General features: G+C 40.8%; 2 protein-coding genes and 2 long non-coding RNA genes across 4 annotated transcripts in view; 1 reads left to right on the forward strand and 3 right to left on the reverse strand.

Moving 5' to 3' along the window:
* nlgn1 (neuroligin 1) overlaps positions 1-843 on the reverse strand; it is a 412,586-nt gene extending 411,743 nt beyond the window's left edge. The window contains exon 1 of the mRNA XM_036007130.1: positions 346-843. The gene's annotated coding sequence lies outside the window, so the exon portion shown is untranslated. The remainder of the gene's footprint in view (positions 1-345) is intronic.
* Positions 844-12,027: 11,184 nt separating this feature from the next.
* Positions 12,028-13,750, reverse strand: LOC116058714 (coiled-coil domain-containing protein 106-like). Its single transcript, XM_031311557.2, has 4 exons — positions 13,612-13,750; positions 13,212-13,322; positions 12,646-12,798; positions 12,028-12,347 (listed from the first exon to the last, which is right to left on the reverse strand). Exons 1-4 carry the CDS (start codon positions 13,748-13,750, stop codon positions 12,082-12,084), a joined length of 669 nt encoding a protein of 222 aa, XP_031167417.1. The 3' UTR covers positions 12,028-12,081.
* Positions 13,751-35,935: 22,185 nt separating this feature from the next.
* LOC116058990 lies at positions 35,936-46,181 on the reverse strand. Its single transcript, XR_004107173.2, has 3 exons — positions 46,169-46,181; positions 40,695-40,827; positions 35,936-36,111 (listed from the first exon to the last, which is right to left on the reverse strand). It is a non-coding gene; the product is annotated as an uncharacterized LOC116058990 (long non-coding RNA).
* On the forward strand, positions 40,690-58,978 carry LOC116058991. Its single transcript, XR_004107174.1, has 3 exons — positions 40,690-40,769; positions 57,549-57,554; positions 58,968-58,978. It is a non-coding gene; the product is annotated as an uncharacterized LOC116058991 (long non-coding RNA).
* Positions 58,979-72,089: the final 13,111 nt, after the last annotated feature.

Below are 72,089 nucleotides of genomic sequence, written 5' to 3' on the forward strand. Positions count from 1 at the left end.
GAGAGCCCAAAGTGGCAGACATAAGCAGAGGAGCTGCTGCTTTCTGCTGTGCACGGGGATGTTTTCAACAACCTGTCCAATGCACAGTTGCTCTCATCACTGACCCATTTCACTAAGCAGAATAACGTCATATGGAGAAAAAGGCAATGATTATCTCAACATCCACTTCAACTTGTCCTCCACCACCACCTCCTCTGACAAATTCTGCCGAGTAAATCATGAACTAAGAAAATGAACCCATTGCATCGCAGTTGCTTAAATTTACCGGTAAAGTCTCAAAGCCCACAGCATAATGTATTATTGCATGATGCAGCTTCCAGAATGAAAGTCTGAATGTGTATTTACCGGTAAGGCAGGATCCCGTCCGCTGCTTTTTCCACCTCAGACAATATTCCTCTGTGCGTTACGTCCCGTTAGGATAAGGTGCATTCCTTCCAAAAGCCACATAGCCCCCCCAAAAAATACCGACGCTCAAGCGTTGGAAAGAAGCCTGGGAAATAAGGCTGGCGCACTTTTCACTCCAGAGGGTAGAAACTCAGGTTAAATGCGGTCCAACATTTACACACGCGCGTCAACAAATTAAGGAAACCCCTATAGTCCAAAAACAAGTCCGCTGTTAATCCCAAATGATTTTTATTCACAACTATAATTACAATTGTATTCTCCTAGACAGCAAATACCATAGCGCTCCGGGTCTTTTGACACGCACCGGTCTAGATGTTAATGACGGTGATGTTGGAGAAAAAGAAACAATAGTGGTATTTTTCCCCCCATCGTCCGCTCCTCACGATTCAGGCTGCACTTGGCTGATAAAACACCGTCCTCTCTCTCTGCTCTCTCCTCCTCCTCTCCTCCTCCTCCTCTCCTCCTCCTCCTCTCCTCCAGCCCTCAGTCTCTCTCAGCAGCTTTCATGGAGCAGAGACGCGCCTAGCGGCCTTGAAGGGAACTCCACAGCTACATGAGTTCATCCCCACCCCGCCCCCACCGCCCCCACCGCAGTCTGCTCTTAAAGATACATGGGAAAGTGTGACTTTGTATCCATGTGTGCCTTCCAGGAGAGAAATGATTGACTATGTATGACAAATGCATTGGTCATGTTAAAAATAAATACTATAGGGATACAGATCTAAGTACGGTGTTACAATTGGTGCAATAAAACCATAACAGTTGTCAAAGAATTAATTATACGAGTATGAAATACATAAAAGTAAAATATTACGGATAGTAATGATTTGTTGGGTGATTACTCCAAATCTAACTCAAAGGGCTTAACAATCTGTACAGAATGACACCCTATGTGCTTCGACCCCTGAAAAGGATAAGAAAAAAATCCCACAAAAACCCTACCAGGAAAAAAGGAGAAAGCAACATGAGGAGCAGAGGATTCCCTCTTCTAGAAGACGGTAGAATAAATTGAATAGCATGTCGTACAGTAGACAGAAATAACAATAGAATTGCTAATATGGAGAACAGAATAGCATAGAAAAACTTAATAAACTTAATAGAACCATAATAGAATATTTAGGGCTGCAATATTAATTAATCAGACCTTTTTTTCCAATTAATCAATTAATGTTTTGGTCTATAAAGTTAGAGAAAATAGTGAACAAAATCCTAAAGTCTAAGGTGTCTTAATATTGCTTGTTTTGTCCAAACAACAGTCCCAAACACAAAAAGATTCACTTTATTGTCACATAAAGCAGAAAAAAGCAGCATTCAGAAAGAAAGAAAACACAAAAGTACAGTAAGGCAGTTCTTCCCAACCTATTTTACTTAAGAAATGTTTACTTGCAACTAAGCCCTTGTAACAGTGTTGGGGATTGGGGGGGTACAGATGAAATTATTGGCAAATTATCAAATGTTTTATCAATATTAATAAAGTTATGAATATGTGTATTCATAACTTTACCAAATTGACAAACAATCAAAATGGGGCACCACCCTGGAATCAGAGACTTTTAGGCCTGCTGCTCCTAGGTAGCTTCTCTGTCTCTCCTCTCCCCCTCCCCTCTGTCTGTCCTAATTACAGGAGTGGAGTCTGGTGTGCGGGAGTCTGGGTTCCAGCTGCATCTCATTTACCTCAATCAACCTCTGCTTCATATACCCGGTCAACCCTCCACACTGCGTCAGATTGTAGTCAGGGTGACCACAGTTAGTCTCGTTCACGACCAAACTTGCTACCTGATCCATTCTCTTGTGCATCAGATACTATTGGAACCTGACTCCTGCCACTGCTCCACTCCTGCCATCCACCGGACCAGACAACCACCACTGGACCTCACCACTAGCCGACCACTGGATAACTCTGACGGAACCACTCCTGCTCAGAACCCCCCCTTCCCCCCGGACCTGTTTGCCTCTCTGGAAACCTGGACTTGCTTTCCCCTTTCTGGAAACCTGGACTTTGACTTAAGTACTTTGAATAAACCTGTTAACTCTCACTCTGGCTCTGCGTTTATATCTGCATTTGGGTTCTGCTCAGGGTTCCAAATTAGCACCATTTACCAGCCAAATGCTGGTAAAATATGAAATTGGCTGGTAAATTTGCTTCACTCACCAGCCAAAAAAACAATGGTAATACTTTGAGTGGCTGGTAAATTTTGAACGTTCACTAGCCATTTGGCTGGTGGACGAAAAAGTTAATTTTGAACCCTGGTTCTGCTCTTGTTTCAAATGTAACCGGGACCAATAACTGAACTGTGAAACAGTCTCATAGGTGGTGTTCCTTCTAAGATACAGATCTTAATTAATTTGATTGATTTATCTGGTATCTTTGAAAGGAACAGAAGGGTGAAATTTGAGCACAGACATGTTTAACCCAGCTGTTATTACAACAAATACACAAAAAATCACAAACTGCTCTTTAAAGTATAGTATTTATTTATGTCAGACCTGCCAACCTTGAAGAAATGTTATGAGTACAACCCCCGCGCGCGTGCGCACCCGACAGCCCACCGCCAATGTACGCTCCACCGTTGCCCACCCACCAGTGAGAAACCTATGAGATACCTAACACCATAAAACATAATATACACATGGCGTGTGCAATCTGAAAATGTAGGTGGAGAGGGGGGAGATTATGATAGGCTAGTTCATATTCCTGCATATTGTTACAAATATTAAGAATTACATCACACACACTTCATTCAAAGGAAATCTAGATACATGTAATTTATATTCAAATACATTGTTTGGCTCATCACTACCTCCTAGATTACAATAAATTATTACTGTGTAGAGGAATGGAGTGGATGAATGGCTGTAGGTGTAGTGAAACGACACAAATGTTTTCTTATATTCTGTCCAATATTTTGTGCCCATATATTTTTGTTAATCTAGCCAATAGGAGGTGGAGTGAGCTAATAAATAGGCCTAAGTACTTCTGTGTTAAAGATGAGAGTCAGACCAGGTTAACACATAGCCTTCTTCATTTTGATTACTGAAGGGAAATGAAGTAGTCTAAGTAATGATTTACTCATAAAGCAACTTTAAATAGGCCTAAAGCAACTACTAAAAAAGCACAAGATAGAAGCCTGGCAGAGACATGATTATAGGCTAATAAATAACATGGGTCAGATATTTTCAGATAGGCTTTTAAAAGGTTGACATGGGTGACAATTGCTTTATGTCAGTTGCCATAATGCAATGCCTTAGTTAGGCTAAAAAATAGCCTAACTGTTACCTTTATCTTACGTTAATCAGCACCTGGCCTGTGTAAAACCTTCTAGGTTTCTAGCCATTCCACCACTTTTCTAACTTCCCTGGGCATGTCCAACGGTAAATTCAGATGTTCAGAATACAACGGTAAATTCAGATGTTCAGAATACAACGGTAAATTCAGATGTTCAGAATAGCATACGAAATCGTGAATTATTTTCTAAATTAAGTCACAGATAAGTTAGTGAGCATGGGAGGCATGAGACAGGAGGTCTGCAGGCTGCAGCCATACCCAACTCAGTATTTGAGTGTGGGACTGTGTTCGTTACCTGTTGCCCCTTCGTGAATGATATCGATGTCTGTCTTGCACACGGTGCAGAACGCGTGATGAGGTAGCCTGGACATGTGGAGGCAAGGCCATCTCTCCCGATAGCTGTGGTTTCCGAGCTTTTTTTTGAGGCGGTTCAGCCATGGCATGCAAGCCTACAGTTATCCGGACAGCCTTGCTTGCTTGAGGCACTGAATTGAATTAAACGCGCGAAGCATTTGGCTAGGAGGGGCAGGTGGGCAGAGGGTTAAAATACAGCGCTCCGATTGGCCGAAAGCTTTTCACTCCACTTACACGCTGTGGCTCAGCGGCAGAATCAACGTCATAAATGTAGATTGCATAGAAACTGAAACCGGCGAAATGAAAGATGCAACAAAATGCGTACCTAGAGAGCAGCGAATCGTACAAGCGTAGTTAAGGGTCAAAATGCGTGCCGAGTACAAAAAAGGCGTACATGTTGGCAGGTCTGGTGTGTGTGTGTGTGTGTGTGTGTGTGTGTGTGTGTGTGTGTGTGTGTTTGAAGAAGAGAGGGAGGTGACGAGATCACGGGGGTAGTTAAACCCTGCGATATCAAGAGGCGGATCGAGACGCAAGAGTTGAGCTCTTTGTAATGTTGTAGCATTACCACTCTCGATGGGTTGGAACTAGAAAATGTGGCGGTGTACAAATATTTAGGTGTCTGGTTAGACAGTTCCCTCTCCTTCCAGCAACACATAAACCACCTTCAATCTAAAGTTAAGTCTAGGATCGGTTTCCTATTCCGCAATAGGGCCTCCTTCACTCACGCTGCCAAACTCACTTTGGGGAAAATGACAATTTTACCAATTCTAGATTTCAGTGATGTCATATACAGAACTGCCTCAAACTCTCTCCTGAAAAAACTGGATGTTGTCTACCACAATGCCATACGTTTTGTGACCAGAGCCCCCAGTGGCGGTTTTTGGCACGGGCAAACCGGGCAGCCGCCCGGGGTGGCATTTTTTCATATTACATGGAGGGCGGCACGAGAACTTACACAAAAAAAAAAAAAAAAAGTCCTCTGCGCCGCAAAGCGGTTTCCGTTATCTACTATTTCACTGTGTGGGGAATTGGTAAATCAGCGCCCCCCTGCAGCTGCAGGCGCCCTGCTGGCACCCCCTACTTTCACAATGAAATGGACTAGTCCATAGCGGTGTGGGGCGGGCGCAAAAGATAAACACACGGTGACAGGAGAACTGTGAGTACACAGAGACGGAGCAAGACGAGTCTAAACCTTTCTTTTATGGCAATGGTCTAAACGCGAAAATGAAACAAAGTTACCCAAGCGGCTCAAATAAAAGAAAAAAGCGAAAATACATGTTTTCTCAGCTCCCGTGGCTGATGATAGTGGTAGTGTTGTCGGTGTCGGCGGCAGTGTCATGCAGAGTGAGGAGGAGAATCAGGAGGAGAGAGACAGAGATGAGGGAGTGGTAAGCACAACTCCCCTTAAAACACAGCCAAAAACTGAGTGGTGGACAAACTGTTGATAACACTACAACAATAAAAGACGTAGGCATGCTTTACTGTATGATTACATTAGTAGCCTATATGAACGTTGCACATCATGCAAACGTTCTTAACGAGAATTATAGCTTTTCTATCTGCTTAGGCAGACAAAAACTCATGATAGACCTCTTCAAATTAAAGCACAGGGCATCTTGAAATGATTATATATATATATATATATATATATATATATATATATATATATATATATATATATATATATATATATACATACATACAATCATTTGAAGTATTTAATGTGTCAACTCTCACTGATTCTTGCTTACTCATTACATGGCGGTAGTAGTTTTAAGGAGTAGGAGTTGCTATACATATTCAGGGGAGCGCAAGGACGGGTGGTATTTGTGATCTTATGTGGTGGGCCGGTCTGGGCCAAAATGCCAGGTCTGATTTTTGGTCTCAGACAGTCCGTCCCTGTCGATGACATCATTGATGATTTTGCGTCAAGGAAGGCCAGAGAGGTCAGGTTTTAGTTTTAGTTTGTGTTTTCTGTTCTTAGTGCTATAGTGTAATAATTAGATTTTCTTTAGTGTGTCTTCACATTTGTGTGATGAAGGATTTGTGCTATTTAGAATATTTCTATATTTTATTTGTATATTATTCCTAATATTTTATATTATTGTTGTTGTCTGCTCTTGTTTAATTTTTTATGATTGTATATATTTTTGGCACATTTATGTATATACTGTATATTTATTTTAAGTTCTCATAACCTATACTGTCATATTTTGTGCAGAATTGTGTTCATTGTCTTTTGGCAATGTCGAAGGTGGAGATTGTGCACCTTAAAAAGTGTGTTTCCTGTTGTAATTGCAATAGTTAATTTTTTTTTGGAGGGGGGGGCGCTCGAAGGGGGTCTCGCCCAGGGCGCCATTCAATGTAGAACCGCCACTGAGAGCCCCTTATAACACCCACCATTGCAACCTCTACGCATTAGTTGGCTGGCCCTCGTTTATGAAGGTAAATATGGTGCAAAAAGGGAGAGCTTGTAGAATACAATGTGAGAACTTGCAGAGCAAAAAATCTGAACTTGTATGTTAAAATTTGCACTTGTAAAAATTTTATTTGCACTTGTAAAAATAAAATTTGCACTTGTAAAAAATATTCACACACATGTGATCTGAATTTGAAGTCATACAAAGAAAAAAAAACATGAGAGCTTGTAAAAAAAATCTGAACTTGTAAGTTGAAATTTGCACTTGTAGAAAATGTTCACACACCTGTATTCTGAATGTGAAGTTACAGAAAAAATATTCACAAATGTGTAGATTGATATTTACATGAACACAATGACAGCTGCAAACTTATAATGCAACATTTACTCGTATACTTTTTTTTTAATTCTGGTTCATTTTCCATCACAACCACAACTCAGTGATTACAACCTCTCGAATCTGTCACTGCAACTTCACATATGTGCTCTCTCGCATCACAAAGTGGCGAATCTGCGCACCTCGACTTTCACAACACTCTTGACGATACATTTGGTGCAAAACTAATTTGTACCTGTGGACTTAGGCTGTGGAGCTCTGAGCTAACAGAACGGGAAAAGCCTTCTTATATACAGTCTATGGGAAAATCAGGGTTTCTATCGCCAGATGAGGGACAACTCTGTCCGGCTTATTTATGTAGCATGGAAACTTGGTGGAATAGCATGCTAGCGTTAGCTAACTAGCAGCCAGCCCGCTTCTAAATAAATACCTTTTAATTGTCTAAACATTTTTAACAGTCAAACTAAAACACTGGCGGTGAGCTCCACGGCCTGCAGCCGCAGACGGACCGTCATCAGTGGGTAACAGGTGCCAAGTTTCGCATCCCTGCCGAGAATTGCATCCACTAGGGAAAATAATGATTTTATAAGGCAAAGTACTGTTTAAAAACTAGGCAATAGTAAATCTCTTTGTCATGTTCATCAATAATGATTAGGATTTTAGAAGGTTTAGAGACATCAATGTTTTATCAGACTCTGTAGTAGCATTTCCTTCCTAGATGCAATTTTCGGCAGCAATGAATTCTGCAGAAATTATTGTTTCTGCCCAAGCGGGTGCAATTCTTAGCATGGTTGCACAACATCAGCAAAGCAAGCTCTGGTCATGGCCGGGGGATGGGCCGCTGCTACCGGATGTGGGGCTCTCCGTGTCCCGCTGGAGCTCCGACTGCAGGTCGAGGTCGGCAGCGAAGCTTTCTGGCAAAAGCAGTGTTACTACGCTGGTCGATCCCCACTGATGACGGTCCGTCTGCGGCTGCAGGCCGTGGAGCTCACCGCCAGTGTTTTAGTTTGACTGTTAAAAAGTGTTTAGATAATTAAACGGTATTTATTTAGAAGCGGGCTGGCTGTTAGTTAGCTAGCTAACGCTAGCATGCTATTCCACCAAGTTTCCATGCTACATAAATAAGCCAGACAGAGTTGTCCCTCATCTGGCGATAGAAACCCTGATTTCCACCCTGAGCTCCACAGCCTAAGTCCACAGGTACAAATTAGTTTTGCACCAAATGTATCGTCAAGAGTGTTGTGAAAGTCGAGGTGCGCAGATTCGCCACTTTGTGATGCGAGAGAGTACATATGTGAAGTTGCAGTGACAGATTCGAGAGGTTGTAATCACTGAGTTGTGGTTGTGATGGAAACTGAACCAGAGTAAAAAAAAAAAGTATACGAGTAAATGTTGCATTACAAGTTTGCAGCTGTCATTGTGTTCATGTAAATATCAATCTACACATTTGTGAATATTTTTTCTGTAACTTCACATTCAGAATACAGGTGTGTGAACATTTTCTACAAGTGCAAATTTCAACTTACAAGTTCAGATTTTTTTTACAAGCTCTCATGTTTTTTTTCTTTGTATGACTTCAAATTCAGATCACGTGTGTGAATATTTTTTTCAAGTGCAAATTTTATTTTTACAAGTGCAAATAAAATTTTTACAAGTGCAAATTTTAACATACAAGTTCAGATTTTTGTTCTGCAAGTTCTCACATTGTATTCTACAAGCTCTCCCTTTTTGCACCATATTTACCTTCATACTCGTTACACACCCAACGCCTAACTCACTGGTATCAACTCATTTACAAATCCTTGCTAGGCAAAGCTCCGCTGTACCTCCGCTCACTGGTCACTATAGCTTTACCCACCCGCAGCCTTCACTCAAGCAGTTACTTGGTCACTCCAAAAGCCCACACCTCCTTTGGCTGCCACTCCTTCCAGTTCTCAGCTGCAAATTTTTGGAATGAATTACAAAAAACCCTGAAACTCAAAACCCTTACCCACTAACTGCCTTCAAAGCACGTCTGTGCTCCTTTCCGATCACTGTACGTGCTAACTGCTCCCTGTCTTTCATCCGCTGTTTTTGCACACCCTTACTCCATTATCTTTGTCGTGCCCCATTGCATAGTTGCACAGATTCACATCTTCACCTGCATTGCACATCTGTTTACGCTAGTTTGCACTATTCACCTGCCCTTATATGCTCAACCGTTATTTCTTCCCACCTTTGTTGTCACACAATTTTTTAACATCTATTGACCTACTTCTAGACCGCAATCTGCACTAACTGTATATTGATTATATTGACTCTTTACTACATCTCAGCATTCACATAATCTGTCTATTCTTGTATACTGTGTTATCACAGATCTTCATCACCACCTAGACCACACTTGGCACTAATTGTACATTGACTCTTTACTACATCTCAGCATTCATACAGACTGTCTATTCTTGCATATTGTATTATTACTGATATACATCACTACCTAGACCACCATTTGCACTAATTGTATATTGTCTCTTCTCTACATTCAGCATTTATATAGATTGATTACTGCTTACTGTGTTATTACTGATCTACATCACTTAATAGACTGCAACTTGCACTAACTGTAGATTGACTCTTCACTACACCTCAGCATTTATCTAGACTGTCTATTCATATACATTGTGTTATAACTGATCTATCTCACTAACTAGACCAATAGACTAACTGTTTACTGACTCTTTACACCATCAACTCTTTACACCATCTCAGCAGTGATATTCATGTATATTGCATATCCATCGACTTACTTGCACCTCACTACGTGCCAGCATTTGTAATTGCCCACTTATTTTGCACTTTATGTAGCATATTGTATTCTGTGTTCTTGTATTGTATTGAATGTGAAACTATTTGTTGTCTTGCACGCCTACGCTTGTCTTGGCCAGGTCACCGTTGCAAATGAGAACCTGTTCTCAACAGCCTACCTGGTTAAATAAAAGTTAAATAAATAAACTTTTAAAAGTTAAATAAATAAATAAATAAAAGTAATTCAGTACAAAGACTCCAAAGATGGCGGCAGTTCCGCTTAGCCAATCGGAATTCACAGTTTTAGAAGGTGTGAACTACGTCTGTAGTCTTTAGACCTCGCCAGTTTGAAACCCCCTCCCTTTGTGGAGTTCTCATAGACATGTGAAATGTCAGGCTGCTACAGCTACATGCAGACCTTTCTTTGTTTAAGAAAGCCACATGTTTCTTTGTCTGAGAAAGCAGTCATGCTGTGGAGTTGCGATGTAGGCCGCAGTTGGACATGTGTCTCCTTTATTTCAGAGATAGTTTAATTCCCCTTTCTGTGGTCCCAACAACAGGATGTATTTAACGAGTGAAAATCACTGTTTTAATTGCCTTCAGCTCAAAGTTTCCTTTGAATAATTTTTGGAGTGAAAGGTAAAATTAAAGGGTAGAGAAGTTACTGGTTCCATTTGATGCCCTTGCTGCCACTGAAAAGCTTTACACCGTGACGGTAGACGGGTGATTAAGTGTGGGCTGCGCTTTCTGTAGACGGTAGGTGGGAGCATAATGCTTGAGATTTAAGGATTTTAAGATTTAAGAAAAATACACCCTCTGACCACAAAGTTGGCAGAGTGGCACTGTGAGTATTTTCACTCGTTGACTCCACAGGAAGTGAATCAACTGCAGAAGCAAATAACTTTGTTGAAAACTTTAACCAAAATATGAGATATTCGTGTCTTGGTATGTTTGTACATTTTAGAAAACAAAACATTTCACAAAACACTTCAGCATTTCAGAAAACAAAACAACATTTCACAAAACATAACAGCAAAAGCAAAAACCAAATCAACATTTGGTGAGACCCAAACTGAAAAAGGTAGGTACGTAGTGGACAATGTTTCCTCATAGCTGATTGGATGCACTGGCTGTCAGTCTGTGACAAACGTAAGTTCTTCTGGTAGCACTGCATATTACGGTACGGTAATAAGATGGTAATAGTGGGGTAACAGTGAGATAATAAAGAGGTAATATATAGGTAATAACATGTAATTACCAAAGTAATAACGTAGTAATAATCACAGTAATAAGACGTAATACTGGGGTAATAAGGTGATAAGGTAACAGATGTAATAACATGCAATTACCAATGTAATAAGTAAGAAAGGGTTCGACAATAACCATATGTATATCTAGGTAATGGTAATATAGTTATATTTATATTGTAATAACATGGTAATAATGGGGTAATATATGTTGATGTTTTCACTGTATTGTATTGTAATTACCATATTATAATGCTGAAATTCATCCACCCTTTGTTTCAAACATTTCCCTTTTGTTTCAAGGTAATACTTTATGTTAATTTATGTTAATGATGTTTAATCTTGTGACTTCTTACCTGGAAATGCTTCTGGTAGTTTCTGTGTAACAACCATGAATCAGGGCCGCAAAATGTAAAACTGCCTGTTTCTATTGTATTACATGGTAATATTAGAATAACAGATGTGTAGATATTACCTGGAAACGCTTCTGGTAGTTTCTGTGTAACAACCATGAATCAGGGCCGCAAAATGCAAAACTGCCTGTTTCTATTGTATTACATGGTAATATTAGAATAACAGAGGTATAGATATTACCTGGAAACGCTTCTGGTAGTTTCTGTGTAACAACCATGAATCAGGGCCGCAAAATGCAAAACTGCCTGTTTCTATCGTTTTACATGGTAATATTAGAATAACAGAGGTGTAGATATTACCTGGAAACACTTCTGGTAGTTTCTGTGTAACAACCATGAATCAGGGCCGCAAAATGCAAAACTGCCTGTTTCTATCGTATTACATGGTAATATTAGAATAAAAGAGGTAACAACCATGAATCAGTGCCGCAAAATGCAAAACTGCCTGTTTCTATTTTATTTCAAGGTAATACAATATAAAAAACATTTTATAGTATTGATGCCTCGTATGTAAAACTCCAAAGGAATGCCATGTATGAACAAAGGAATGCAATGTATGAACATGTTTATACTGATATCCATCAATTAATTATTTACTGAACAAAACACAAATGGCTGATTTTGATACAAACAGGGAAAAAGAAATCACTGTAACCTCAGCCACACCTTATAAATAAAATTATTTCCCCTAAAACTAAAATCTTCAGCATTCAACTCAAAATTTAAAAAATGTTCTCAAATATTAAACAAAAACAATAATGTAATACCATCACCACCTAATTCCCTTTTACTTTATATTTGACCGGCAGGAACTCTCTCTCCTTTTTCTTTTTTTAAATTTTTGCTTTCAATGCTGGCTCCCTGTCAAGGAAAAGCTTAAGTTCTTTCCCATATTTTAAGAGAGAGCCACCTGGAAAGGGTGGTACCCTAGCTTTCTCCTTACTGTCAGCTGCCAAACAGACTTCTGCAATCACAGCAGTATAGGCGATGGTGTTTCGATCCACGTTGTGTTTTTCACAATTTCTGTTGACACTTCGGGTCTTCTGGAAGGTTTTAAGGACCGCCATGTACCTGTGTTGGACATCTTCTGGGGTTGTCACTATAAAGGCAAAGAAAAAGTTACAATATATAGGGTCTTGAGTGGCTCCCAATCTGTTTTATAATGGACAAAAATGATCACACATTGGCTTGTTTACCAAGCCATAGTCCTGTCACCCTGAACATCCTGCAGTTCAATAAAGCATTGCTTCTTGCCACACATATAATGTACTATAGGAAAGGACTCTCAAATATTGGGCAGGTGGGCTTGTCACAGTAACTTTGATAATGAAATCCTGCACTGTGCAACAAATTTTACTATTTGTCAATTAAAAGTTCGAACAAAACATTTAGCTTACTTCTTTTGCCAAACTGTGCCCCTTTATCCTTTTTTATGCTCTTCCTCTTGGTCTTCTTCTTCCTCTTCCTCCTGTCACTGGATGAAGAGGAAGATTCAGAGTCTGAAGAATATGAATCAGATGAATCTGAGCCTGAAGGTGATTGATGTTTTCCTGGAAAAGTAAAAGAAGAAAAAGAAGTTAAAGAAGAATAATATTGTACTATCCAACGTTGAAAAATAAATTGATTTGTTAGGTAGGAGGAGCTATTTTTTATGTTTTTGTTTCTGGAAGTACTGCACTGTATTAATATAAATAATTTCTCTGTAGAAAATGTTATGTGGACACGGTTGGAGCTTAGATCATAAACACTGAAAACTAAGTGCTGTGTTTAAGTCAGTTACATTTAGTACATACACAACAAGATCTCATTGCACAACAATTGTAGCATATGAGAACATACTGTATATACAGTATATTATGTTGAAAAAAACCTGAAAACCCCACAAATACAATTGATGTTATTAAGGCTTTGCAATCTGTCTACAAGCTTATCAAGCTTCTTCAGCGAACTTGCGATATATCACCTGCAGCAGTGGGAGCTTTGTCCAGTGCTTTTTTCAGCTGTTCTCTTAGGAAGTTTCTTTCATCCTCAAGGGCTGTTATTTTCTGTCTTGATGAGGATGAGGTTCTTGGTGCTTTAATTAAGAAAAAAGAAAAAATACATGTCTACATGTGATTTAAAAAAAAGCATTAAAAGAAATCACAAGGAAATAGATTATGACAGTTCAGTACAGTATAACATTTTATCTTCGTTTTTCTCTGTTTTGTGCTTTACAATCACAAAAGGGAAAATACTACAGCAATGCATATAATGCTTATTGATTAATTATCTACATTCATCTAATAGTTGATTTTTTTTTTTTACTATCTGCACCCATTGCACTTTGTTTTACAAAGGATCAGTGTGATAAATAACATACTTACTTTCCACTCCAGCTTCCTGTAACATTTCAGTTTTCTCTACATTGTGAAGTTCCTCAACTTCTGCAGATCCACCAATGCTATCTGCGTCGATGGACGAAGGAAACCGCTTGGCTCTTTTGCCTCTTCTTGTAGAAGGCATTGTTCTGAAAAGTTTTAATATCATTATGAAAATATTTAGTCGTGTAATGGTGACTTGAGAACAGTAACTACAGCAGTAGTATGCTGCCTTCACATTAATTCATTAGTAGAAATACAGTAACCTAGTAATATAGTTCAGCACTCACATGGGACATGTTCTGAATAAAGACATATCTAAAATACATTTTGCCCAACTTTTATTTGTAATGTAGTATTTTTATGTTTCATCACAAGGGACTGGCTTAAAGGCTTTTCTTGAACAGTAAACACTACAGATTACATTAAAGACTCTAGCATGATTGACTGCAGCCTTACTCGGCAAGATGTGCACTTCCACTATATCTGTAATGTTAGCCGTTTTAAGAAAGTCTACAGTAAATCACCCTGCATATAGGGGCTTTATAACATAGTGTACCTCACAATACACACCATCACACCACAGGTGTGTATCCACAGGTAGGCCTATACAAGTTAGTAGTGCAATATCTTGTGCTGTAATTGACATCCTGTCCACACAAGTCTGTATGTTGAGCCTATTGCACACTAGAGCAAGAGCAGCAAGAGACTAATACAAACTTAAACTTAAACAGTTTATTTATTTTACCCATTTTTTCAAAAAACAATGTGTCTTTTAAAAGCAAAAATGGATGTGTGCAGTAAACAGGCCATGTGTTATAAAAACGTCTCACACAGTAAAAATACATACATGTGCTTGGAATTCTAAAATATGAAAATGAATTGAAAAACTACATAATCCCCACATTTTATGTATAAGGAATAGTCACAGCCCAAATAAATACATCTCACAAATACTAAAATGTATATTAACAGAATGAGGGTTAACCGGGGTAAAGCTTGTATACAGTAAGGGACCATTAACATTACCTAGCTGCGATCAGTGTCCTCAACAACGATGATGGCGTTGGCGCCTGAAGTCTCGTTCGTGTGCTGTCTTTCTTCATGAATCGCAAATCAGCGTTTAAGTCCCGCTTCCGCCGCCTCGTGGTAGCAAACTCCTGTCAGCTGTGTGCCTTACAGTCTATGTAGACAGGGTCAATTTTCACAAAATCAGAAGAACCCCGAAAGCATTTTGTGATTATTTATATTGTACAACATTTCTAGGGGTATTAAGGGGTGCTGAATCCAAATCTGCTGTATATGAAGCTCAAAAATGTCCCAAAATGCCTCAAAATTGAGAAATTCAAAATGGCCGCCACCGCCAGGCTGAAATCTGTTTTTCAGTATATCTTTTTGACTAAACAAGGTACAAACATGAAATAAATGTGCTTTTGTAAGTTTTCCTACATGGGCAATTCAATGCCATATTCAGATTTGAGATCTAATGTGAAGAAACTGCTTAGATATTGGAAAAATAGTTGTTTTTACTATGAATAATTACTCAGTTATTATTATTATTATAATTATTATTATTATTATTATTATTATTATTATTGTTGATATTATCAGGCTACATTTACTTACTTTGTATTTTGTTTTGAGTTCAAATGTACAAACAAATACTAAAAGTTACAAACTTTAATTAAACGTTCACAGGTTTTCACACATGGGGAATTTAACATCCTGTCCTGATTTAGATCAAGTGTCAATAATAAGCTTGAAAATCACACAAGTATAGAGAAAAAGGTGGTCATTAGTGATAAAGAAGTTGTCAATCAAATAAGATCCAAAAGCAGGAAGATACATGGGTCATGGTGATATTCATTGAACTATATCCCAGTAGAAGTTACAGTGACAGCTTATTCGCAGTCCTCTTCAATGTTTCATTGCAGTTGCATGCGTCTAAACATTCCATGCGACTCTTTCTGAATAGAATAGATTAAATAGAATAGAATAGAAAGATTACAACTAGTACAAGTACAGGTACATTGGAATACTCTACCAGTCTATATAGTATATAGTCATATTTGTACATTCTTATACACAATGATCAACATCAGCTAATTCCCTATACACATACCTGCAGCTGCAGCGTTGGCTGAGGCATCCCTTGGTACACCCACATGAAGTGAACTCCATGCAGGCTTTAGGCATAGGTGGCAAAGAAATTAGCCGTGGCACTAATTGACCTTCATTGTGCATCCATCCCATTTCATCCACTGGAGGAAGATCAGGATGTGGCAGGTGAGCTTGGTTCCAGATTGTCGCTTGATAGTGTGAACGCATGATATGAATCTTCACTGCATCTGAGGTTGGAGGCAGAGTCTCTTGTGGACGACCTTTGCAAAACAACTTCACTCTTGCTTTGTTGCATGTATTAACCTCGGGCACACCATACATCTTACAGATGAATTTCTCTGTTGAATTCACAATATCTTCTGTGAGAGGACACTTCCCAAGGCCAGTAAGATCGGTGTGATGTTGCTCGTGCTTACATGGGTCATGGTGATATTAGTTCAATGAATATCACCATGACCCATGTATCGTCCTGCTTTTGGATCTTATTTGATTGACAACTTCTTTATCACTAATGACCACCTTTTTCTCTATACTTGTGTGATTTTCAAGCTGATTATTGACACTTGATCTAAATCAGGACAGGATGTTAAATTCCCCATGTGTGAAAACCTGTGAACGTTTAATTAAAGTTTGTAACTTTTAGTATTTGTTTGTACATTTGAACTCAAAACAAAATACAAAGTAAGTAAATGTAGCCTGATAATATCAACAATAATAATAATAATTGTCACGGTTTAGGGATATTTCTGTTCCAGTTTGTTCATTTCTGTTGTCTTTATTGTTTATATGTGCATGTTTCCTGTGTTTGTATATTCTGTATATTTCTGTTTAGTTATCTCCTGGTTTATAGTGTATTTTTTGGTTAATTCCTGTGTTCTGTGTTGTCAAGTTACTGTGTTTAGTTGATTTCAGGTTTTTGTTAGTGGTTCCTGTTTCCTGTTTTATTTTGATAGTCTGTTTTCTGTCCCGTCATGTCTAGTTTTACCTTTTTGTTCCCGCCTTTGTTGATTGTCCTGCCCCGCCCTGATGTGTTTCACCTGTCGTGTCACCTGTCCCTCATTTGTTCATTACCTCATGTATTTAACCCCTGTGTTCCCTTTGTCTCTTGTCAGATTGTTTTGTATCGTTGTGTCTGTTTGTATTCCGTTGTGTCCTGTCCCCGTAAGTTTGCTCCTTTGTTCCCTGCCCGAGTTGCCGTCAGCCTGTGTTTTTCCTGTTGCTTTTGTATTTTTGTCTTAGTTTCTTTGTGTGGTTTTTCCAGCCTCTGCGCTGCCGTTTTTTGTTATTAATAAATCCCTGAACTCAATCCATCTCCTGCCTGCCTGCCTCTCCCTGCATTTGGGTCCACTATTCCTCACTTCTCCTGACAAATAATAATAACTGAGTAATTATTCATAGTAAAAACAACTATTTTTCCAATATCTAAGCAGTTTCTTCACATTAGATCTCAAATCTGAATATGGCATTGAATTGCCCATGTAGGAAAACTTACAAAAGCACATTTATTTCATGTTTGTACCTTGTTTAGTCAAAAAGATATACTGAAAAACAGATTTCAGCCTGGCGGTGGCGGCCATTTTGAATTTCTCAATTTTGAGGCATTTTGGGACATTTTTGAGCTTCATTTACAGCAGATTTGGATTCAGCACCCCTTAATACCCCTAGAAATGTTGTACAATATAAATAATCACAAAATGCCTCCAGCACTTTAAATAAGCACATTTTCAGAAATTCTGCCTAGACTAATGGTTGAGATGTAAGAAGAGGAAGTGCCAGGGACCAATGGATAAGATAGCCAATAGTTTTTCATCGCGCCAATATTTTAAATTACGGTAACGTTAGGTAGACTATACAAACTGAGGCTGTTGATTTTGACGCAGTGTTCATCATGAGCATCGTAAAGAAGCTGTTAGAAAAAAATCGAAAGAGGAAAAAGGAGGAAAATTAAACTGATAAAATGGCTACAACAAAAGAAACTGCTATGTAAAAAAAAGAGATGCCCTAGGTGTGGAAAACGGATGGAAATGAAAAAGTGTGTAAACACCAAGGATGGATACCGGTGGTGAGTTCTTGATCTCTAGCTATATTTCTTCCTTTTTATTTATTTATCAATGTGCCATGAATTAAGATAGCTGACCCTACTTAATCAGTAACCGTTCGTAACCGTAGCCAGTAACCACGGTCAGCGCTCGTGGACAGCTGTCCTCTCTCTCTCCACCGCATACATTAGTTTAGCTGCGAGGTTGTCAACTCTGTGTCTGCCTGGCATACTCTCTGTGCAGGACAGTCGATGAGACTGGGCTTTAGTCTGTTTAAGGAATAAACATGATCATGGTGTGTGGAGAGAGTCACAGATATTTTAAATTGGGGGAATATGCCCTTTAGTCCATCTGTTAACTATTACGACTTACTACTATTAAGTAGCCTACTGATTCTACTGAAGTGCTAAACGTTTTGACAGCCCTGTATAATTTTTGTTATGTCTTGCATTTTATTCTTAGGATTTGCAGGAAACATCAAAGAGTTGTGTCCAGATCAATAAGAAAAGGGTCAGTTTTCTCTGGCTCTCGTACTTCTTTAACATCTTGGATGATGTTTATTCATAGGTGAGTTATATTAAACAGTTAATATACATATATAACAATCTATTTGCATTCTGCTTTTTTTCCAAAAGCATTTGTCGAGAATCACGAGTGTCTGTCTGCATGTTAGGTACTATTCTATCACAATTTTTTTATTTAAATTAAATATGCTTTTTTATACATGGAAAACACAAAATACAATGACACATTTGTATGATTCTGGAATCAATACTAAAGTGTGCTTTTATTGTAATACTGTAGATTATCATTTTATTGATTTAAGAATATGTAATTCCAAACAGGGAAATAACATTACAAAAGTTAATCACAGAATAACAATTCTGTTATTCTGCATGTTGCAGGTTTGCTCAAGGATTAAGACTGAGACAAGTAGATTTGATTGAAGAAGGAGTGTGTGGAAGCAGTCACACATTGAGCAACATGTCCAGCAAACTTAGACGTGTGTGTACGTGCAGTCAAACGCTTGCAGAGAAGGGGGAAAATGAGAATAGGTGGTGGACATGCCTTTGTTGTCATTGATGAGAGCAAATTCTGTCACAAGAGAAAGGTAAGCATGTTAATTAAGTCAGTGTGTGTACTATACTGTATGTGGCAAGTCTAATTGCATACTGATTCAGTTTTTACACAGTTTTTTGTTTTGTTTTTTTGACCCTCATGTTGTCCTCAGGTCAAATTTGACCCGTTTTCAAAGTTTCTATATCATAAATTTGGGTTTTTTTTAACCAACCTGCCCCATAATAACATGGGTGGTTCCATAAGATGCTCTTCACAAAGGAAATTAAGGATCAGATCTCTATTTTCATAGAATTTTGGGTGTTGTATTCAATTTTATAGCATTATCCTGACCACTTTGACAGATCTGTTATTATCCATTACCTACATTCCTCTGATCTTAACCATTTAGTCAAAATCATTGATAATTTCGGCTTTTTTCTTACACAAAAATTTGAAAATTTCATATAAATGAGGTTTATTGACCATGAATTCCAAAGATAAATGTAAAACTATTGCAAATAAATAGGTCTAGTGTTGAATATACTGGTGTTAATGGAAAAAAGTGCCAGAAACGTTGAAATAAGCAACAAAAACGTAAAAAAAAAAAAATAAGCAAGCATAACGTTGGGAAAAAGCAACAAAAACGTAAAAACAGTGTCTAAAAAGTGTTAATTTTGACCCGGGAGGACAACACAAGGGTTAAATTAGCTGCCATAGCAGTTTCTTTAAAAGAAATGTCTGAGTCAATTACTTTTGCAATTGTAATACTTCAGTCTAAAACAAAATAAATAACCTTATTTATGAAGTAGTATTTCCACATGATTCTTTTTTTCATATCCCTATGGTCACAACTAAATTGATGAAGTGGCCCTGCTATGCAAATTGGGGCTTATATATCACACTACATTTCATAATTCAGGAAATGTTTACAAATGAACCTCCAATAGTGACCTAAGCAAACATTTGTCAGCAAAACCTCACCATTCATGTGGTGCATTCATCTATCTGTATGTATTTGGATCATTGAATAGAGAAACATATGCTCAAAAAACTAATTAATCCTACACCGTCCTTGTTGTTCTGTTAACTGATTTATGGTTGTGCGGAGGCTCCACGCAGACCTTTCACAGTAGCCTACGTGTTTAGCCTGAAGTTTATACTTGTGTGTTGGCATGTGTGTGGGGAGTGTGTGGTAGAGTGAGGGAAAGTGAGAGAGTGACGGCATTATCTTTGGAGCGAGTATAGCAACTCTAGAGTCATAGTGAGAGAAACAAAGTGTCTCTCCTGTTCTTTCTGACCACGGTGGGAAATCTTTAGCAGGAAAAGTTAACCCTCTCCTTGACTTCATGTTGTTTATGGAGAAGGAGAACCAGGAAATGAGTCGGTGGTAGGGCTGGGTATTGTTCAAAATGTTTCGATCCAGTGCCAATTTTGATACCTCAATTTCGATACCGGTTCTCAACGATACTTTTTTCAATACCATATGTTTTAAAATACATTTCAACATCAACAAAAATCCATTAAACACAAAACTTTTATTTTCTACCTTAATTGTGAATCAAAACAGTTATCAAAATTAAAAAATTCTGGTAACACTGCTCACTCAGAGTAACATTAATGAAACTGGTTGTGCTTTTGGATAGGGGTGGCCCAGTCAGCTACTCAGGATTGGTATCAATCCCAACTTTAAAAATTAACAAAAAAGGAGAAACCTTTTAGCCACAACATGATCATATTATAAATAATAAATAAATAAATAAATGACATTGTGTACAGGCTAATATTGAACTGATCAAATGCAAAGGAATGTAAACAACACAGACTTTTTAGGTCAAACTGCATAATGACTCAAACCTTTAACAATAAACTTAGTGACTGCCCTGTTGTCAACATTGAACTAATGGAGAACTAACTTAAGTGCAAAGGAATGTAATTGAATTGCCTTGTTGCTGAAAGGTGCTGTAGAAGTAAAGTTGCCTTGCCTTACAACCTCAGCCTGTCAGTCAGTCATCAGAGCACAGAAACCACCGTTGTGCCTGCTTGTCTTACAGGAAGTGTAAAACAACAGCACCGCGACCGCTTTCGGCTCGCAATTAATATATTATTTCATATATATCATATACTTTATCGGCATCGCCGTGAGTCACTGTAACTTAAACAAAACTGCAGAGACGACGTAGCTTACTCCGTCCGCACCTCTGCGCGTGTGTGTGTTGGTCGGTCGGAGTTCCATTCTCTGTCAATATGCAGAGAGGACAGATAAGCTTGCAAATTTTGCACCGAAAGATAAATAATTTTTTGATACTCATAAGATTGGAGTTTTTTTTCAGTGCCATAAAAGTATCGACGTTCGGTGCCCAGCCCTAGTCGGGGGAAATGCAACGTTACCAAGCCATGGCCGAGCAACATACGTTGCCGCGACGTTTAGTTAAATTTTTCGAGGGGTGAACGTCTGGCTACAGTGTAGGGTCAGGCGTAGGTTTGTGTCGCCACGTACCTACGTACATAGCAACGGCGTGGATTTTACGCAGAAGTATATATCAAGCTTGTTTCCTCGTATTTCCATGACTGTTGTTTAAATAACTTCCAATTGAATCACCCTTGATTTGTCCATGTTATCCTTACAAATCTTTCCATTTTTCAGTATGCACGTGGACAGTTTGGTGCTACTTGGAGGAGGAGAGGATGGGTCTTTGGAATGCTAGAGGTCAAGCAACAACAAAGACAGCCTATCTTGAAGTTTGTTCGCAGACGAAATGCAGACAACCTGCTTCCCATTATACAGAGATATTGCAGACCAGCAAGTACGATTATGAGTGATTCCTGGCGCCCCTATCACAGACTGAGTGAATATGGATATATCCATTACCAAGTCAACCACCAGAGGTTCTTTGTTCACCCAGCAACGGGAGCACACACACAACACATAGAGAGGTCCTGGAGGGCCTTCAAGAATGAAGTGTACCGCTTCAGGGGCAACATGACAGAGGAAACATTAAGAGAAATCCTACAATTCATTGAGTGGAACTATTGGCTGGCTAAAACACACAGGGATGGAGCCCTTGGTCGCCTTCTCAAGGACATAAGAGCAATCTATCCTTTATAATACACACACGCGCATACACACACACACACACACACACACACACACACACACACACACACACACACAAACAGACACAGTTTAGTTTCAAGAGACATATTTTTATTTCTAAGGTGTGGCTAAGGTTACAGTGATTTTTTTCCATTTGTATCAAAATCAGCCAAATGTGATTTGTTCAGTAAATAATTAATTGATGGATATCAGTATAAACATGTTCATACATAGCATTCCTTTGTTCATACATGGCATTCCTTTGGAGTTTTACATACAAGGCATCAATACTATAAAATGTGTATGTATCAAATATTACCTTGAAATAAAATAGAAACAGGCAGTTTTGCATTTTGTGGCACTGATTCATGGTTGTTACCTCTTTTATTCTAATATTACCATGTAATACGATAGAAACAGGCAGTTTTGCATTTTGCGGCCCTGATTCATGGTTGTTACACAGAAACTACCAGAAGCGTTTCTAGGTAATATCTACACCTCTGTTATTCTAATATTACCATGTAATACAATAGAAACAGGCAGTTTTGCATTTTGCGGCCCTGATTCATGGTTGTTAGACAGAAACTACCAGAAGCATTTCCAGGTAATATCTACACCTCTGTTATTCTAATATTACCATGTAATACAATAGAAACAGGCAGTTTTGCATTTTGCGGCCCTGATTCATGGTTGTTACACAGAAACTACCAGAAGCGTTTCCAGGTAAGAAGTCACAAGATTAAACATCATTAACATAAATTAACATAAAGTATTACCTTGAAACAAAAGGGAAATGTTTGAAACAAAGGGTGGATGAATTTCAGCATTATAATATGGTAATTACCAATTTTAAATTCCAAGTAGTTTTATCTAATTTGGAAGGTATTACGCTGATAGTAGCCTATAATACAGTGAAAACATTAACATATATTACCCCATTATTACCATATAAATATAACTATATTACCATTACCTAGATATACATATGGCTATTGTCGAACCCTTTCTTACTTATTACATTGGTAATTGCATGTTATTACATCTGTTACCTTATCACCTTATTACCCCAGTATTACGTCTCATTACTGTGATTATTACTATGTTATTACTTTGGTAATTACATGTTATTACCTATATATTACCTCTTTATTATCTCACTGTTACCCCACTATTACCATCTTATTACTGTACCGTAATATGCAGTGCTACCCTTCTTCTTTTGACTGGGTGCCTTGCCATAATAAAATATAATTTATCCAGAGATTTATTTATATATAAGCATGTGGATATATTTAGATAAGAGACAAAATTACCAATTTCCTAGCTATTTATTCGTCAATAAACAGTCTCATTGCCCAGAGGCCATCCATCCCCACGAGGGTCTCAGTCATGGTAGTCTTGCTTTGCCAGACCCTCCTCCAAAGCGTGCTGGAGGAGAGTCTGGCTACTCCACATAGCATTCGGGGATGGGAGGAAAACGTGCTCTGGTTTATTAGCATTTCTTTAAACTAATCACAATTGTCTTGGGCGGTGCTAAGCACCAGAGAAAAGCATTGCCGCTGCAAAATAGGCTCGGAAGGAACTTGTTGCGGTGGAACATGTGTACATTTAAAAGTTTTTTTAGTCATGCAACAGAAAACTCAGATTGGACAGAAAGTCTAGCTAGCTGTCTGGCTTTACCCTGCAGAGATCTGAGAAAAGGTTAACCATAGTCCTCATAAATCCACCGGAGTTTAAAATGCCAACACAAAGGAAGCCCAAGGCAACAGATATCCAGCCTAAATGAGTGAAATCTGGCAGATTTTCTGGCGGCAACGACGCAATCCTGGAAGTGGAACGTCAAGGATCATGGTAACACCAATAAATGTAGATACTGTAAACATGAACACTAAACTAACCACACAAAACTAAAACCCAGATAACATAAGTGCATACCAAAAACATTAACAAAACATTATTAAAACACACATCAACTAGGACAGGAACAATTCATAACACAGTCCCATGAGCCTTTGCACGGCTTATGCGCAGAACAGTCAATTTAGGGCGCAAGGTGTCCTGCCAGCCATTACTATAGCCTACTATATTGCAGTTCGGAGTGTACAACAACCCATAAAATCCTTTTGTTTTTGTAACCGTTGCTGCAGATGTGCTGAAACAACGGATTAACGCTTAAAATATAAATCATTTATTTCAATAAAAACTCTTCAACCAAAATCGGCACAGAAAGATTAGTAAATCAGTCCACATTGAAGGTGATTCAGTAGGCTATTTGCTGTAAACAGCTGCATTATATTGGATAAAAAGTTTCTGCTTCATTTTATTAAATCCCGGCAGCATCTAAACCCAGCTGGACTGATATGGTGATAAATCCAAAGCCTCTGAAGTGCTGCGTCAGAGCGCAGTGCCGTTATGCACATACAGACCCTTCCACACATCAGACAGGTCGGTTATAGCTATTCTGCTTTTTTGTGAAGGCGACGTCAGTTACCATGGCTCATCATTGCCTATTTCCCAACTTTCTCTTTAGCAAAACTAATTTATTCTTGAGACACATTGTAGTGAAAACGCTGTTGTGTAACATTAATTACCGGTACTAAACTCGTACATGTATGGTCAATACATGTGCAAGCTGAGATATATTAGAGTTATTGCTTAAATAGCCTCGGTCCGATCACCAAATTTGTTTTATTTTTATGGTTATCTTACTAACTGATGGAAAATCATCAGTCTTCGGGTGCAGATTTGGGGTGATTTTGTGTTCATATCATTACTCTTACTTTTCTGAGGTAAATGTTTTTGTTTGCTGAGCTGTCGTTATCTCGTATAACTGATCATTGTCACTTAAAGCAGATGTATCTATGGTGTAGGGATTTATCCTCCATCAAAGAGGAAGAGATTTGCTGGTACACAGTATGGGAGAATCTACAGGATATCTCCAAAAACCCTGATCACCAATTAATACATTTTAAATTTATACACAGAATGTATCTTACTCCAAGAAAACGTCATGCTATGAAAATCATCTCATCTCCTAATTGTGACCTATGTACACTTGATGTCTCAGTGTAATTTATACATATGTTTTGGGAGTGTCCCAATGTGTTTGCCTTTTGGAGACATATATGTCTCACTTTCAGTGATCTGTTTGGATCACATAACATTCCACTGTCCCCAACCTTGCTTTTACTTAATGATGACTCTGCCTTAGAATTGTCTCTACAGCAGAAGCATATACTATGGGTTGGTCTCACTGCAGCAAAGAAAATGTTGGCTTTGCGATGGCAACCGCCTCACACATTATCGTGGCAGCAATGGGCCAACTCTTTTCTAGACATAGTTAGGATGGAGAAATCTGTGGCTCGGGTACATGGAGCTAGTCGAAAAACCCTACATGTGTAACGGGCGCGCATTGTCTTTAACAGTTTCATATCAGGTTGGATGCACGTCCATTAACCCTTGTATGTTCTGCGTTGTGTTCTATACGGTGGCCGACAGGGGCAAACGCCCTGCAACTTAAGAAAACACATGCAAATAGACAAAACACAAGCAAATTAAGAAAACAACTTCATTAATTTGACAACACATGCGCAGCATTCAGCAAACGCGCTGCAAATACCACAACACAACCAAATATATAAACGCACTGCAAATAAAAAACGATGCAAAAAGAAAAGCACGCAAACCCCGAAAAAAGAAGCGATGCAAAAAGAAAAACAACTTCATTAATTTGACAACACATGCGCAGCATTCAGCAAACGCACTGCAAATACACACAACACAACCAAATACATAAACGCACTGCAAATACACACAACACAACCAAATAGATAAACGCGCTGCAAATATGAAACGATGCAAAAAGAAAAGCACACCAACCCAGAAAACAAATGCAACAAAAAAACGCTGCATCCAGATTACACAACGGAAGTTCTCCAGGCCTCTAGAGGGAGCAGCTAGTGGAACAGCTATATTTTCGACCGTTATTAACCGATATTAAATTCATATTATTATTATTATTATTAATAACATAATATGTTATTAATATACAGTATATGCTCCCGTCTCATGCCCTCCCGGCTGGTACTGTCCCCGAGCTTCGGCTTTTCAAAATAAAAGCTTGCGTCTGGTCCGCTATGTGTTTGTACTTTGGTGTGTTCGGTGTTTGTGAACTAAACAGTACGGCAATCATGCTGATGAATACAATAAATTTTTCAGCAGATGTCTTACTTACAACACGGAGTTAGCAAAGTAGTTTTGTGTTTATATGTGCGAACGAGATTTATTCAGTTTGATAAATCCCACGGTAAATTGGCTGGTTTACTAACAGGGAGGGACTAGAAATCCTGTCTGTTTTTTGTATTTCAAGAGCGAATTGCTCCACAATATGAATACAGATTGATCACTTATTTTGTTGGTAACTGTTGTTGTATAATCACAATATTACACTTGAGGAGGCCTACACTTCAGTAATTTCGGACCTCGAAATTAAACCCTCTCATATGGCTTAAACAAACGTCAACGTTAAACGCTTATGCAGTTTTAAATGTTTTATCACCACAAGTTTACAGACGTCTCTGCTGATTGAGTATCAGCTGGGACCTGAGCCGAGACACACCCACCAAACGAGAGAAAACATATCTCAAACATAGATTTAATATTTACAGTCTATGCAGTCTATGCAGTTTCTCTCTCTCTCTCTCTCTCTCTCTCTCTCTCTCTCTCTCTCTCTCCCCGTGAGGTCGAAAATCCAGCTGTTCCACTAGCTGCTCCCTCTAGAGGCCTGGAGAACTTCCGTTGTGTAATCTGGATGCAGCGTTTTTTTGTTGCATTTGTTTTCTGGGTTGGTGTGCTTTTCTTTTTGCATCGTTTCATATTTGCAGCGCGTTTATCTATTTGGTTGTGTTGTGTGTATTTGCAGTGCGTTTATGTATTTGGTTGTGTTGTGTGTATTTGCAGTGCGTTTATGTATTTGGTTGTGTTGTGTGCATTTGCAGCGCGTTTGCTGAATGCTGCGCATGTGTTGTCAAATTAATGAAGTTGTTTTTCTTTTTGCATCGCTTCTTTTTTCGGGGTTTGCGTGCTTTTCTTTTTGCATCGTTTTTTATTTGCAGTGCGTTTATGTATTTGGTTGTGTTGTGGTATTTGCAGCGCGTTTGCTGAATGCTGCACATGTGTTGTCAAATTAATGAAGTTGTTTTCTTAATTTGCTTGTGTTTTGTCTATTTGCGGGTGTTTTCTTAAGTTGCAGGGCGTTTGCCCCTGTCGGCCACCGTAGTTCTATGTTGTGCTGAGTGAAGGAAGGACCCAGACCATGACCAGCTGCTGGTTGCTCTTTTAATGAAGGCAGAACGGTGGATTTGTCTGTACAAATCAACAGAAAAACACATAAGGCTCTGTAACATGCAGTCTTCTCCACACAGCACACAGGTCTCAAGCTCCTCCTCTCAGGTAGTCTGGCGCGAACTGCACATACATACATGACTGATAAAACTTTTAGTATTAACAGCAAAAATACTTTTAAATAAAAATGTGAAAATTAATTAAATAAATTATAAAATGTTCAATGTATTTAACATGAATTTCTTTTAAATGCTTAATACAACCAGTGTAAACACATGTAAACACCAGATGAATTATAATGAACATTATGCACATACCTGTACAAAAAAAAACAGAAAAACACATAAGGCTCTGTAACATGCAGTCTTCTCCACACAGCACACAGGTCTCAAGCTCCTGTTAGCAGATAGAAAAAAAACCCTGTAGACTAGCATGTAGAAACATGTCTACTTTAAAGCTTGCAAAAAGTCTGTTTACAAGGTTTATATTCAATTGACACATAACTTCACAACCTAGAAACTAACATTCATACATGCATAAAACAAGGTTTGTATTGTCCAAAAACCGAAATAAATGTTTAAAAATGACGAGCAAAATAATACACTACCTCCTCTCAGCTAGTCTGGCGCGGACTGAGAGAAGCACCTGAATGACGGTACAAGGCCTGCGACCTCTTAAAGTGACAGTACAGGTATTAACACCTTGGTCTGAATACAACATTCAGGCATAAATATAGGCAATAAAACACATCTTGAACATATAGAAAACAATATTCATCAGGATTTGGTGAAATTTCAACCGTAAAAGTAAAGACATAATTTCAACCCGGTTACACATGCATGGGATGAAGCTTGGTTAAAGAAAGAGTGCAGCATAAATGTATTTGACTAATTTTTTATCATGTCAGGTATTATACCTGTATGTTTGTATTGTTAACTTTTTATTTCTTGGGGAGGTCAAGAGATCAGGGACAGGGGTCGGTAAGGGGGTCGCCATGGGATGGGGGAGGGTGGGGATGTTTGTTCTGTATTTGTGAGGTACGAGGTTTTGTGATATTTTTAAAAGTCTAAACCTGTACTATTATTGAAAGTTTACCTGTTTATTATCAATTAAAAAAATTGATCTAAAAAAAATAAATAAAGCAGATGTATTTCGTATACACATCTGTATCATAGCTATAAGACAAGTGATGTGACGAAGAGTATTTAATAATCACCACTAAGGATGCACCAATACCATTTTTTTTAAGATCAAGTACAAGTACTTACATTGGGGTACTTGCCGATACCGAGTACCGATACGAGTTTTCAGACACAGATGATTTTGGCCTTCTCTGATATTGCTGTCAATTAGAACAAAGCAGTATTTTCAAAGTACCATGACTTTTTTCTATTCAAAGCTCAGTGCCTGGGCCTGGACATTTCCCCGGGCTAGTGTCAATAAAATAAATCATATAATTCCTGATATCAAAATACTGAGTGAAGTTTAGAAAGAATGAAGAATACAAAGTCCGATGACGTCATTCACATGCATATTAAGTACCCATGTGGATTTACCGATCCAGCGGAGAGGATGGTTTGCTGAAATGTTGTTGAACTGTTGTTTTGTTTTTTGAAATGTTGTTTTGTTTTGTGAAATGCTTTCGTGTTTTCACCTTCAGGGCCACCGTAGTTTTAGAAGTTTTGGTGGAAGTGGGTAAATTTTTGCGGCTGAGGTCCTTGCAGAGTTGAAAAATGCCACCCCCTCAACATTTACGGTTTAGGCTGTAGCCGGAGTTTTACGCAGAGAAGAATAATGGAAAATAATCCTTAGAAAAACAATAGGGTTCCACAGCCCTGCTGTGCGAACGGCGTAGCTTTGCTACCGCCAGTTCTTTCAGACTCAGGCTTGGACCCCTAACTAGAACTGCAAGCAGTTATGACGGGGTCCAAGCCCCCCGACGCCAGTCGCCCCCGACGACCCGGGGAGCGCGCAAAAGCGGGACCCAAAGCATAACGATGGGGAGGCAAACGTCGGGAAATATCGAGAGGTGTGAGCCGCAAGGTCTGTGGTATGTTGCCGTTGCAAACATCCCAGAGCCCTAAAGGATTTTTGACAACCTCTGGTCCGTCTGGTTTTATTTTCTATAAAAGCTTGTAAAACATCAACCCTGTTGTCCATAGAATACAATCTATGAACATCATTTTTCAGTGTATCAATCTTGGATGTAACAGTATGGATTAATTGCATAAAGACCCAGAGAAACTCTGGACTTCTAGGCTGGATACAAAATCTTCTGTAAGGGCTAGGAAGACATCAAAGACATCAGCAGAACGGAGCGACTTATAAGACCGTATGTTTCTACTAGTTATAATTATAAAGTTATTAAGTTATGAATCAGAAGTGCTGTTTGGCGTCGTATACGACGCGCTCAACCTCAGAAGGGGTGACCCTCTGAGACCTAAAGTATTTTTGACAACTCATGGTCCATCTGGTTTTATTTTCTAAAAAAGCTTGTAAAACATCAGCCCTGCTGTGCACAGTCAATCTATAAACACCCTTTTTTCAGGACAAACTGGGCTATTAGAATATTTGTGCTACAGTGATGTCACTTGAATGTATAAAAAGGTGTTGGGACCATAAAGACAAATAAAAAAATAAAACGGAAATTTAATCTCATAGACATGTATTGATATCACACACACAGCAATCCTACACAAGCATTTATGTTGTCTAAAACAGTTATCCTATGTATTTGGAGTCATCCAGTACAAAAATAAACATAATGAACATTATAACTCATATAGTAGACAAACTATTTACATTTCTTCAAAAAAGGCCCAAACCTATGCCTAAACTCAAAACAGTAATGCCATTCTTCTCTGTAGAACAGTTTAGAATGATTAGGTATTGATGATCTTTGGTCACATCTAACTATTCTGCCCCCAGGTGAGTCCTCTTCACCATATAAGATTTTTGGTTTGTCCCTCGGATGACGTATTGCTGGCCTAATATGGGCCTAATGTATGACGGACCAGCCTTCCATTGGTTGACAAGACATAAAGAAGCGTCTCCCAGAGCATCATGGGAAACAAAATGGACGGTTAGCTTCAGAGGCGATCGGTGGCGATAAACCCCCGAAAAATCATAAAATTAGAGGCATGAAATTTGGTAGACATATGCATCATATCCAGACATACAAAAAAGCCTCTTGGAGCCAACCACTAAACCCAACAGGAAGTCCCATTTTGAATTTAAAATTAATTTTCTGGACGATTTTGACCATTTTAACGGGTTGTACTTTAACAAACTCCATCCATCCATCCATTGTTGTCCGCTTTTCCGGGGTCGGGTCGCGGAGGCAGCAGCTCCAGCAGGGGACCCCAAACTTCCCTTTCCCGAGCCACATTAACCAGCTCCGACTGGGGGATCCCGACGCGTTCCCAGGCCAGGTTGGAGATATAGTCCCTCCACCTAGTCCTTGGTCTTCCCCAAGGCCTCCTCCCAGCTGGACGTGCCTGGAACACCTCCATAGGTAGGCGCCCAGGGGGCATCCTTTCCAGATGCCCGAACCACCTCAACTGGCTCCTATCGACGCAAAGGAACAGCGGCTCTACTCCGAGTTCCTCACGGATGACTGAGCTTCTCACCCTATTTCTAAGGGAGACGCCAGCCACTCTCCTGAGGAAACCATTTCAGCCGCTTGTACCCTGGCTCTTGTTCTTTCGGTCATGACCCATCCTTCATTACGATAGGTGAGGGTAGGAATGAAAACTAACCGGTAGATTGAGAGCTCAATCTTCCGCTCCATTGTCCCCTCACTTGCAAACAAGACCCCAAGGTATTTGAACTCCTTCACTTGGGGTAAGGACTCATTCCCTACCTTTCCTGCTAAAAAGCATGGCCTCAGATTTAGAGGTGCTGATCCTCATCCCAGCCGCTTCACACTCGGCTGCGAACCGATCCAGTGAGTGCTGAAGGTCACAGGCTGATGATGCCATCAGGACCACATCATCTGCAAAGAGCAGCGATGAGATCCCCAGCCCACCGAACTGCAACCCCTCCCCACCCCGACTACGCCTCGATATCCTGTCCATAAATATTACAAACAGGATTGGTGACAAAGTGCAGCCCTGGCGGAGGCCAACCCTCACCTGAAACAAGTCTGACTTACTGCTGAGAACCCAGACGCAGGTCTCGCTTTGGTCATACAGAGATTGGATGGCCCTGAGAAGGGACCCCCTCACCCCATACTCCCGCAGCACCTCTGAGAAGTGTGATACCCCTGTAATTGGCACACACCCTCTGGTCCCCCTTTTTGAACAGGGGAACCACTCCTTTGGCACTGTCCCAGACTTCCACGCCATGACAGGCCCTCCACACCCAGAGCTTTCAGCATTTCTGGACGGATCTCATGAATCCCCTGGGCTTTGCCACTATGGAGTTATTTAACTACCTCAGCGACTTCCACCAGGGAAATCAACGACAATCTCCCATCATCCTCCAGCTCTGCCTCTAACATAGTATTAGTTGGATTTAGGAGTTCCTCAAAGTGCTCCTTCCACCGCCCTATTACCTCCTCAGTTGAGGTCAACAGCATCCCATCCTTACTGTACACAGCTTGGATGGTTCCAATGCTTCCCCTCCTGAGGTGGCGAACGGTTTTCCAGAATCACCTTGGTACCGACCGAAAGTCCTTCTCCATGTATTCACTGAACTTCTCCCACACCCGCTGCTTTTCCTCTTTCACGGCAGAGGCTGCAGCCCTTCAGGCGCTTCGGTACCCTGCAACTGCCTCCGGAGTCCTCTGGGATAACATATCCCGGAAAGACTTTCTTCAGTCGGACGGTTTCCCTGACCACCGGTGTCCACCATGGTGTTCGTGGGTTACCACCCCTTGAGGCACATAAGATCCTAAGACCACAGCTCCCTACCGCAGCTTCAGCAATGGAAACTTTGAACATTGTCCACTCGGGTTCAATACCCCCAGCACAGGGATGCACGAAAAGCTCCGCCGGAGGTGTGAGTTGAAAGTCTGTTGGACAGGGGCCTCATCCAGATCTCCCCAATTTACCCGCACTACCCATTTGGGCTTACCAGGTCTGTCCAGAGTCTTCCCCCACCCCCTGACCCACCAGATGGTGATCGGTTGACAGCTTTGCCCCTCTCTTCACCCGAGTGTCCAAAACATATGGCCTCAGATCAGATGAAACAATTATAAAAATCGATCATTGATCTTTGGCCTAGGGTGGCTGGTATCAAGTACACTTATGAGCATCCCTATGTTCGAACATGGTGTTCATTATAGACAATCCATGACTAGCACAGAAGTCCAACAACGAACAACCACTCGGGTTTAGATCAGGGAGGCCCTTTCTCCCAATCACGCCCCTCCATGTGTCTCCATCATCGCCCATGCCCGCGCATTGAAGTCCCCCAGCAGAACTATGGAGTCCCCCACTTGGAGACCCATTGAAGGTCTCCAAGAAGGCCGAATACTCTGAGCTTTTGTTTGGTGCATATGCATACGTAGAGAGGCGACCCTCCTTACGCCAACGTTTGTAACTCGAGTGTACATTGTCCAATCTGCCCAAAAAATGTTATGCTTAATAAAAGATCAGGCCTGAAAGTTAAAGTCATAGTGCTACCTACTGGCAACAGGAAGTAAGCCCTGACAAAAATCATTAAATTTACTGGAAATTTACATTATGTGGTTTAAACATGATATACAGCAACATGACATATAAATAATGCGTGTTCTCTAGCGCCACAAAGTGGCGCACAATTTGAAATAAGTAATTTCCAACACTATGCAGTCCATGGAGGGAATTAAGTCTAAATCTTGCATGCAGTGTCCAACGGTCATGGAAATACACAGCTGTGTCAACTGTGAGCCGCTGGCACCCCCGTCATGTGCAGAATGCGAGGGCCGGTTCATCGCTGTTTGCAGCTTTAATTATTATTATTCTGCACTTTGATCACATTTTTGAGGGCCTAAACGTGCATGGAAAGTTGTGAAAATTTGCACACGAATAGGAACCGCTTCAGATTTTATATTTTATGGGTCTTGGAATGGTTGCAAAACACTGGCTCGATAGCGCCCCCTAAACCAAACAGGAAGTCCGCCATTTTTAATTGAAAATGCATTTGTTAGACGTTTTGGACCATTTGCAGGCGTTGTACTTTAACGAACTCCTCCTACAGATTTAACCCGATTGACTTCAAAATTCTTCAGCACAATCTAAAGACCTTGCCAAAACTAAGTTGCAAAGCTTTTTACCTGACGACAAACATTGTGGGCGGGGCATAGCGGGGAATTTTCATGTTTCGCCATGAATAGGGCCCGAGCACGTCATTATACTTTGATGTGCTCCTCCTAGCTGGTTGACCAGATCCACCTCAAATGGGGTCAGAAAGGCCTTAGGACCTTGATGATGCATTGCTGAAAAGATTGTGAGTCTGCGTTAAAGGGCGTGGCTGTGGCGGCACGGCAAACTTTGATGTTATGCCAACCCAGTCTCACGGCAGTTCGTGATGGCATCACGAAGAGAAATCTATTAGATCGTGATACCATCATAATATTTTGAAGATTTTCGTGATGGGGGTCACGTTTTTTAAACTAATGTATTTCAATAGGAAGCATCTTTCGTGATCACAGCACGATTCTTTCTGCCAGTCGGCTGCAGCAGAGAAGCTGTATACAGCTTTGCTATTATTGGTATTTTTAGCCCAATAACCTCTGTTTTAATCAACATTTATTCACCAGTTCTTATCATGGTGTATATGTATTTCTTTTAATGTTATTATTTCGGTCTATTTTGGCTTGCTTTGTTGTTTATTGATATTTTCAAAACTATAACGCTACATCTATCAGCATTTATTTAGATGTTATCATGGTATTCATTTCTTTATTTTAATAATATTATTTCGGTCTTATTACCGGTGAAATATTACAGTATGCTGTAAGACAGAAAAGTAGGCTACGATATGAGCCGAGCTGGACGCTTTCAAAGCCGATATCCCACAATGCAGTGCGGGCATTAATATCAGAGAATCGGACAGCAGGTCTTTAACGACAATATCGCTTCAATGTACATATTTAATCAGTGGTTTTGTCACCAGCAACAACACGTTGCTCAGCTTTGTTCCAGTAAGTTATGCACCGTAATAACGTTTTAAAAAATCAGCGAAATATTCCGGAAGTGACAGTAATTACCGCTCGGCAGATAGGAAAGATACAAATTCATAATATTCATAATATTGATGTTTTTGTCTAACATTGTATTTGAGGATTTAAACAATAAAGATAACAATAATAATAAAATACAATTTCATGTATTTGTCTCATGTACTGTTTGCTCGGTCGGCGGGCAGGCGGCGGCAATCTGAAATGGAATGAAGCCCATTCACGGCAGACAGCAGAAACACAGGAGTCGAACATGTCCTCCCACCCACCCCGGAAGAACTACAAGTACACTAGCTTTGTAACAGGTTCTGGGGCGCGTCTATAGTGGGAGTTGTAGTTTTAAATATACTGGTACATTTCTCATAAGTAGAAGTTGGCAGTGTAGAATTTTGGATACACCCTGGGGTTTTTTGGGATGGGGAACACACTGGTGTCATCAGATTGTAAAAATGAATCATCATATTTGACAGTGGGGAAACTTTGGAGACCATATCTACATGACAGCTAAGGTCCAGAGCTTTCTATAACAACTGGTCCTATGTGTGTAGCACTTTCTGTTGCTAAATGACAAGCCTTCAAACATGTACTGGGTTCAAGGTTCAGAGGTCAATATTTCAAAGCAGGAGTAATCTATCCTCTTCAGACTGACATCTGTTACTCTCCATGTTGAGACCTTTCCAACGATGTGTTTGCTATAGTCCTACGACAGCGTTTTAATTTTTAGATATCATGGAGACCACTTTGCCGGTGATACTTTATTGTCCCCAGAGGGATATTTGCCTTGAATTCAAATGCTTCACATATAACACTTGACATATTGTTTCATCGTACAGCTATACTTACAATAACAAAACAACATAAACAAAGTGATATGTAGCCAGACTGAAGCACATCACGCAGCCACAATCTTTTGCTCATCTTTCACAAACAGTGACAAGAGCAACCTACACACAACCCTATAGGCATCATATCATGAAGCTATTGCACAACCACTGCAGCCTCAAGCAACATTATTTAAAGTTTTATTGAGGTAGGTCCAAATTAGGCCTATAGTTCAGAAATATTTAATATTTAATATTTTATTTGGGGTACCTTATTTCTTCTGCCAGAGGATAAGTGCTCATCTGACATGAAGAATAAAGATAGATCAGACCATATTTTCTGTGCTTGCCTGGAGAGACAGTCACCTGATAAGCAAGCTTTAAATGAGATGTGTTTAGATATTGCCATGCTGACATATTAAAATGCTCTGTAATGCAGCCTTGTATAACATAAACCCTCTGATTCACTGTGAGTCTGCTCTAAATGATGTTGGGATCAGCAGTTGTGTTAAACCTGATTTTAACCAAAAGGCCTCAGAGCATCTGTCTCTGAAAGACAAAAGACCATGCGGTCTTTCAGACAAAGAGATTTTCGGCCTACATGGAAAATTCCAATCTATGTCTCCTCAGAAAAGAGGGCGAAGCCATTTCATGGCAACAACCAGCAAGTCACACGTAGGTGCTACTGCACAAAATGGCCACAGGTCCGAGAACTCTGATCTCCCATTGGCTCCTGGGACCATAAAACAGCATGGAGCCAGGTCAGGGGACCTGAGCCATAAATAGCCTGACCACCCAAAAATCCCGGTCTTCCGCTGGTGGGTCACGCTGCTGAAGGAAGCACACAAGCGCTTGTGCTAAAAACTTCCATTTTTTAACAAAGTGGATTTAATTAAAGGGATCCTGGAAACACACGTCGTGTTTCAACGCTGCAGAGAGAACAACGACGTTCTCTAGAAGAAAATCGGACACGGACACCATTGTTTCTTCAAAGTCGACTCTGGCTTGTTCCCCGCTGCCCTGGGGACCAGAAAGTTTCTCCGTTGCCGCTGACGAGCGACACAGGCCGTTCTGTTTTAACGTGGGAAGCTATGGACAGACACGAACGGACTGAACACACAGTAAGAAGGCTTAAGGTTTTCTGGGCAGAGGAATAGTGTGTTTTATTAATGTGTAAAGGCGAATGTTGCCATTGTTTACCATTAATGTGATCGATGCATAAGCGCTACGGTTGCGCATTTGATTTATTAATCTATGATTGTGACCACTGAGTCAAATCTATTTCTGTGAATGTACTCTGATCAGGGTGCATTTGTTGATATGTTGTGTTGAATATGTAGCTTGTTCAGACTGTAGGGTATTGTGCTTATCCCACTGCTGAGGAGTTTAGTTACTGTTCGGGGAGATAATAATCTCCATCGGTCCGTCTGTTCACAGCCGCGAGGCGACAAGTGCCCCACCCCGCGATCTGTGTAGACCGGCGGAGCCGTGTTATCTCTGTGGAGAATCAGCTGTTTAGCACACCAGAGTGGTTATAATGAACGTCCCCTCAGTCAGACGAAATTCTCAGAGTCTGCCCTAATTTCACGTTAGTCCAGACCTGAGTGACTGAGAGGGCTGGTCATTATCGATAACTAAGATCTAAGTGTGTATTTTTCTTTCCCCTTTCTTCTTTCACTAACCTCACGCACACAAACACACACACACACACACACACACACACACACACACGCAAACACGTGCGTGAATAGCTAAACCGCTAGCCCATAGCAAAGTAGCTAGTGTGTTCTTTTGGTCCGTAAGATGTTAGCCTGAAAACTAACCGGCTTGCTCTAGCCACACAGCGCTGCACACAGCACCACTACCTCCCTCTTGAGGCTAAATAGTTTTGTGCAGGTCACAGGAGTAGCCATTTTTGTAGTCTTTGAACTAGACTACATTTCAACACCCCCTCCTCCTCGCACTCTCTCACACACACTCACACTCATACAGACACAGACACAGACGTTCCTCTTCACATCACCTGCTGGTTTGTTTTTGCTTTGTTTTGTTGTAGTTTAAAAAGGGTATATTGGTTTTAATTGATCGAAGGATTATTGATTGGCCATTGATGATTTTGAATTTAAAGAAATTCTGTTATACCGTAAATAGCAGTTGTCTGTGATTATTTGTTTACTTATTGTAATAAGCTGGTTAAACAGGTCGTTGCTTGAATTCACCCTTCCCTTTGTTCCTTTAGAATATACCAGATAAAATAATCAAATTAATTCAGATCGGTATTTTAAAGGGAACACCACCTAAATGAGACAGTTTCACAGTTTGATTATTGGTCCCTGAGTTCCAGGGTGGTGCCCCGTTTTGATTGTTTGTCAATTTGGTGAAGTTATGAATATGCATATTCATAACTTTATTAATATTGATAAAACATCTTTGATAATTTGCCAATAATTAAATCTGTACAATAACAGATACCCAACAATGATACCACACACTTTCAACACAGGCCTTGCAGCCAAAGGTGTTGTCCATATGAACACTAAGGTGCCTATAGGAGCAGAGCCGATTGATTGGCTCATCATTTATGACCTCTGATACCCTCTGATCCATGTCACGACCCTTTCCTCAGTTTGTGAAATGGTTGAATGAGATTGTTGGCATGGCACCACAGGTATCTATTTCAGCAGAATATGCAAAAGTACTTGTCTGTGTGCAATATAGGCTGAGGTAGAAGTGTGCCAAAAATGCCAAAACACATTTTGTATATGTACACATACCCATACAAAGCTATATACATCTTACTCTGTGAACAAAAACCTCAGCAACAATCTGCTTAACCTTTTAATTTCCTGAAAATGCTTCCTAAAACTAGTCCCTTCTTAATTTTGAAAAGGTAGTCTCAGTAAAGGCTACAAAGGTTAGGATGGCTACAAGCTGTAACCATGGTGATTGATATGAGGATCATCTTCTGAATATAATAATTAATATGTTAGGCCTACAATAAATTGTTATTTCAAAAAAGTCATTTATTTTAAACAACTAATAATGCAGTGTGATTTTAAATCAAACTAAGTCCCACACATAAATATGCTCATGTTTTTTTCCCTTTAGTCTTTGCTATTAACATTCATCAACCGCAAAATTAGAAAATTGAGTTTTTAAATAACGATGCATGGAAAATAAAATTTAAAATGCTTCTCTTTGTAAATAGTTTATTTTTTGTTTTTCACAACAGTACAAGTCAAAAGCCATTAGGCTGTATTTCTAAACACTCAACTGTAGGTTTTTTATATAGGCCTAGTATTTTTCTGCGACAGGGCAAATCAAAGTGCTTAGCATAACACTATTTTTTCATTATTGGTATTTTTATTGTATAAATTCTCACGTACAACGTGCAGCAATCTTTCACAGACGTGGAGCGGTAATTACTACTTCACTTCCAGAATATTTTGCAGATTTTTTTAAACGTTATTACGGTGCATAACTTACTGGAACAAAGCTGAGCAACGTGTTGTTGCTGGTGACAAAACCACTGATTAAATATGTACATTGAAGCAATATTGTTGTTAAACACCCGCTGATCGCTGTCCGATGCTCTGATATGAATGCCCGCATTGCATTGTGGGATATCGGCTTTGAATGCGTCCAGCTCGGCTCATATCGTAGCCTACTTTTCTGTCTTACAGCATACTGTAATATTTTACCGGTAATAAGACCGAAATAATATTATTAAAATAAAGAAATGAATACCACGATAACATCTAAATAAATGTTGATAGATGTAGTGTTATAGTTTTAAAAATATCAATAAACAACAAAGCAATCCAGCTTCCCTGGCCGAAATAGACATAATAACTGAAATAATAACATTAAAAGAAATACATATAAACCAAGATCTGGTGAATAAATGTTGATTAAAATAGCGGTTATTGGGCTAAAAATACCAATAATAGCAAAGCTGTATACAGCTTCTCTGCTGCAGCCGACTGGCAGAAAGAATCGTGCTGTGATCACGAAAGATGCTTCCTATTGAAATACATTAGTTTAAAAAACGTGACCCCCATCACGAAAATCTTAAAAATATCGTGATGGTATCACGATCTAATAGATTTCTTTTCGTGATGCCATCACGAACTGCCATGAGACTGGGTTGGTTATGCACACTTAATAAAATGTCAAGGGGGGGGTTTCGGGCTTGAGTGCATAAATAACGTTATAGTTAATGGCTACGGGCACGGAGAGAACGTTTGGTAAGATTAGCTTCGGTTAGCTCCAGTCAAATCCAAATATAGCAAGCAGAACACACTGCCTCGGAGAGGGTGAATAACCAGACAATGTGAATAACCAGACTATGTGAATAACCAGACTATGTAAATAACGTTCGGGGAGTTTTGGCAGCGGTGTGGCTGCAGTGTTTTTACGGTTGATCAGGACAGTTAAATCCCACGGGAAGCCACAACAACACAAGTAGCATGCACTACTACTAACGTAAGCCTGGCTCTGAGCCTAAAGGGAATTGTTGATGCTGTGACATGCGCGGAGTGCACAACTTCATGAGGAGGAGGGGCTGTAGGTCGCTGGTCTGTGTGCTATAAAATTACATTGTTAATGGGAAAAAAAATGTAATTTTCAGATAATCAGATTTATCTACCTGGGCGGGTCGCCCAAGTATAACCTATGCATGTGAAACACTGATATCAGATATGAATTTGCCCTTTGAGCAGTATATCAGCATAATTCCGAGCTCATACTAAAATTCAATGAGCTGATCCATTGTGCTGGGCAGCTGAGTGGAAATAGATACAGGCTCAGAACGCCATTTAGAAGAAAATTATTGAGAGGGAACGCAAAACTTATTGCAAGGGAACGCAAAATACTGCGAGGGAACGCAAAACTTAGTGCAAGGGATCGCAATATATATTGCGAGAGAATGCAAAACATATAGAAACGTGATCGTTTGTTTTGATTAACAGAACAACACAAAACATACAGCTCACAACATGAACCCCCCCCCCCCCCCGAATCCCCCACTCGTCATCACCACTTATTTACACAAAAATTAAGACAAAATGAAATAATAACCATAACATGCAAGACAATACAATAAAAAAAAAAATAGACAACTGTAAACGTGATACAATAAGCACATAGTGTTGGGACCGAGGGAAGTAAGAGTTAAACATTATCTTTTTCAAACAAAGGATTTTTGGCCAACATGTGCTCATGGACGAAGAAAGGGCCTGCCAGCCTAATAGTTCACGCCTAGGTGCTACTTCGACATGGGGAGTGTTCAACTAGTCTAAGAACTACATCCCATTGGCTAAAATCCCATTGGCTAAAAGTCCTCAAATGCACCGCCGAAATTATAAAACTTTGGAGCGCCAGAAACTCTCGTCTTCCGTCTGCAACAGCCGTTGCTACAGAGAGTGCGTAAGCGCTTGTGCTAAAACTTCCATTTTCTGGAAAAAGTGGATTTAATTATGGTGTCCAAGGAGCACCGTGGATCCTATGAAAAACGCACCAGTGTTTTTCATATCTGCAGAAGAAGGACAAACAACGTTTTTCTTCTCAAAGTCGACAGAGCTCCCTTCCTTCTGCCCTTGTTGGAGGGAAGGTTTCTCAGTGGCCGCTGACGAGTGACACGGACCATTTCTGTTTTAGCGTGGAAAGCTATGGACAGACAAAAACGGACTTAAGGTTTTCTGGGCAGAGGAATAGCATGTTTTATTAATGTGTAAAGGCTAATGTTGCCGGTGTTTACCATTAATGAGTTTGATTAATAATGTGCTATGTGTTAGCTAGCGTAGCTAACGTTAGCGCACTGCTATGTGTTAGCTAGCATAGCTAACGTTAGCGCACTAGCGTGCTATCCTTTTCCCAGAATCGTGTCCGATCGCAGACAAAATGGCAAAATCAAATGCAATCCAACAGCACATTATACAACGTAAACAAAGACACGTTTTGTTGCCGGGGGCCCTTTATGAAATGAGCAGTGGTGAAAGTTACGACATCATGTTATGATTGAGTGTAGCTAGCTAGCGCGTTAGCTAACATTAGTTGAAATAATTACACTTAATGATTGAAACACCGCAGTGGGTGCTGTATATTGGTCAAATGTGCCTAAGAATTGCAGTTTGTATATATCTATATATTTGTTTGTCTTTTGAGAGGTGATCTGAACACTTGTGGATTGTAAAAGAGAAAAACTTGACAGGCTTGTACGGCAGCTCAATGGAATTCCCAGTGCGTTTTGCCCTCCAGGCTCAGCGACAGTCACGTCACTGAAAACTATGAATTCTCTGACCAATCTCCTGCTCCATTGTCCCCTCACTTGCTAACAAGAACCCAAGATACTTGAACTCCTTCTCTTGGGGAAAAGACTCATTCCCTACCAGAAGTAGGCAATCCATGGGTTTCCTGCTGAGAATCATGGCCTCAGATTTAGAGGTGCTGATCCTCATTCCAGCCACTTCACACTTGGCTGTGAACAATTCAGTGAGTGCTAAAGGTCATGGACCAATGATGCCATCAGGACAACAAAAAGCAAAGATGACATCCCCAGGTCACCGAACTGCAACCCATCTCCACCACAACTATGCCTCGAAAATCCTGTCCATGAATATCACAAGCAGGATTGGTGACAAAGCACAGCCCTAGTGGAGGCCAACCCTCACCTGGAACAAGTCTGACTTACTACAGAGAACCCGGACACAGCTCTTGCTTTGGACATACAGGGATTTGACGTACAGGGTTTGGATAGCCCCGAGAAGGGACCACCTAACCCCATACTCCCACAGCACCTCCCACAGTATCTTCTGGGGGATCCAGTCATACGCTTTCTCCAGATCCACAAAACACATATAGACCAGATAGGCATACTCCCAGGCCCCCTCCAGGATCCAGGAGGAAGAGTGACTTTGACTACCTCAGTGACTTCCCCCAGGGAAATTGACGATGATCTCCCATCAGCCTCCAGATCTGCCCATACCATAGAGGGGATGATAGTTGGATTCAGGAGTTCCTCAATGTACTCCTTCCACCGCCCTATTACCTCCTCAGTTGAGGTCAACAGTGTCCCATCCTTACTGTACACAGCTTGGATGGTTCCCCGCTTCCCCCTCCTGAGGTGGCGAACGGTTTTCCAGAAGCACCTTGGTACCGACCAAAAGTCCTTCTTCATGTCTTCTCCAAACCTCTCCCACACCCGCTGCTTTGCCTCTTTCACGGCAGAGGCTGCAGCCCTTCGGTACCCTGAAACTGCCTCCGGAGTCCTTTGGGATAACATATCCCGGAAAGACTCCTTCTTCAGTCGGACGGCTTCCCTGACCACCGGTGTCCACCACAGTGTTCGTGGGTTACCGCCCCTTGAGGCACATAAGACCCTAAGACCACAGTTCCTCGCCGCAGCTTCAGCAATGGAAACTTTGAACATTGTCCACTCGGGTTCAATGCCCCCAACCTCCACAGGGATGCACGAAAAGCTCCGCCGGAGGTGTGAGTTGAAAGTCTGTCGGACAGGGGCCTCCTCCAGACGTTCCCAATTTACCCGCACTACCCGTTTGGGCTTACCAGGTTTGTCCAGAGTCTTCCCCCACCCCCTGACCCAACTCACCACCAGATGGTGATCGGTTGACAGCTCCGCCCCTCTCTTCACCCGAGTGTCCAAAACATACGGCCTCAGGTCAGATGAAACGATTACAAAATCGATAATTGACCTTCGGCCTAGGGTGCTCTTGTACCAAGTACACTTATGAGCATCCCCATGTTCAAACGTGGTGTTTGTTATAGACAATCCATGACTAGCACAGAAGTCCAACAAAGAACAACCACTCTGGTTTAGATCAGGGAGGCCGTTCCTCCCAATCACGCCTCTCTATGTGATTGGCCCACGTGCGTGTTGAAGCCCCCCAGAAGAACTATGGAGTCCCCCACTGGAGCCCCATGCAGGACTCCATTAAAGGTCTCCAAGAAGGCCGAATTCTCCGAGGTTTTGTTTGGTGCATATGCACAAACAGTCAGAGTTTTCCCCCCCACAACCCGCAGGCATAGGGAGGTGACCCTCTCGTCCACCGGGGTGAACTCCAACGTACCGGCGCTCAGCCGGGGGCTTGTGAGTAACCCCACACCCGTCTGGCGCCTCACACACTGGCAACTCCGGAGAAAAAAAGAGTCCAACCCCTCCCTATCCAGGAGTATGGTTTCAGAACTGAGAAGCCCCACCAGATCTAATTGGTAGCGCTCCATCCCACACAAGTTCCAGGCTCCTTCCCCCACAGAGAGGTGACATTCCAGCGAGCCAGCAACTGTGTGGAGGAGGGGTGGAGGTTGTGCGCGGTCACGGAAGGCATGTATCATGTGGATGCGCCGACAGTTTTGTTGTCATTACTTAGAATTCCTCATGGGGGAGACAGAAACTACGCACTATAGCTTTAAGTGCAGTGTACTGCAATGTGATGGCTGCAAGCCACGCTACATAGCAATTGGAAATCCTCATTAGGTTTGCAGGTTATCATCTGAACAGTTAGGCTACACAGACAGCTGACAAACTATAAATGAAAATCATAACGTTGTCCAGCTGGTCTGAAACTGAGTCAAATTACAATTTAATTACCTATCAACCATCAAAGTGCTGAAAGAAACTGATGAAATCATATCGCTCACTGTCCAAGTTTGTCTGCCTCAATTAACCACAACCATTACTCCTGCCCTAGAATGCCCAGAATGGTATACATATACCCAACTCAGTTATGTTAGATAGCCCTCTAAACTAAAGCTCCATTACCATAATTATGCTTTGTTAGGGTCTAAAGCTTTTCTTTATCTTTCAAAGCGTAATGGATTATTTATCTCAGAATCTGGCCAATCCAGCAATCTTAGTCGAAGTGGTAGAAACCAGCTGAGACCTGTTAATGCATGTTATTTCTGATTCAAAGGGCTTTATTTTAATTATATTAATCAGTTCAAAACAGAGTAATTGTTTTCCATAATTGTCACTATTCATGAAGACAAATGTGTAAAGTGAATGTATTTCAAATCAAAACTGCCTTATGTATTTCAAATCAAAACTGCCTTTTTACAGTAAACAGCTAGAACTGACAGTAGAGAACACGATCTGCTTAGATTGTGGTAAAAAATGATGAAGAAACAACAATGGCTGAGCCTCTTCGCCATTTCCTCCCAGTCAGACACTAATCTTGCCTGGGAGCCAGAGAAAACTGCAAGCTCATGTTTTATTTGCTCTGGCAGATGTGTCATGTCCCCCTTCCCTTTGGACAGGGGGACAAGGGTCGGTTGTACTCCCTCTCTCCTTCTGAGAATTTGGTTATGAAGGAGTATATCGATTCTGCTCTAGCTGCCGGGATCATTCGGCCTTCGTCCTCCTGTTGGATCAGGCTTCTTCTTCGTGGGGAAGAAGGACAAATTTCTGCGGCTGTGCATCGATTACAGAGGGCTCAACATCACCGTGAAGAAAAGGTACCCCCTCCCTTTGATATCCTCTGCTTTTGAGCTTTTGCAAGCGGCCACCATCTTTACCAAATTAGATCTCAGAAACGCTTATCATTTGGTAAGGATCATGGAAGGGGATGAGTGGAAGACGGCATTCAACACTCGCAGTAGACATTACAAGTATTTGGTCATGCCTTTTGGTTTAACTAACGACCCTGCTGTTTTTCAGACGTTGGTTAACGATGTTCTCAGGGATATGTTGAATGTGTTCGTGTTTGTTCATCTCAATGACATTTTGATCTTCTCCCGTAACCCTGAAGAACATGTTCAATATGTACGTAAAGTACTCCAGAGACTGCTAACCAATAAACTGTTTGTCAAAGCAGAGAAATGTGGGTTCCACGTTCCCATGATGTCCTTTCTGGGATACGAGTTGAGCATGGACCCGGGGAAGGTCAAAGCAGTTAAGGCCTGTACCCACCAATCATAAACAGGTTCAACGTTTTCGTTTTTTGTTACTCACCATCAGGTTTTCTTTCCGGTCTTTGTATGCCTTCCCGCCTTGTGTGATTACCTTTCCCCGCCCTAATGTGTTGGAGGTGGGTTTCCGTTGCCTGTCCAGCCAGTTGGAGCAAGCAGCTCATCTGGGGGAAGATGCCCACAACACCCTGCCCTGCTCTTCCACCAGTCTCACCCCTTTTCAGTGTTTGTACGGGCACCAACCTCCCGTCTTCGCTGCCCTGGAACAGGATTTGAGTTCCCTCGGCTCAAGCGTTGGTATCTCGGTGTCGGCGGACGTGGACCAGAGCTCAGCAAGTTCTCCTCCACAACTCAGCACAGAACAAGAAGTCTGCGGATCGTCGGAGGACCAATGCCCTGACCTACACTGAGGGTCAGAAAGTCTGGCTGGCTACCCGGGACCTTCCCCTTCATGTGGAGAGCCGTAAGTTGGCACCTTGTTTCATTGGTCTGTTAAGAAAGTTATTAATCCGGTTGCTGTGAGGTTGAAGTTGCCCAGGACAATGAGGGTTCACCCTACATTCCAAGTGAGTCGAGTTAAACCAGTTCAGGAGAGTCAGCTAGTGCCAGAGACTCCCACACCCCCTCCTCCATGCATCGACAGAGGACCAGTCTACACTGTGAGGAGGTTACTTGCTGTCAGGAGACAAGTGAGAGGCCGACATTACCTTGTGGACTGGGAGGGGTACTGGCACGAGGAGAGATCCTAGGTGTCAGCCAGCAACATTCTGGACCATGAGTTAATTCGTGAGGTCCACCAGCAACATCCTGAGGAGCCTGGGCCGTCAGGAGTCAGCCTTTGAGGGAGGGGTACTGTCACGTCCTGCTCCCGTGTCAAGTTTATGTTTTTAGTTAATTTCATGTTTTCTGTTTGGTTTTCCATTTCCTGTTTTATTTTGTTACTCACCATCAGGTTTTCTTTCCGGTCTTTGTCTGCCTTCCCGCCTTGTGTGATTACCTTTCCCCGCCCTAATGTGTTGCACCAGTGTCTCGTTCTCGCCCCTGTCCTCTGGTATATAAACTCACCTGTACCTCACCTCAGTGCAAGATCGATTGCAAGATTGAGCGTTTATTCCCAGTTACCTTTGTTCCCTGTATTCCTGATTTCCTGTGTTTCGGACCATTGCCTGTTTTTGGACTTCCCCTTAGTACCTGTCAATTTGGATACTGTCCGGGAGTTGTTCTGTGCTCTAAATAAAGACTGTAGAATTTTACTTACCGGAGTCGTGCATTTGTGGGTACATCATTTCTGTGAGCATGAAACACACACACACACACACACACACACACACACACACACACACACACACACACACACACACACACACAAAAAGAGTCCGGTTCTGGTGGTTGATTAACGCAGATATGTGCTGATGGGTCGGATGGGTAGCGCACTGCCATGAGTCCATTAGGCAACTGTCTGATTATTCCAGTTTAATTGTGATATTTTGTGATTAAATTCTGAATCTGCCATGTTCTCTGTCAGATAAATGTTGTAGTACATTGTCTTCCTCTGATGTAGAAGTACACTGTAAGTCAGTAGTAGGCTATACAGTGGAGTTGCATATTAAGTGGTTTGGGGTCCTTCTGTAAGTAATTTTGGGGTACAATTTGGTTTTGGAGAAAGCAGCAATACCACAGGCCAAGCAATCGGCCTGTTCCAAACAGGCACATTTTCAACAGGCACTGTACTAGTAAGTACAAACAAAGAAGAATGCTGACGTTGAAATTAGTTTGTAGGTACATCCCCTGCATCCCCTGTTAACATTTTAAGTTCAATGTGCCATTATACCAGTGTTTCATTCCTTTTTCTTTTTTTTTAGAGCAGCTATTATACTACTGTTCTGGTCTTACTTTTAGATTCAGGACTCCTATAGAGCAGCCTGACATGATTGACCGCACAATAAACTATGTAGATCGTCGGGAAACTCTTCCCGTCATCTGTGCACTTTCTGCATCTCCAAGCTTGGTTTAGGTTCCTACTCCCCCTTGCCCCACTTCGCCCCCCCCCCCCAGCAGAGCCCACAACGTTGTGATTGGTCATCTTACGGAAGACCTCCGAAGGGGTCAGTTCGGAGATTGGAGCAGCATGACCATGTAGGATTACCATTGACGTAGACCAGAGATCTTCAACAGGGGGTCCGGGGTCCCTAGGGGGTCCCCAGAGTTGCTGCAGGGGGGCCACCAAATTATTGTGAACTTTTTGAAAGTTTTTCATTACACAAGAATACTCTGCACATCTATAATGTGAGACAGGTGCGTCGGAGGGGGATAAGTAGGTCAAAAGTTGCAAAGAAACTCCGGCACATTGTCTGATTTAATAGTAGCAACAGACTATCTAGACTACTAGACCATCATCTGGCAAAATGAATGAAGGGAGATCTTTGCGACTTTTAAAATTTTTTTTTTTTTTCACATTTTGTTTCAAAAGAAGCTGGAGGCAGCAAAAAAAAAAAACAGCTGAAAAAAACAGGAGAGTTTGGGAATTACTACAGAGTTCACACGTCAAGACGAGTATGGTTGTTCGCCGACACAAAAGGGTAAGTTACGTTACCTGGTAATGTTAGCTAACATTTGCATGTGTTCAGGGTCACAGTCAGTATTTACTATACTCTATACAAAGTATTACATGAACTTTAGCAACCATTATTACACACTAAAATATGAATGTGGTGTACTGTTTGTGTTTCAGATCATTCACGCTTTGCAAAATCTGTTTGGGCGTTCAACCGAGCTGCAGAGTAGTGGGATGTTATTGTTCCCGGTTTCAAACACAGTCAGTGGGTTCAGAACTTCAGAATGTCCGAAGAAACATTTATCTACCTGTACAACAAAATGCGTCCAGCAATGGAGAAACAGGACACAACCTTCCGCAAGTGTGTACCTCTAAAAATGAGATTGGCCATGGCATTGTGGAAGCTTGCGACCAGCTCCGACTACAGAACTGTTGGCCATCTTTTTGGAGTAAGCATCACAATTGTGTGCCGGTGTGTTCAAGAGTTTGCTGCTGCTGCAGAGATGTTGTTGGTGCCGGAACAAATTTGTTTCCCAGACCAGGAGAAGTTTGCAGAAATGGCTGCCTACACTGAGAGCAGATGGGGGAATCCTGCAGTGTATTGGTGCTATTGATGGATCACACATACCCATCAATAGCACCACAAGAGTACCACTGCGACTATTTCAACCGTAAAGGCTGGCACTCCATCATCCCTCAAGGTGTTGTTGATGGAAAGGGACTGTTCTGGAACGTGTTCGCAGGACTGCCTGGCAGCTTGCATGATGCTCGGGTTTTGAGACTGTCCACATTGTGGGAGTTAGCCAGCCGTGGCAACTACTTTCCAGCTTCCACCAGGAACATCGGTGGTGTTAATGCTGGCTACTACATCCTGGGGGATTTTGCCTATCCCTTGCAGAACTGGCTCTTAAAACCATTCCATGACACTGGACGGCTCAAAGCAGAAAATCTGATTTACAGCAAGAAAAACTTGCAGGGCACGGGTTGTTGTTGAGACTGAAGGGAAGGTGGCATTGCCTTATGAAAAGAAATGACTGATGTAGAACTGGTGAAATCTATGGTGCTTACTTTCTGTGCTTTGCATAATCTTTGCGAGACTCATGGAGAGGCCTATGACAATGACTGGGATGCATCTGTGGCAGCAGAGCCTGTGGTGGCACTGTCACAGGTTGCAGAGGAAGAAGGCAGGGATGTACGAGAGGGTTTGATGCGCTATTTGAATAGCTAAATATTAAAAACATTGTTTAATATATTGTCTTGTTGTTTTAAATTATAACTGTGCAATATTGGAAATGACATGCAAAAGCCCTTGTAATATGAAACCATGATGAAAGAAATATTCTTTAATTAGTTAAAAAGGGGTTTATTGAACAAATGTGCAAACATGCAAATAACACAACAAACTATATACATAATTTAGGATCAGGAACAGAGTCCCACTTGCTGTGCAGCACCTGCACAAGCTGGCTCAGAGTCCCAAGGAAGGCCTGACTGAAGGCAGCAGTTGCTGCTATCTCCTCCCTTCTACACGGCTGCTTCCAGCTCCCTTGCCTGGGCTGTATCTTTGAGCGCTATCCCAAAATGGCGCTCACGCTGTTCTTGTATCCGCTCCAGCTGCTCCACTTCCGACACCTGCATCTCCCTCAGGACAGCCAGGTGCTATATTATGCGTAAAGTGGCCATATTATACTCATTTTCAGGTTCATAATTGTAATTTGAGATTGTATCAGAATAGGTTTACATGGTTTAATTTTCAAAAAACACCATATTTTTGTTGTACTGCACATTGCTGCAGCTCCTCTTTTCACCCTGTGTCAGGTCTCTGTTTTAGCTACAGAGTGAGACCTCGCAACTTCTGTAACATCTTTGTTGTCTGTCGCACATGCGCAGTAGCTAGGTAAGGATTACATGAGCTAGCTAGCTGTTTCTGCAACTTCGGCCTGTACAAGGCAGGATTAGCCGGGAGACTTCTTCTAAATGAGGGCGCACTTCCAACTTTGTATGGAATACCTGCAGAACAGGGACATGTAAGTAGTTCTATACAATTTATTTTGTAGATTAGGGTGAATTTGTGTGTGTTGTAGCAGTGTTTTGCCATTGAGAACGAGCTAGCATGCTAGTGCTAGCATGCTAACGGTTAGCCCCCTAGGCCCCTCATCTTGGCTAGTTACGTAGAAAGCCGTGTAGATTTTGTACAGCTCACCCGGAGACTGAAGGCAGGACACATTCAGAAATCCATATCTCACTCAAAACAGCATGGATATTTTTTTTTTCAAAGTTTGTATGCGTGTGGAAGCACCAGAGACACAAAATAACATCCCAAATACCAGAAAAAGTGATTTTTTTTTCATAATATGGGCACTTTAATTTAAGCACATAGAATAGACTCCAAGACTACAGGCTAGAATAGTTAGCTTTTTCTCTTGATATGATGCTAAACTGGTTGCCTTCTGCATGTCTGTGTTATGTCTTCAGCTATCAGACATCTCATCTTTATGACATGCAGTTTTACATGTGATACATGTGTGGCCACCGTGTTTGCTTTTTCACACGAGTAAAAAACACAGGTGCACAATAGTACTCCTAATACTGTGTCTACTGTGCATGTTAATGCAAATATCTTGGATGCCTTGTTCATTATAGTTTTAGTATTATTTAGTATCATTATATACTAACCGGTTGCCAGTGTCGACGCTGTTGCCAATGACGAAGGTGCTGCCCGTGCTGGAGTCGCCGGGGCCGATGCTCCTCCTGCCCGTGCTGGAGTTGCCTGGGCCGATGCTCTTCCTGCCCGTGCTGGAGTTGCCGGTGCATCCACGGGAGTCACTGAACCCTCTTTGTTTGTCAAAAAGGAATCTTGAATAGAAAGATCAGAGATGTGTTAACCCTCATGTTGCATTTGTGTAACTCCAGGCTGTATTAAAAATGTTTTCATCTCAACCTCATGAGGAAATAATGTTAGCACTAGCAGCTAGTTAGAGCTAGTAGTGATAGCATTAGCTTATTGTTATCTGCTAATGTTGTTTTTACACAAGTTTACGAGTAACCTAAAATATCATGGTTGTTAGAAGTGAGCTTAACAATAGCCAGCTAACTGCAACAAAACTTTCAAGCAGAGTGTGCCTACAGACGTTAAAGTTAAAAACACTTACAGCAGGGGTTGTAGCCAATTCCGTGGTCTGTCCCGGGACCATGGTCTCTGGCAGGGACCAGTGGTTACTGCCACTAGGGGCGCTAAAGACACTGGTTGCAACCAGCTCCTCAGTGGTCTGCCCTATGGTCCCTGTGGTCTGTGAAGCGGCTTTAGTATTTTCTCCCCTTTCCTGTCGTTTTGGCAGCACTGTTAGCTGGATAAATGTCAGAGATCATAATCTTTTGTCTATAAAATACACTATATCAGATATATTATGATTTTGATTTTGATTTGCATTGCTATAGATCTTATCTCAGTTAGCTATTAGGCTAACTGAAATAAAACCATGCCAATCTCTAGGTTTGGTGAAGGGTATGTGATGATGTGGGGCTATTTTAATTCCAAAGGCCAAGGGAACTTTATCAGGATGCATAGTATCCTGGATCCATGAAATAACTGGCCTTTAAAAATAATAATCTGCCTTCCTCTATGGGAATTTAACATAGGGGTATGTATAATTATGGCCCCTGTATTTTACGGAAGAACATTTATTTATTTACAATATATTATTCATTCACAAAAAAAATTGTCAATTTCCAAAAGATGATATTTTTATTCCTCTTTTTAGTCAACTTTAGCATGGGTATGAATACTTATGAGCAGCACTATATATATATATATATATATATATATATATATATATATATATATATATATATATATATATATATATATATATATATGTATGTATATATGTATGGGGAAGATTGATGAATATTCATTAGGGAACTCATCACTGATTGGCTCGCCCTGACATTTTTACCCTAACCATAACCAATCCCACTCCTCTTGCCTAAACCTAACCAAACCAACCAGAGCAGGCAACAAGTACTAGCCATTCAGGGATCAGTCCCCTAATGAATATTCATGAGTCTTCCCCTACCACCCTACAAAAAAAATGTCACGTTCGCGGGCCCTGGCTTGCGCAATGGCAGCAGGTGGGAATTTTCTTGAATCAAAGTTGTCCTGAGGGCAGAAATCCAAAATGAAAAAAAAAAAAAAATCACCTTACCAAGGAACCAAACTCCAGACTCCCAGACCAAAGCTCAGTGTTCTAACCATTCACCTAGCAGTTCTTACAGAATGTGGTACAACTGTTTACCACTTGGTGTCTTCAAGCCTCAGTTGCTAGGCAACCATACTGTATATAAAAAATAGGTACTAACTAACAAACTAACGGTTCTATGCTTTCACTGAAGACAGAAAGCACAACTGGAGTATCCATTTCCCGCTAGAAATTCAATTGTTATAAACTTTAGAGACAAAACTTTCCTAATATGCCAGTTTCTGCTGTCAAGGAAGATGAATGTCGGCCATGATTTCGGTGCACGCGAGCAACGTGTTTTTGTTGTTACGTCACAGGGTGTGAATAGCTCAGCTGTGTGGCCGAGGCTATTCGTACCGGGGGTGCAAATAGACACTCCGACATTTTTTTCACTTGGGGGGCTGTTTGTGAGGATTCGAAGTGAAGCAGTTTGATGTCGATGGACATTAACTTAGCCACCCGTTAGCTAGCTAGCTAGCTAGCTAAGTAAGTTACCTTTCTCACTGGAGGGGCTTTTTGTGAGTAACGTTAGTGAAAAACATTGTTTTAACAAGTTCGACAGACATCAACGTTAGCCACCGGTTTGCTGGCTTAGTTAACGTCAGCTAAATTGCCTTTCTCGCTCGATGCACTGTTTGTGAGCACAGAAGTCATTTTAACCGGTTTAACGGGACATTTTTCACCTGTAGCGTCTTGGCGACACTGCCCGATTTGATTTTTGGAGGCCCGCGCAGGAAGAATAAGTTGCCACAATGACCAGGGTTGTAGTGCTATTTGCTTAGCTAGCTAAGTACCGGAGCGCACCTATGGCATGCACACGTGCACCCACTGATTTGTGCCTCCTCTCAAAGGTTAATTTTTGTTGTTTTGTTTCAGGTGTGTTACGAGTTCACCAGAGTGGTGGGGAAAAGTCTGCAATAGAATTTCTTTGATGAACTTGACCGTTTCTCTCCAAGGCTGATGGACCTCTTTAGGAAAAAGAAAGGCCTGACCGGCCAGCTTTTGGCTGAGCTTTACGTCAGACAAAGGTGGGTTTGACTACATTAGTCTACTATCTCTCTTTCCTCTCTCTGTTCATCTCTTTTTTCTTTCATGTTTTTTCTTTCTTCTCTGCTCTCTATCCTTATCTTCCCATCTCATCTTCCTTCCTTATTCTACTTTCCTCTCTTCATATCCTAATTTTCTTTTCTGTCCTCTCCATTTTCCTCTCCTTTTGTCATCTTGTCAGGGGCGCCTTATAGGGGGGAAAAGTTAGGACAATTCCAAGGGCCCATGACTGACAGGGGCCCCAAAAAATAGGTAAAAACTAATATAAAATTATTAAACCATCATCATTCAGTATATATATTTCAAATATAATAATAAAATGAATGATCTCTTTGTTTTTACTTGTTTTTGGCAGTAAAAGTTAAATATCCCCATTGACCAAAAAGTAAACATCCATATTGACCGACCACCCCCCTGTATCTGCATGAAATGGTTTGGTCCTGCACGCTCAGTGACGGAGTTTAGTTGCAGTCAGTAGGGGTGGGCGATACTGAGAATTTTGGTATCGATCTGATACCAAGTAAATACAGGGCTAGTATCGCCGATACCGATACTTTTTACTTGTAACGTCACAATCATTGAATCATTTTGTGATTTTGCCTTTAGTTAGTTGATTATGATTATGATAAAACACAGGACAAAGAGTTTAGGCAAATCTAAATGTTTTTATTTACTAACTAGAACAATATAAAACAATGTAATGGTATAAAAATAATAAAATAATATAACAAAATATAAATATAACAAAGTCAACAACACAACCAAAAATACCTTCCATTACACACAGATATAAATAAAGTCAGTTGTGCAAAATAAGTAAACAAAAGCCACAATGTATAAATATAAATATAACAATATAAAAAACACAACAAAAAATACACTGCACACAGATATTTGTGAAAAATAAAGTCAGTAGTAAAGTAACAAAGTCAGTTGTGCAAAATAAGTAAACAAAAGCCACAATGTATAAATATGAATATAACAATATGAACAACACAACAAAAAATCATCACAGGCTTCTCTCACTGTTCTGACTCTCCGCTCTACGTCTCCGGCAGAGCAGGGAGGGGGCAGAGAGAGAGAGAGAGAGAGAGAGAGAGAGGTGCGTTGTTTGCACACTGCGCACAGACTTGGAGAGACGCTGTGCTCGCATGAACTCGGAGAGAAACTGCAACAAAAGTATCGATCTCATCACGACAGTATCGATCCGATACCAATACTCATCTTAGTATCTATACTATCGATATTTAGATCGATACGCCCAGCCCTAGCAGTCAGTAGATGTGCCAGAACTACAGTGACCACAATGTTGCCAAGTAACGTTAAATCAAAATCTGGTTTTCAAAAAAGGAACGAGAGAAAAGAGAGAGAGGAAAGACAAAGGAAAGGGTGTCAAACTGTAACCCAGTTTTTCACCAAGAAAGGTGGGTAGCCTATAGTCTGTGAGTGGTATTAACCTGTTGGCTTAATGTCCATAGTGGAATAAGCTAGCTAGCTACAGACTAGTGTTAGACTACATTCAATCACCATTTAATCAGTGCAGGGAAACGTTTAGCAAGATATTCATATTAAATCATTGTCCCTGCCCTTTTTAGCAGACTTAACAACAGATGAGTCAGCAGCACCCCAGTCTCCCCCTAACTGTGCCCCTCCCTGTTCCAGTGAAGAAGGTGAGCAACATTGTGTTCAATGTAGAGTTTAGATTCTCGGCCCGAGTATGAGCCTGACCCGTTATTTTCCGCCACTATCCTCAGGCCAGGCCGGGCCAAGCAATTTATTATTTTTTTTTTATCCATTACCTATTTAGCCTAATTGTGTGGGGAGAAAGCTATGCCATAATCAGAAATATTATAAATATGTATATATAAGCTATATAAAAGTATTTAGGCTGCAGTTACAAAACGCAGCACTTCATGCGCGGAGTCTCCTCCTCTCGCACGCATCACACCGGGCCTGCTGTGTTGTATTGTGTATCTTAAGTGCAACATGGAGCTTGAAGATGTAAAGAAAAAAAGAAAAACAGGAGAATTACTTTGAGCAAGTGTGGAGGAAAGTCGGAGGTATGGAAGCAGTTTAAACAAGTCGTGGGCAGTGACAACAATATGTTGTTCATCATTGTTTCTTTTTTTTACGTTTCTTCATTCGGATCCATTTGCGATCCGTTCCATTCTGAATACAAGCACATACAAACAGCACAGTTTACAGGCTTTGTCCTTGTTGCATTATTCTAAACAGATTTCTGCAGTTCAACAACAACTCTGAATTGTAGTTAAGAACGTGTCAGTTTAATACGTGGGCCGTTGTGCCCATGTATTAAAAAAGTGTCGGGTTTAAATCAGGCTCGGGCTCATAATTACAGTTAATGTGTCGGGCCGGGCCGGTCTCAGACGCAACGTGCTCGGGCTCGGGTAGGTTCGGGCTTGATTTTTTGGGCCGATCTAAGCTCTAGTTCAATGACATGCCAGTTAGCATCATTGCAGGGAGTCTGTGGGGATTGCTCTGTCTCTCTTGCTCTTTTTACCATTACAAAAAAGAAAATGAAATATTTATTAATGACAGAAATTCAAACACATAATAACATAATAACAATTATTTTCTCACATAATGATCATTATGAAATAAAATAAAAAAACAACAACCTACTGTCTGTACAGATGCTGGACAGTTGGAAACAGTGAGTATCTTACCTGAGCCTGCATGCATGTACAAATCACCAGCAGTAGATATTGTGCTAGTACTAGTATTGAACTACAAGAAGCAAGACAGTTGCAAGCCTTTAATTAGAGTTATGTAAAGCTTTTTATGGGACAGTTAGGTCCTAGAGATGTGGTGACAACAGCTGCGCAGAGGGGGCCCAATTAGATTTTTTTGTCATGGGGCCCAAAATTCCTGGCGGCGCCCCTGCCTCTTGTACATAAACATTGTGGGGAATTTCTGTAATTTATTTGATAAATACCTGCGATTATCCTTAGCAAGATGTGTTTTACTCTTGTGTCCACTATCTTCCAGACCACTGAGCCAACACACATCAGGTGCCTGTCTTCAGGGACTGCCTGTCATCTTGGCGGATGATTCTTCTGCCTTCTTCAAGACATGCTCTGTAAGTTAATAATTTTTTTGTAAATGTTGCAGGTGCATGCTCATTTGTCTCATTTTAAGCCATTAATGAACAGTGCTACTTATTTTCAGAATCAGCCTATTTGATCAGCATTCAGTGTCTCCTTAAGGGCCTCCATTAAGTCTTTATCTTATTGCTGAACAAAGATAGTTTACCCACTTTCAGTCCCAGTCCTATTGAAAAGATTTAGAAAAGTGCTCACCATAACTAAGGTTGTATGAATCATTTTACATTGCCATTAATCAACTAACTTATTAACGTTAGTTTCAACCGGTGACAGTAAAGTAAAAAAAAAAGCAATTAAGGTGAAATGTACTGAGAGTCATATGATTCACAAAATTGTTGCATAGCAACAAAGTTTCTGGGAGCAGTTTTCTACATATTTTCAGCACGAAAGTGGGTAAACTCCATATTTGGGGCAAAGTGTTGCAACCTATACTGTACACAAGGCCACTTTAATGCACGGGCTTACCTGGGCTGAAGCCCAGGGGTCTCCCAAGTTCAGGGGCCTCCCATGTTCAGGTTCATGAAGCGCTGAAAAGGTCATATTGTTTTGTAACTTGTCAGGTTTTCTGTCAATCACTCTAATCGCACGTTACATGGCTGCTGATTGATCCAAATTAGGAGTGACCCACGTGGCCCTATAGCCTATGGCCCGTGGGTTTACCTATCAGAATGTCTCTAGTTAGTTTTGGGGTGTGTCCCTCTATGATTGAGTGAGTGACATTAAGTGGAAAATGTCGGGGAGGACGTTTGAGAGTGGTGCCCAGAAAAGAAAAAAACTTATTAAGAAGGAGTTGCGCGAAAAAGAAATACTAAAGAGCATCCCAAAGCTCACCTCACGGAGGAAGATCGCTATTACACACACCGGAGGGAGCAGAGGAGGCGCAGGCCGCGCAGGTGGATGTAGCTGGAGAGGAGCAGGGGACCGCCCGCAGCAATGGAGAGGAGGAGGAGGGGGGAGCACACGAGCCCCAGAGAGAGGACCAGGCCGCAAAGCAGTTAGGGGGAGACGAGTCAGATGACCCATACAACAGTGACCTGGGCCGCTGGGGAAACAATATTGACGCAAAAGTGCGGGCTTATTGGCCGGGAATGGGACCGGAGTCCTGTCAAAATAAAGATGCTGACATGTCGGCATCAGAACGCCAGTATAAACAGCAGAGAAGATTTTTCTCAAAAATGCATTTCAAACGCAAACTCAGTAACGGAGAGTGTGTGCCCAGAGAATGGCTCTGTTATTCACCATCAGCAGGTAGTGTGTTTTGTTTTGCATGCAAAATATTTGGCGAGAACAAGGAAAAGTCAGCATTTGTGAGTGGGGGTTATTCTGACTGGAAACATGCTAATGATCGTATAGCAGAACATGAAAGCTGTGACGTTCACAGAAAAGCCATGATCTCTTACATCAATCAAGCAGCTGACAGTGGACTCAGAACTCAAAAAACAGTTCAATGAGGAGTGTGCATACTGGACACAGGTTCTACAGAGAGTTGTTACTGTTGTGAAGTTTTTGGCTGAACGGGGACTTGCTTTCAGGGGTGCCACAGGAGTAGTATATTACATGCGGCTTTGGGGGGCAGGGGGGTAGGGGGTGCGCGCGCAGCTTTTTCTAGCGTTCTGATTGGCCGAAAAAAAAAAAAAAAAAAAAAAAAGTTGAAATAAATGAAATCGATATATACCCCGGTTTGTTATCCCCCCTGAGCGGAAGGTAAGTATGTGAGAACCAGAGCTGTGACTGCACGGAGTGGTCTGTTACAGTGTGGTGAAGTTTTAAAATCCTGTATTCCTAAAAGGGAGTCTGGCGCGGGGGTTAGCATATAGCTACCACCCCAGTCTGTATTGACGTTTCGCCGTCTGAATGCGTGATGACGTCGTCAATGGGTCCGCAACGGTGTGACGCATTGGAGTTTATTTAGATCAGGTGTTAAAACGCAGGTGTTAGGCCAATGGTTAGGGTTAAAAAGTTATGGGGCCCCTGTTACTGTATGACGGTCATAGAGGAGGGGTATGTAGGGGCTATGTCTAGGCATGTCTGGTCACTTTTTTACCTACTGTTTTCAGCGAGCTAGCTAGCTTGTCAGTTCGGCTTGCCACCTTCGATCATCTCAAACAGCTCAACGTTGCATTTTTATTTTCAAAACCTTTGAGGAAAAAGCAAGAGGGAAAAACGTCCTACAGGCATGTCTACAAAAGGTGAGTAATTTAAAAAATATATATATATATTTATATATATGTTATGTTTAAGCCTATTCTAATATATTTCTTTCACATCATTCATGAATTAAAACGTTTTGTGGAATATATGTTTATCTAGCTAGTTTGCACCACTAGGGCCTTCCCCAAAGATCAGGAGCAAACCTGCTTGGGACGACGACGATGATTTTCAACAAGGTAAAATATATATATATATATATATATATATATATATATAGATAGATATAGATATTGACAAGACATTGTTGTATAATGTGATGTTATGTCAATGCTTGGTCTTTTATGTATTCCTTTTGTTCTGTTTGTATGTAGGGAGACCTGTATTACAGAATATAAGCCATCTCCTAAACAAATCCGGTGGCTTAATAAGAAAAAGAAATCGAGCTGAAAACCCCAAGAAAGCTGAAATTGGGTAATTATCTACAAAAAATGTTTATGTGCTTTTTATTATTTATTTTTATGCAGGGGTTTTAGCTAACTAATGTCTATATGTTATCTTTTTGTTTAGGTTGCCTTTACCTCTACAAAAGCGAAGGTGCGGTGAGCTGGTTTCAATAGACCCCAGCATTGAAATCCCAGGGCCCCAACAGACCTGTGAACCACAGCAGCTATTTGAGGACAGTAGCATACCCAAACCAAAGCGGCTTCACCGAATAAGGAAGACCCTTATCGTGGTGAGTTGAAAAAATAGCAATTAAACTGTGTATGTAATATTTAAAAGATGTTATTTTCTCACAAAGTGTGTGTGTGTGTGTGTGTGTGTGTGTGTGTGTGTGTGTCTCAGAAATCTCAGGCAAACCTCCCTCTTAAACCCTCATGTTCGACCGTTGCTGGTGATGAGGTAGCAACCGAGGACCTTAATTATGCTCTAGAGGTACCAAGCTTTGTGTCTATCTGCATATATTATACTAATGAGCTAAACATATCTATCTATATATTAAAACTGTTTCCCTTTATGCTTTCAGACACTGAATGCCGTTGCAGATTTGCAGAGAGTGCATCCAGTGGCAGAGGAGTCATTCACGCAATCACTGGCTGTGTTAGACTTCCCCGAGAGGGCCGGTGATGAGCAGCGACAAGGTGGGGGAGTTTTACAACGTAGTGGCGTGGCAGATTTCCAGGACACAGCTGTGTCAACGGGACCCCCAGTCATAATTGCCCCAATACAAGGCCAATTTCAAAGTGGAGCAGAAGAGGTGAGTACCTGATAGTGTGTTTTATGGGTCTGTAGCATTCTTCACAGTAACCCCCCATCAAATGTTTGAAGATGGGGTGTAGCCTTGCATTTATGATAGGATGTATGCAGGTGGCTCAAATGTTTGAAGGTGGGGGTGTAGCCCTGCATTTATGATAGACTGTATGCAGGGGGGCTCAAATGTTTGAAGGTGGGGGTGTAGCCTTGCATTTATGATAGTCTGTATGCAGGGGGCTCATATGTTTGAAGGTGGGGGTGTAGCCCTGCATTTATGATAGTCTGTATGCAGGGGTGGGCAAATGTTTGAAGGGGTGTGTGTGTGTGTGTGTGTGTGTGTGTGTGTGTGATTAGTTAACCAAATGTGTTTTATTATCCCGTAGGACACCCTTGAAGGGGAATGCAAAGAATCATCAGAGACAGACCTCACATTGATTTCACCTAATGAGGAACCCCACCAGTGTCGTGGGAATGAAGGTGATATAGAAGGTGACTGCATGTGTTTTCTTGCAGACACACCCATCAACCAGAGAACAGGAGTTTCCTATAATCACACAGTGTATGGAGCAGACAAGGGGTGCCCCAGGGCTCATGAATCAGCACATGTATCTGTAAATACAGACGACATTGATGAAGCATTTGAATGTGGACAAATATTGGATTGTTTTAGTGCTAGCAATAGTTTTGAAACATCTAACTCCATAAACCGACCTGACGAGATAACATTATTACAAGGGGAGGCACTCTACGAATTCTGTGCCGAAACTACACGTCGACACACTGCGTTAGATGTGCTACACGATCAAGTAGAATCCAAAGTTGATAATTTACAAAAAATAATCACTAGTCTGGTGAATACCGTAGGCGCCTTGCAGACCACTAATACAAAGTTGTGTGACCTAGTTACCACCTTTGGTGAGGCGTTAGCCAGTCACGGCAGAGACCTAGCGAGGACCGAGGCCCAGCATCTTCAGCGAGCAGTAGGCCTCAATACACTGCTGACACCCCTGATAGCCATATTTCAAAAGACAATAACAAAAATGAAGTAAAGCAGCAGTCATCAGAGTATGTAAGAATAAAATAAACGTTAATAACAAAAATGGAAACACCCGCCAAAAAACGTAAAAAATCAGATAAAATACATGTATACGACCGTAACGACAATGTAGATGTTTTGTGTGCAGATGACTATAGCAGGGCTGCGTGCAATCACGATGCATATATGCAGTTGTGTGAGAAACAGAGAAAAATATTCCAAGATGTACTGGACAACATATGTACGGCGGGTCCTAGTGGCACAATTCCCCAAGAAACAGCCAACGTTGTCACCATACAGCCATCAAATCATGCTCCAACATCAGTATATCCAGACAGGCCTGTGGAATGTACCGTGGTCACACAGCCAACAAAACCTAATTACACGAGGCAGCCATATTTTGCTAGTGCCCAATCGTCAAATTGTATACGGGCAGATGATTATATAGAACCCCAGCCGTCCACAAGTAGATACAGGGGCCCATCTATAAATCCTCCGGGGCCAAACCGTACAGATGATTATATAGATCCCCAACCATCCACAAGTACATACACGGGACCCCTTATAAATCCACCGGAACCAATACAGTGGGGGGGAGGGTCGGGTGTCTAGGGCGGCATCGGAAATATCGTCCAGAGAGATACCTGTTTTTAACGCAGCAGAATTTCGTCAAGCCATTGATTTTCGAAATATTGATTTGACGGATATTGGCAGTGTGCCAGCACGAGTGCATAGTACCCTAACAGGGTTAATTGAGAGAGCATTAGACACAGCGTCACAGGACAGTGTTTTAAGCGTCGAGCTAAGGGGGCCATCTGTGGCGGCCCCTATCCAGACAGTGTTGAACTCCAGCGATGGATATAATGTAGATGCATTTCTGGAGCAAATCTCACAAGCTATGCAGAGTAATGATACTTCTTTGTCCGAGGATTCATTAGAATTACTGGTAACAATAGCTCATAGTATGTCGGGAGGGGGTGGGGCACGGCTAAAGCTAGGAAGTGTATGCTACGATAAAATATTGTCCTCAAAGGGTAATGCATTATACAACCCCCTGAATACCAATGCCAATGACAACCTTTGCTTTGCTCTCTGTATGGCTCACTATGTAAATCCCCAGCTGGCTCAAAGTGAGAAGATAGACTACGCAAAACAACTGCACCAGGATCTAGGGCTTGAATATTCACATACGGTTTCGTTCGCAGATGTTGACAGATTTCAGAAACATTTGAACATAAAAATTGTAATATTTCATCACGGAGCCGGTCATAAAAAAACACAGATCTTCAAAACACACGACGAACGACATGTGAAGACAGCATGGCTGTATCTGCATAATGAACATTACTACCTCATCGAAAACAAAACTTCTTTTTTTGGGGCGGCCTATGTGTGTGATTGGTGTTACAGCGCGTACAACGCCCCGTTGGATCACAGGTGTAGTCTGCTTTGCAATGTGTGTCACACAGTATGCCGTCCTGGTCAGACTATTAAGTGCGCCACTTGTAAACGCATATGTAAATCGATGCACTGTTTTGAACAACATAAAAAGCTGGATGCGAAACATGGACTCATTCCATGCGACAGATGTAAATATTGTGAGGCATGTCATATGACATATAGGGTGGCTAAAAAGCCTCACGTATGTAAAGCTCCAAAATGCACACATTGTAGAGAGCCGAAAACCGACACAATGCATGAATGCTATATACAACCCCTAAAAAACACTAAACATACTGACAAATATATCTTTTACGATTTTGAGACTAGATACTACGGGGGTCGTCATGAGGCTAATTTCGTATGCAGTATGAATATGGAGGGCCAAAAATACTGCTTCGAAACAACAAAATGTGTGGAATTATTCGTCAATCATTACAGACAGCCAGCCTATAAAGGTTTTACCTTTATAGCACACAATGCATCAGGTTTTGACAGCTATCTTGTGCTCGAGTACATGGTGAATCAAAGCATATGTCCAACGCTTACCATGCGCGGTTCGAGAGTGATTATGATGTTTGATGCTACATGCAATCAACGGTGGATCGACTCATTCAGTTTTCTTCCGATGGCTCTAGCTAAAACACCCACTGCTATGGGCTTTTCAGATGTGCTCAAGGGCTATTTTCCCCATCGTTTCAATACACGGCAGAATGAACAATACGTCGGTCCATACCCACATCCGTCCCTCTATGGGTATGACGCCATGTCTGATGACGCTAAGAAGGCGTTCATGGAGTGGTACGCAACAGTTTCTGACACTACGTTTGACTTTCGCACGGAACTGATTCGCTATTGTGTTAATGATGTGGCTGTATTGCACAAAGCCTGCACCATATACAGAGATAGAGATATTCATACTGCATACGAAATTAGCCTCATGACGACCCCCGTAGTATCTAGTCTCAAAATCGTAAAAGATATATTTGTCAGTATGTTTAGTGTTTTTTAGGGGTTGTATATAGCATTCATGCATTGTGTCGGTTTTCGGCTCTCTACAATGTGTGCATTTTGGAGCTTTACATACGTGAGGCTTTTTAGCCACCCTATATGTCATATGACATGCCTCACAATATTTACATCTGTCGCATGGAATGAGTCCATGTTTCGCATCCAGCTTTTTATGTTGTTCAAAACAGTGCATCGATTTACATATGCGTTTACAAGTGGCGCACTTAATAGTCTGACCAGGACGGCATACTGTGTGACACACATTGCAAAGCAGACTACACCTGTGATCCAACGGGGCGTTGTACGCGCTGTAACACCAATCACACACATAGGCCGCCCCAAAAAAAGAAGTTTTGTTTTCGATGAGGTAGTAATGTTCATTATGCAGATACAGCCATGCTGTCTTCACATGTCGTTCGTCGTGTGTTTTGAAGATCTGTGTTTTTTTATGACCGGCTCCGTGATGAAATATTACAATTTTTATGTTCAAATGTTTCTGAAATCTGTCAACATCTGCGAACGAAACCGTATGTGAATATTCAAGCCCTAGATCCTGGTGCAGTTGTTTTGCGTAGTCTATCTTCTCACTTTGAGCCAGCTGGGGATTTACATAGTGAGCCATACAGAGAGCAAAGCAAAGGTTGTCATTGGCATTGGTATTCAGGGGGTTGTATAATGCATTACCCTTTGAGGACAATATTTTATCGTAGCATACACTTCCTAGCTTTAGCCGTGCCCCACCCCCTCCCGACATACTATGAGCTATTGTTACCAGTAATTCTAATGAATCCTCGGACAAAGAAGTATCATTACTCTGCATAGCTTGTGAGATTTGCTCCAGAAATGCATCTACATTATATCCATCGCTGGAGTTCAACACTGTCTGGATAGGGGCCGCCACAGATGGCCCCCTTAGCTCGACGCTTAAAACACTGTCCTGTGACGCTGTGTCTAATGCTCTCTCAATTAACCCTGTTAGGGTACTATGCACTCGTGCTGGCACACTGCCAATATCCGTCAAATCAATATTTCGAAAATCAATGGCTTGACGAAATTCTGCTGCGTTAAAAACAGGTATCTCTCTGGACGATATTTCCGATGCCGCCCTAGACACCCGACCCTCCCCCCCACTGTATTGGTTCCGGTGGATTTATAAGGGGTCCCGTGTATGTACTTGTGGATGGTTGGGGATCTATATAATCATCTGTACGGTTTGGCCCCGGAGGATTTATAGATGGGCCCCTGTATCTACTTGTGGACGGCTGGGGTTCTATATAATCATCTGCCCGTATACAATTTGACGATTGGGCACTAGCAAAATATGGCTGCCTCGTGTAATTAGGTTTTGTTGGCTGTGTGACCACGGTACATTCCACAGGCCTGTCTGGATATACTGATGTTGGAGCATGATTTGATGGCTGTATGGTGACAACGTTGGCTGTTTCTTGGGGAATTGTGCCACTAGGACCCGCCGTACATATGTTGTCCAGTACATCTTGGAATATTTTTCTCTGTTTCTCACACAACTGCATATATGCATCGTGATTGCACGCAGCCCTGCTATAGTCATCTGCACACAAAACATCTACATTGTCGTTACGGTCGTATACATGTATTTTATCTGATTTTTTACGTTTTTTGGCGGGTGTTTCCATTTTTGTTATTAACGTTTATTTTATTCTTACATACTCTGATGACTGCTGCTTTACTTCATTTTTGTTATTGTCTTTTGAAATATGGCTATCAGGGGTGTCAGCAGTGTATTGAGGCCTACTGCTCGCTGAAGATGCTGGGCCTCGGTCCTCGCTAGGTCTCTGCCGTGACTGGCTAACGCCTCACCAAAGGTGGTAACTAGGTCACACAACTTTGTATTAGTGGTCTGCAAGACGCCTATGGTATTCACCAGACTAGTGATTATTTTTTGTAAATTATCAACTTTGGATTCTACTTGATCGTGTAGCACATCTAACGCAGTGTGTCGACGTGTAGTTTCGTGTAGTAACCAAATATTACTTGTAACGCTCCTCCAGTGCAATAGTCTGCAAAATATTCGCTATGGGGGAACCTGTTCGGCTTGACAAAATTGCATGTTTTGAACAAATAAACTTACATTGATGGGAGATCCCCTTCTGAAGCTACTGCCAACAAGCCTAAAAGGCAAAATATCTTGGTGCATTTTTGATTTTAAAGATATATAAAGTAGATATTTTAGTCATGTTTAGTCATGTAAATGGGAATGTTCAACTAAAACAATTTTCCCTACCGGAGTGTAAGCTATAATACAGTTTTAATGTGATTTGTTGTGATAATGATGTACACATGCTTGAGCACAAAAAGTGTGTTTGAAATAGAGGCATGATTGGGACTATAGACTTCAAGTTCTATGTAATGTTCAGGACATGAATGACACACATTTTGCCACAATTTAAGGCTTATGATTTAAGGTTGTTAAAGCAAGGCTCCAACCTGTAACTTCATGCTGTTTTCACATAAAACAGAAAAATAATGACTTTTGTTGTATTGCGTATTTGCCTTAATTTAAATGTTCTAGTTTCGCACATTCAATGAATACAAAAAAGGTTTAGTCACTTTAACTTAAAATAGTAAGTGGAGTTCATGTGACAAGGCAATTGATATTACAAAAGATTGTAAGTGAAATCAACTCGGCATTCAGTGTTTTTTGGGGGGTTTTTAGATCATTTTCTTATTGGTTTTTATATTTTTACAACATACAGAACAAACAAATACAACTGAACAAGAACAAAAACCCTCTCCCACCCCCTACCCTCTGCAGTCTAGAGGAAAACAAAACAAACAAATAAACAGAAATCACACCTTGCCTAGTCACTCTCCTCTAATTCTTGTGACGCTGAGGTCATTAGGTCTGATACGTGCTGCTGCGCTTTTCCATAGGTCGATAGTCGATGATTTAGTTTTGTTATTCTTTGCTGTAGAGAGCTCAAGCATAACTATGTCTAGAAAATACGCCAACCACTGTTTTATACAAAGCGAGTGGGGGGGGAGCCAGCGTTGAGCTATCATTTTCTTGGTTGCGGTTGAGCCGGCTAGCCAAATTTTCTTCTGTCTCCCAAAGCAGGTGTAATTTAGAGCCAATGGCTGAACTTGGGTCTGTGAGCTAACCAATCAGCTATCAACTAGGCTACGTTAGATCGCTAGATTTATGTCTCCTCACGTCCCTTTTGGCGCTTGCATCAGAACGGAGGTAGGAAGCTGCCGTTATTCACTCAGGAAGAGAAAAAGAACGACATTTAGTGAATTAAATAAATTCTAAATACTAAATACTATCTAATACTGGCTATGCCTTGTTGTAAATAGAGCGAAAGAGAGCTGTGCCTGAATCCACTGTCGTCACGGAGTTAAAGGTCGTGAATTCCGTTAAAATGGTGAGTCATTCCTTAGCACTAGGCCTTGAGTTCGCTAGCATCCATGCTAATCGGTGCTAATAGCGCAAAGCTAACTGGTTAGCTAAGGTGCTGTATTCATATACTAATAGGGTAATTCATATGCACAAAAGGCTAGCAGAGTACTGTATATTGCCTGTGAAAAGGCTAATCATCATCATCATCATCATAGTCTTTATTCGGGACACAAAAAAAACGGTCCATAGCACAATATAAAACATGATTCTATCTATTGGTTATGAAAAGTAATGTTGCTTTTCAACACTATGGCTAGCTGTGGGTATTTTGTTGAGTGAATATTAATAAAAATTGTGAGTTTAATTGTTTAACTGGAGTTTATGGTAATTTAAAGAGGCTCATTTTTTTGTGGATTCTTTCTACTGTTACCTTTGCAGGGAGGGATAAATAAGCATGCATGTCTTAATGCCTCTAAATTACAACACTGTAACTTAAGTTATGGGAAAATAATACAATTTGAGAGATGTTTACATCCAATTTTATTTAGGATAGTGTTAATGTTACTAAAGATCCATAAAACTTGAATTAGAAATGTATTTTTTGTGTAAAGGTTGCCTATTAATATAAATGTACTTTTGATACCTGAAAGGGATTTATATACTTTTGATACCTAAGAGAAGAAATTTAAGAACGGTTGTACAACTGAATAGATTTAGATATTTCAATATGGGTTAACTGAAATATTACCTAATTTTATTTTCATTGTAGCCTAAGCAATTGATGTTATTACTGAATAGTAATTGAGAGAAATGATTTGACCTTATCTATAGGTCTTTTGGTGGAGATTTGAGAAACGCTACGCAGTGGGTTATTGGATCACATCGACTCCTCAGATCTCAGAGACTTCCAGGGTTTAGAGATTCCCATTTCAGTTGGCTGGGTGGCGAGCTACAGGATCGAGACTCTGAACTTAGACGGATTGCCCTGGATTCCTTCTTCATGGTGGCAGGACAAACCAAACTCATATGGGCCCCAATGTTGAACATCTCTTAAGTCTTGTCATCAAAGAACAATTGAGCTCATAGAACTGAAAAGGGTTTCTTTTATGTGCACACTTTATTATTTTAGTTGTTATTTTTCATACCTGTGTTTTATCTGTATATGTGTATGCCATGTTTCTGTGTATATTAATACACTTCTCAAACTTTATCATGGTTTCCTAGTCTCTTTATTGACGTTCAATTCGTTCAATTTGTCTATAAATCAATAGTCTAGTTTTCTTCTGGTTCTGGTCCAAATTCACACTGAAATCAACTACATAACATTACTATGAGCAATTTCATAAATGTACATTCTTACTACATCGTAATAAGGGCTGCAAATACTTTTTTTACTTGTGTCTCTTTTGTATCTGCTAGCCTTTGCAACTCATTGATACATGCTTTGTAAAGCATAGCAAGTCCTCACTTTAGATGGGCTCACGCCATGCAGTCAACTAATCAGTAGTAACTCATGAATTGACGTGTTGGTAAGTGCTTCTTAAAGATGCATTAACACACTAACTATCCGTAGGCATATTTCTGAAGGCATGTCCAAATAGAACAATACATGTGTGTGTCCAGGTTCTGTTAGCCTTTGCAACTCATTTATAAATGCTTTGTAAAGCATAGCAAGTCCTCACTTTAGATGGGCTCACACAATATACTTAACTAACCAGCAGTAACTCCTGAATTAGTCATGGATTACATTATTGGTAAGTATTTGTAACATATGTATTAACTCCCCAGCTATTAGTTTAGGCCTATTTCTAAATCATAAAATTTTATTTAAGGCATGAACAAATGTAGGTCTAGATAGTTTGTTAATCATTAACTTCCTAGTTTTAACCGACCTTATACATTCCTGAGTACCTAGTTAATAATGGTAAAATGACTTAATTTACAAATGGTTAATGCATAATTTATGAATTATTAAAAAATCAACTTATAAATGTTTTACATGGGCTTACTTACTATGGACAAACCATTTACTAACTGTTACAAATGCTTTACTGATTAGAATGAATGTAGGAACTATGCTTTACAAATGATAAACAAAGAAATTAATAATAGTTTGTAAATAGTTTATAAAGGGAAAATTATTTCATTTACAAATGGTTTTCGCAATACTTAAGTGTCAAACTTCTATTTATAAACATAATTTTTGAGAGCCTTATTTACTATGAACAAATAATTTATGAGTGTGTATACAAATGTTTTATTTATGAGAATTAACATAGGAGCAATGCTTTACAAATGATGAACAAAGCATTTAGTAATAGTTTGTAACTGGTTTATAATGGGAAAAATGATTGTTTCATTATCTATTAAGTATACATCATGTACTTACAAACGTATTTTTAGATAGGCTTATTTACTATGAACAAACTGCAAACAAATGCTTTATTGATGATGAATTATGTATGAACAATAAATTAATAATGATGAACAAACCATTAACTAATAGGTAACAAGTGCTTAATAAATCATGAATTGTGTGTAGTTATTATAAAGTGTTACCGATATTATTGATGTTGTTTTATTCCAGAACTCATGCACCTGTTCACACTCTCAGACCATGTGCAGGAAAGTTCCAGTTTGTTCAGGTTGACAGAACGTGCAATAGGGAGTGGGAATGACTTTAGAGACGTATCTCTTCTGAGCAGTCCAATATGTCCTATGGCATATGTTGAAGTGGATATACTGGTGATTTGGGTTCTTGGAACAATGGAAAAATGTTGTCCCAAACTGTCTCCCAATTAATTGCGTTCCCCTCAGGTCTCAGTTCTCTCTCTCATTTCCTTGCTATTGGGAGTTCTCCTATGGATACTTGCATCAGTTTAACATAGATCTTGGTTACTAATCCTCTCGCCGGAAAATAAACAAACCATTTAATGACTGGGTGCGCCTCAAGACTTAAGATACAAGAAGAAGGATGTCCTGGGTAGAGCTGAAGATCTCGGGTCTCGTCGGGTTCGGTCTTAATTTCTGTCATTTTACACGGGCTCGGGCCTGGCTCGGGCTTGCGCCCTGGGTTGCGTGGTAAAGCGGTCAGTTGAAGCGTTTCGATTAGCGCAAAAATGGATGCTGAGGAAGTGCACTGTAAGAAAAGTCCGTAAATATATGGCACAATGTACCGTGTTAATGTGCAGGAATTTTCCGTAATCATTTTTTACAGGAGTTTTAACCGTATTTTTAAAGAATGCATTGCATTGTGGGAGCATGAAGCGCCGTTACGCGCTAACGTCTGAATGAAGAAGCGGTCATCAATGGACGTTTACCTTTCAAGTTTCATCTTCAGAGTTGGGGAAACCTTTATTGCATTTCTGTGGTACAAATTATATTTTCTTTAACTAAAATAATGTAGTATATATATATAGTTCTGTATAGTTTTAATTAGAAAGAGTTGTCCAGTCTGTGTTAACCTGTCTTTAACGTTACCGTCAGGGTTCAAAATTAGCGCCGTTTACCAGCCAAATGCTGGTGAAAAATGCAAGTGACTGGTAGATTTGCTTCACTCACCAGCCAAAAAACCTGATGGTAATCTATTGAGGCTCGTAATATTTGAACGTTCACTGGCCATTTGGCTGGTGGACGAAAAAGTTAATTTTGAAGCCTGGTTACCGTTAACATTACCGGATAAGCACAATGCGTCATTAGTAGCTAACCAGCTAGCTAACACCAGTTAGCGAGACAACGGGCTGGAGTTACCATAGCCCCAGCCTCAGTCGATCCACCTATTCGGTCATGATACACAAACGAATTTAGCCATTAGCCGTCTGTTTTGGCTAGTTGGGCCGGCTAACGCCAATTAACGAGTGCCGTCATGTTGGCTTGTAATGTCTATGAATTTAAATGCGTCTCATTGACAGAATACCTGAAGCACTGCAGATCACACAGACATCTTAATAATGTACTTTTATCATGTGGCCATAAAGATTGTGGAAGAAGGTTTTCCTCATTCAACTGCCTTGCTGTTCACATGTCACGAACACACCCAGACACAGGGATCAGACAAACTTGGAACCGGAGTGTGTCTGTGCAGTTGAAGTGTTTGTTCAATTTTTGCAGCAGAGAATATGCAGATGTTAAACGGCTTGTGTCTCACTTGAGTGACCACATACAAGAGGGTCTGACTGTAACTTGTCCCTTTGATGGATGTTCTAAGACATTTAATGTAAGTACATCCTTTTCATCTCATCTGTCCAGATATCACAGAGGGTGGAGTGTCACCCAGATAGCACCTGTTCATCTGTGTGAAGCTGCAGAACAGTATTTTCCAGGTGAGAGGGCACATGTTGCAGAGAATGAAGGAATTGATGTGAGTAATGCAGACCAAAGTAATGATGTTGATGTAGACCAAAGTAAGGCTGCTGAGAGTGATAAAGTGCAAGATGCCTACACAGAAAATCTAGCTCTGTTTTACTTGGGTTTGCAGGCAAGTCCCAGCCTCCACAACAGCGATAGCAAATGAGATGAAAACTCTTCAGGATATTCAACAGGAGTATACAATGGATGTGCTAGCTCAAGAACTTGAACAGTATGGTGTTCCAACAGAAACATTAACATGTCTGGGGAAGAGTGTATATGAGCGCAGCCCTATGCACGAGGCCTTACGTGCAAGTGGTCCTTTAACTACACACCATCGAAGGCTGCAGTATTACAAGACGCACTTTAACTATGTTCAGCCTGTTGAAGTCACACTTGGCTACAATGATAGAGGGCAGAGGAGATACTATCATTACATTCCATTACTAGATAACCTCAGAGCAATGCTGAAAAAGGGAAGTGAAACTCAGCAGAGTTTTAACCCTATTCATGTTGAAGATAGTACACTTCGTGATTTCACTGATGGGCATGCCATTAGATCTAATGTGATGTTTGCCACAGACCCAGATTCTTTAAAGGTGATGCTTTTTCAAGACGCTTTCGAGGTGGCTAATCCTCTTGGATCTGCCAAGCAAAAGCACAAAGTTTTAGCTGTGTACTTCACTCTTGGAAATTTCTATCCTCACATCAGATCAACTGTTGATCAAATCCAGTTGGTACTGCTCTGTACATAGAAAGACTGTAAATATTTTGGAGTGGATGAAGTTTTCGGTGAGCTTGTGTCAGACTTGTGTGAGCTGGAGGAAAAGGGCATATCTTTTGAGGATAAGATATACAGAGGTACTGTTGCATGCATAATGGGAGATAATCTGGGCTCCCACATGATTGGTGGGTTTACAGAAAATTTCAGTTTTGCTCAGTATTTCTGTAGATACTGTCTAGTCACAAAATATGTGTTTCTGTCTAACCCTCTCACAGTTTTCACTCATAGAGATCCTGCTGATTATAATGAGTCTGTGCAGTTTTTGGAGAGTCACCCTGAAGTGACCATGCATCAGGGCATTAAAGGCAACAGTGTTTTCAACAAACTCTCAAATTTCCACGTGTGTCAACCTGGGCTGCCGCCCTGTTTAGCACATGACTTGTTCGAGGGTGTTGTGGATTATGACCTGGCAATGTGTTTGCAGTGCTTAATTAAAGAAGAGAAGTGGTTCAGTTACGAGTCACTAAATGACAGACTCAAATTATTTCCAGGTGAAAGCAGCAACAAGTCAAATGCTATTCCAAACAAAGGAAAAAGGCTTGGAGGCCATGCAGC

The sequence above is a fragment of the Sander lucioperca genome, chromosome 11 (assembly GCF_008315115.2).
Source record: "Sander lucioperca isolate FBNREF2018 chromosome 11, SLUC_FBN_1.2, whole genome shotgun sequence".
Classification (NCBI taxonomy): domain Eukaryota; kingdom Metazoa; phylum Chordata; class Actinopteri; order Perciformes; family Percidae; genus Sander; species Sander lucioperca.

What these genes read in the sequence shown, in the direction of transcription:
- LOC116058714 (XM_031311557.2), bottom strand. Translation starts at nt 13,750, where the DNA reads ATGCCTTCTACAAGAAGAGGCAAAAGAGCCAAGCGGTTTCCTTCGTCC. An exon ending in ACAGGAAGCTGGAGTGGAAA is followed by an intron (nt 13,323 to 13,611) that starts GTAAGTATGTTA and finishes TCTTAATTAAAG; the next exon opens with CACCAAGAACCTCATCCTCA. An exon ending in GGCACAGTTTGGCAAAAGAA is followed by an intron (nt 12,348 to 12,645) that starts GTAAGCTAAATG and finishes TTGCCTTTATAG; the next exon opens with TGACAACCCCAGAAGATGTC.